Source organism: Rutidosis leptorrhynchoides, chromosome 11 (assembly GCF_046630445.1).
Source record: "Rutidosis leptorrhynchoides isolate AG116_Rl617_1_P2 chromosome 11, CSIRO_AGI_Rlap_v1, whole genome shotgun sequence".
NCBI classification, from domain to species: Eukaryota; Viridiplantae; Streptophyta; class Magnoliopsida; order Asterales; family Asteraceae; genus Rutidosis; species Rutidosis leptorrhynchoides.
In genome coordinates, this window is record NC_092343.1 from 244,574,429 (window position 1) to 244,646,517 (window position 72,089).

A 72,089-nucleotide genomic window follows, 5' to 3' on the forward strand; every position below is an offset into this window, starting at 1 on the left:
ATTACCAATACAACAACAACAGCAATTACAATAATAATCGCAACAATTATCCCAACAATTGCAACATCAATCGCAACTACAAAAAACGGCCCAACAACAACAACGACAACAACAGCAACTACAACAATCATCCCAACAACAATAACAACCGCAACAACAACAACAATCAGAAGCAGCTATGCCAAAGGTGTGAAAAGTATCACTCAGGGTTCTGCACCAAATTTTGCAACAAGTGTAAAAGAAATGGTCATAGCGCGGCGAAGTGTGAGGTCTACGGACCAGGGGTTAACAGAACGAAAGGAACAAATGGTGTCGGAATGAGTAATGGCGGAGCAAGTAGTGTCGGAGCAAGTTATGCCAATGTAGTTTGTTATAAATGTGGAAAACCTGGCCACATTATTAGAAATTGCCCGAACCAGGAGAACACGAATGGACAAGGCCGCGGAAGAGTTTTCAATATTAATGCGCCAGAGGCACAGGAAGACCCGGAGCTTGTTACGGGTACGTTTCTTATTGACAATAAATCTGCTTACGTTTTATTTGATTCGGGTGCGGATAGAAGCTATATGAGTAGAGATTTTGTGCTAAATTAAGTTGTCCATTGACGCCGTTGGATAGTAAATTTTTACTCGAATTAGCAAATGGTAAATTAATTTCAGCAGATAATATATGTCGGAATCGAGAAATTAAACTGGTTAGCAAAACAATTAAGATTGAATTGATACCAGTAGAGTTAGGGAGTTTTGATGTGATAATCGATATGGACTGGTTGAAAGAAGTGAAAGCAGAGATCGTTTGTTACAAAAATGCAATTCGCATTATACGAGAAAAAGGAAAACCTGGTGTACGGAGAAAAGGGCAACACAAAGCTACATCTTATTAGTAATTTGAAGGCACAAAAACTAATAAGAAAAGGTTGCTATGCTGTTCTAGCACACGTCGAGAAAGTACAAACTGAAGAAAAGAGCATCAATGATGTTCCTGTCGCAAAAGAATTTCCCGATGTATTTCCAAAAGAATTACCGGGATTACCCCCACATCGATCTGTTGAATTTCAAATAGATCTTGTACCAGGAGCTGCACCAATAGCTCATGTGAAATGTCCCATTCTTATTGATTAAAAACGTTCCATATTAATTGATTTCGTTGCGAGGTTTTGACCTCTATATGAGACGTTTTTCAAAGACTGCATTCATTTTAAAACAAACCATAACCTTTATTTCATCAATAAAGGTTTTAAAAGCTTTACGTAGATTATCAAATAATGATAATCTAAAATATCCTGTTTACACACGACCATTACATAATGGTTTACAATACAAATATGTTACAACAAAATAAGTTTCTTGAATTGTAGCGACCCGACCAAATCGTCATTGACGGCGCCTACTACTTAGGTCCCGTTACGTGGTCGTAGTCCCTATATGAGACTCGTTTGACCAAAATTATGTCGCGTTCATTTGAAACATATCACGCTTACAAGGTTTAGTTTAGAAAACCGTTCGACGACAAGTTTAAGTTTACAAGAGTATAAAGTATAAATGAAATAACTTGCGACATAATTAGTTGAAAATCACGGTTTGCTATAAATAGCGAAAGTATGTAGACAAAAGTTTGAATCCAAAGGTGCTATCACTAGCGTATGTATGTATGTATGCTTGACTCCAAGCAAGTAATCAAAGTGTGCGGAAGCATGTATCAAGTAGCCAAGTATGAACCTGAGAAACATATAGAAAACTGTCAACGAAAAACGTTGGTGAAATCATAGGTCTAGTAAGTGAGTATGTAAGTAAAATAAGTTGAACCACAATTTATAGTATAAATCGATTTTCCAAACCGTTTGAATTTCCATAAGTATTGTTGTTTACCGAGCACCCAATTATCAAAGCTTAACTGTATCATTTACCTCAGCATAAAAGTGTTAGAACATACACCGTACCAGAATATATTTCATTCGCTTAACGGTATCGAGCCGTCCGAATGAGGGTTAGTCAAACCCGTATGGATCCACACAACATAGTCTCGCTTACACCATCTGATGTAACTAATGATAATTGAATTGAGGATTTTCGTTCAAACTCGTCCGTATCTTTGTATTCACAATTGTGTTCAATGTATAAAAGTATGAAAAATATATATACGTGTGAAATGTATATAAGTACGTAATGTATATGTTTCTCAGCCCACGATTTAAAAGTATAAAAGTTGTTGAAAAGTGGGACTATGATCTCACCTCGAGTGCACGAGTATAAAAGTACTTCACAAAGTAAACGTGTGCATGATAGTTGCTTAGCCTCGACCTAAACAAATAAGTTGTGTCAATTAACCGGTTACGACACAAGGTCGGGCGAAATGTGTTCAATTAGTCCTATGGCTCGTTACGACTCGAATAGTATAGCATGTGAATCACGTTGTCAAGTTTCATGCAAGAATCACGTATAAAAGCATCTTAGAACGATTGCATAAAAGTTTGGTTAAGTTTGACTAAAAGTCAAACTTGGTCAAAGTCAACGAAAAGTCAACACGTTCGGGTCGGGTCCCGAACTATTTTTCTGTGCTAGTTATTCATATATAAGCATGTTAGAACAAGTTACATGTGAAATGGAGGTCTATAACATGTCAAACATTTTTGATAAAAAGTGACATCCAAAACAGAAACTGGAGCAGGCTTGTGGCGCGCCGCGGCCAGGCCTGTCGCGCCGCGACAATGGTCGTGGCCTGGTCCCTGGCCTGTTTCACTTGTTCAAGGCTTGGTAAAATTTCAAACAAACGCAAAACTCAAACCGTAAACAATTAGAAAGCGTATCTTATACCGTTGGAAAGCTCTTTTGACAAGGAACACAACTAAACATGTTTCATCAAACAAAAACAACATTTTCCATAACCGATTTCTCGTCAAGTGATCATTAAAAGTCCATTTTTCAAAGTTTCAAGTTCATCAATTGCATTTTAAGTTTCGGGAATCCAATTCACACATATGATATGCCGTTTTGAAGGTAATGAAGCATGTAATACAACCAAGCACTTATCAATAACATTAACAAGCATTCAACGCATCAAAAGTTCGCTTTAAGGCTATCAAACCCTAACCAAAAGTTCACAAAATCAATAATCGCGTTTATGAAGTTTCTTTGATCAATCTATACATCAACATGAAGCTAATGATGCTAGTAACACTTTTAAAACATGAAATTTAACAATCTAACAACATTTAATCATCCAAAATCAAAGATTAAGCATACGATTTTCATTTTCAAGCTAGTCACACCAAAATCAAGAAATCAAGCAAACAAATCATATATTCATGTTATACACGAGCCATAGACACTAACTAACACAATTTCAGGTCAAAAACACGAATTTATAGAAATCTAGAGTTTTTAGAAAGTTACCCAAACTTGATGAAATTGGTATCAAAATGTAGAGGATGAAGAGAGGATCACGAAAATGTAATTTGTTTTGAAGTTTGCTTCCAATCCCGAATTTAGATGATGATTTTATGAAGTTGGGGTTTGTGTTCAAAAATGGGAAGTAGAGAGAAAGGGAAGGATGAAGGTGGGTGGTGATAATGAATGGATGAGATGGGGTTTGACTAGTTGACCTAGTCACTAGTTAGGCCCCTTTGCAACTTTGGTCCCTCGAGTTTCAAAGCGGGTGCGGGAATTAACCAAACGAATATTTTTAAAGACGTTCGAGTAAACGGGTGATGTTATAATTAAATAACGAGGATATTATGAACGTTAGTTAACGAAAGATACAAATTTAAATAACGAAGGATATTATTTAAAAAAAAAAGACGGTGTTAAAATAAATTAAACGGAAAAACGCGGGATGTTACATTACCTACACCTTAAAAGAAATTTCGTCCCGAAATTTAGTTGGAAGTAGTAGTTGTTGTTTCTTCTTCGAAACCTTGTGTTGCAAATTCTACGGATATGTGAAGGTACTTCCTTGGGCATTTCAACGAACTTTGACAGTCGGGATTTTTACATTGGTTTAAAGTTTGGTTTCACGATTTATAGTTTCAACCGGTCCTCCTAGGGAGCGAAGTTTATTGTTGATAGTAAGTTCATAGAAGAGGATAACAAGTTCTTGTTTCGCAAGACACACCTTTAAGTTTGATACACAGAATGTAGGATGAACGGAATTTGTTTGAGTCGGAAGTTCGAAACGGTAAGCAACTGGCACAATACGCCCCAAGATTTCAAAAGGATTAAAAATATCGCGGATTTAGCTATCTACGTTTCCCGAAATGGATTACACCTTTTCAAGGTGCGACTTTAACGTTACGCGGTTACCCACTTGGAATTCGAGAGGTTCACGTCTAACATCGGCATAGTTCTTTTGGCGACTACGATCCGCCTTGAGCCTTTCTTGGAATTGAAAAATTTTCCGGTTGTTTCATGAATGATTTCGGGTCCGGTGGTTCGCTTGTCACCTACTTCGGTTCAACAATTTAAGAAAACGACAATTATGGCTATACGGGTCCTTGCAAGTGTGACGTTAAGACTAGAATGATAACCATCGTTGTAAGAGAATTTGGTTAAGGCAAAAACTTTTCTCAAGTAAATTTGAAGTTGATAACACAAATTCGTATTACGGTTTCCAAGGTTTGAATCGTATGTTTGCTCGGTCCGTCGGGTTGTGGTTGATATGCGGTACTCATGTCTATCAAACCCTAACCAAAAGTTCACAAAATCAATAATCGCGTTTATGAAGTTTCTTTGATCAATCTATACATCAACATGAAGCTAATGATGCTAGTAACACTTTTAAAACATGAAATTTAACAATCTAACAACATTTAATCATCCAAAATCAAAGATTAAGCATACGATTTTCATTTTCAAGCTAGTCACACCAAAATCAAGAAATCAAGCAAACAAATCATATATTCATGTTATACACGAGCCATAGACACTAACTAACACAATTTCAGGTCAAAAACACGAATTTATAGAAATCTAGAGTTTTTAGAAAGTTACCCAAACTTGATGAAATTGGTATCAAAATGTAGAGGATGAAGAGAGGATCACGAAAATGTAATTTGTTTTGAAGTTTGCTTCCAATCCCGAATTTAGATGATGATTTTATGAAGTTGGGGTTTGTGTTCAAAAATGGGAAGTAGAGAGAAAGGGAAGGATGAAGGTGGGTGGTGATAATGAATGGATGAGATGGGGTTTGACTAGTTGACCTAGTCACTAGTTAGGCCCCTTTGCAACTTTGGTCCCTCGAGTTTCAAAGCGGGTGCGGGAATTAACCAAACGAATATTTTTAAAGACGTTCGAGTAAACGGGTGATGTTATAATTAAATAACGAGGATATTATGAACGTTAGTTAACGAAAGATACAAATTTAAATAACGAAGGATATTATTTAAAAAAAAAAGACGGTGTTAAAATAAATTAAACGGAAAAACGCGGGATGTTACATTACCTACACCTTAAAAGAAATTTCGTCCCGAAATTTAGTTGGAAGTAGTAGTTGTTGTTTCTTCTTCGAAACCTTGTGTTGCAAATTCTACGGATATGTGAAGGTACTTCCTTGGGCATTTCAACGAACTTTGACAGTCGGGATTTTTACATTGGTTTAAAGTTTGGTTTCACGATTTATAGTTTCAACCGGTCCTCCTAGGGAGCGAAGTTTATTGTTGATAGTAAGTTCATAGAAGAGGATAACAAGTTCTTGTTTCGCAAGACACACCTTTAAGTTTGATACACAGAATGTAGGATGAACGGAATTTGTTTGAGTCGGAAGTTCGAAACGGTAAGCAACTGGCACAATACGCCCCAAGATTTCAAAAGGATTAAAAATATCGCGGATTTAGCTATCTACGTTTCCCGAAATGGATTACACCTTTTCAAGGTGCGACTTTAACGTTACGCGGTTACCCACTTGGAATTCGAGAGGTTCACGTCTAACATCGGCATAGTTCTTTTGGCGACTACGATCCGCCTTGAGCCTTTCTTGGAATTGAAAAATTTTCCGGTTGTTTCATGAATGATTTCGGGTCCGGTGGTTCGCTTGTCACCTACTTCGGTTCAACAATTTAAGAAAACGACAATTATGGCTATACGGGTCCTTGCAAGTGTGACGTTAAGACTAGAATGATAACCATCGTTGTAAGAGAATTTGGTTAAGGCAAAAACTTTTCTCAAGTAAATTTGAAGTTGATAACACAAATTCGTATTACGGTTTCCAAGGTTTGAATCGTATGTTTGCTCGGTCCGTCGGGTTGTGGTTGATATGCGGTACTCATGTCTATCAAACCCTAACCAAAAGTTCACAAAATCAATAATCGCGTTTATGAAGTTTCTTTGATCAATCTATACATCAACATGAAGCTAATGATGCTAGTAACACTTTTAAAACATGAAATTTAACAATCTAACAACATTTAATCATCCAAAATCAAAGATTAAGCATACGATTTTCATTTTCAAGCTAGTCACACCAAAATCAAGAAATCAAGCAAACAAATCATATATTCATGTTATACACGAGCCATAGACACTAACTAACACAATTTCAGGTCAAAAACACGAATTTATAGAAATCTAGAGTTTTTAGAAAGTTACCCAAACTTGATGAAATTGGTATCAAAATGTAGAGGATGAAGAGAGGATCACGAAAATGTAATTTGTTTTGAAGTTTGCTTCCAATCCCGAATTTAGATGATGATTTTATGAAGTTGGGGTTTGTGTTCAAAAATGGGAAGTAGAGAGAAAGGGAAGGATGAAGGTGGGTGGTGATAATGAATGGATGAGATGGGGTTTGACTAGTTGACCTAGTCACTAGTTAGGCCCCTTTGCAACTTTGGTCCCTCGAGTTTCAAAGCGGGTGCGGGAATTAACCAAACGAATATTTTTAAAGACGTTCGAGTAAACGGGTGATGTTATAATTAAATAACGAGGATATTATGAACGTTAGTTAACGAAAGATACAAATTTAAATAACGAAGGATATTATTTAAAAAAAAAAGACGGTGTTAAAATAAATTAAACGGAAAAACGCGGGATGTTACATTACCTACACCTTAAAAGAAATTTCGTCCCGAAATTTAGTTGGAAGTAGTAGTTGTTGTTTCTTCTTCGAAACCTTGTGTTGCAAATTCTACGGATATGTGAAGGTACTTCCTTGGGCATTTCAACGAACTTTGACAGTCGGGATTTTTACATTGGTTTAAAGTTTGGTTTCACGATTTATAGTTTCAACCGGTCCTCCTAGGGAGCGAAGTTTATTGTTGATAGTAAGTTCATAGAAGAGGATAACAAGTTCTTGTTTCGCAAGACACACCTTTAAGTTTGATACACAGAATGTAGGATGAACGGAATTTGTTTGAGTCGGAAGTTCGAAACGGTAAGCAACTGGCACAATACGCCCCAAGATTTCAAAAGGATTAAAAATATCGCGGATTTAGCTATCTACGTTTCCCGAAATGGATTACACCTTTTCAAGGTGCGACTTTAACGTTACGCGGTTACCCACTTGGAATTCGAGAGGTTCACGTCTAACATCGGCATAGTTCTTTTGGCGACTACGATCCGCCTTGAGCCTTTCTTGGAATTGAAAAATTTTCCGGTTGTTTCATGAATGATTTCGGGTCCGGTGGTTCGCTTGTCACCTACTTCGGTTCAACAATTTAAGAAAACGACAATTATGGCTATACGGGTCCTTGCAAGTGTGACGTTAAGACTAGAATGATAACCATCGTTGTAAGAGAATTTGGTTAAGGCAAAAACTTTTCTCAAGTAAATTTGAAGTTGATAACACAAATTCGTATTACGGTTTCCAAGGTTTGAATCGTATGTTTGCTCGGTCCGTCGGGTTGTGGTTGATATGCGGTACTCATGTCTATCAAACCCTAACCAAAAGTTCACAAAATCAATAATCGCGTTTATGAAGTTTCTTTGATCAATCTATACATCAACATGAAGCTAATGATGCTAGTAACACTTTTAAAACATGAAATTTAACAATCTAACAACATTTAATCATCCAAAATCAAAGATTAAGCATACGATTTTCATTTTCAAGCTAGTCACACCAAAATCAAGAAATCAAGCAAACAAATCATATATTCATGTTATACACGAGCCATAGACACTAACTAACACAATTTCAGGTCAAAAACACGAATTTATAGAAATCTAGAGTTTTTAGAAAGTTACCCAAACTTGATGAAATTGGTATCAAAATGTAGAGGATGAAGAGAGGATCACGAAAATGTAATTTGTTTTGAAGTTTGCTTCCAATCCCGAATTTAGATGATGATTTTATGAAGTTGGGGTTTGTGTTCAAAAATGGGAAGTAGAGAGAAAGGGAAGGATGAAGGTGGGTGGTGATAATGAATGGATGAGATGGGGTTTGACTAGTTGACCTAGTCACTAGTTAGGCCCCTTTGCAACTTTGGTCCCTCGAGTTTCAAAGCGGGTGCGGGAATTAACCAAACGAATATTTTTAAAGACGTTCGAGTAAACGGGTGATGTTATAATTAAATAACGAGGATATTATGAACGTTAGTTAACGAAAGATACAAATTTAAATAACGAAGGATATTATTTAAAAAAAAAAGACGGTGTTAAAATAAATTAAACGGAAAAACGCGGGATGTTACATTACCTACACCTTAAAAGAAATTTCGTCCCGAAATTTAGTTGGAAGTAGTAGTTGTTGTTTCTTCTTCGAAACCTTGTGTTGCAAATTCTACGGATATGTGAAGGTACTTCCTTGGGCATTTCAACGAACTTTGACAGTCGGGATTTTTACATTGGTTTAAAGTTTGGTTTCACGATTTATAGTTTCAACCGGTCCTCCTAGGGAGCGAAGTTTATTGTTGATAGTAAGTTCATAGAAGAGGATAACAAGTTCTTGTTTCGCAAGACACACCTTTAAGTTTGATACACAGAATGTAGGATGAACGGAATTTGTTTGAGTCGGAAGTTCGAAACGGTAAGCAACTGGCACAATACGCCCCAAGATTTCAAAAGGATTAAAAATATCGCGGATTTAGCTATCTACGTTTCCCGAAATGGATTACACCTTTTCAAGGTGCGACTTTAACGTTACGCGGTTACCCACTTGGAATTCGAGAGGTTCACGTCTAACATCGGCATAGTTCTTTTGGCGACTACGATCCGCCTTGAGCCTTTCTTGGAATTGAAAAATTTTCCGGTTGTTTCATGAATGATTTCGGGTCCGGTGGTTCGCTTGTCACCTACTTCGGTTCAACAATTTAAGAAAACGACAATTATGGCTATACGGGTCCTTGCAAGTGTGACGTTAAGACTAGAATGATAACCATCGTTGTAAGAGAATTTGGTTAAGGCAAAAACTTTTCTCAAGTAAATTTGAAGTTGATAACACAAATTCGTATTACGGTTTCCAAGGTTTGAATCGTATGTTTGCTCGGTCCGTCGGGTTGTGGTTGATATGCGGTACTCATGTCTATCAAACCCTAACCAAAAGTTCACAAAATCAATAATCGCGTTTATGAAGTTTCTTTGATCAATCTATACATCAACATGAAGCTAATGATGCTAGTAACACTTTTAAAACATGAAATTTAACAATCTAACAACATTTAATCATCCAAAATCAAAGATTAAGCATACGATTTTCATTTTCAAGCTAGTCACACCAAAATCAAGAAATCAAGCAAACAAATCATATATTCATGTTATACACGAGCCATAGACACTAACTAACACAATTTCAGGTCAAAAACACGAATTTATAGAAATCTAGAGTTTTTAGAAAGTTACCCAAACTTGATGAAATTGGTATCAAAATGTAGAGGATGAAGAGAGGATCACGAAAATGTAATTTGTTTTGAAGTTTGCTTCCAATCCCGAATTTAGATGATGATTTTATGAAGTTGGGGTTTGTGTTCAAAAATGGGAAGTAGAGAGAAAGGGAAGGATGAAGGTGGGTGGTGATAATGAATGGATGAGATGGGGTTTGACTAGTTGACCTAGTCACTAGTTAGGCCCCTTTGCAACTTTGGTCCCTCGAGTTTCAAAGCGGGTGCGGGAATTAACCAAACGAATATTTTTAAAGACGTTCGAGTAAACGGGTGATGTTATAATTAAATAACGAGGATATTATGAACGTTAGTTAACGAAAGATACAAATTTAAATAACGAAGGATATTATTTAAAAAAAAAAGACGGTGTTAAAATAAATTAAACGGAAAAACGCGGGATGTTACATTACCTACACCTTAAAAGAAATTTCGTCCCGAAATTTAGTTGGAAGTAGTAGTTGTTGTTTCTTCTTCGAAACCTTGTGTTGCAAATTCTACGGATATGTGAAGGTACTTCCTTGGGCATTTCAACGAACTTTGACAGTCGGGATTTTTACATTGGTTTAAAGTTTGGTTTCACGATTTATAGTTTCAACCGGTCCTCCTAGGGAGCGAAGTTTATTGTTGATAGTAAGTTCATAGAAGAGGATAACAAGTTCTTGTTTCGCAAGACACACCTTTAAGTTTGATACACAGAATGTAGGATGAACGGAATTTGTTTGAGTCGGAAGTTCGAAACGGTAAGCAACTGGCACAATACGCCCCAAGATTTCAAAAGGATTAAAAATATCGCGGATTTAGCTATCTACGTTTCCCGAAATGGATTACACCTTTTCAAGGTGCGACTTTAACGTTACGCGGTTACCCACTTGGAATTCGAGAGGTTCACGTCTAACATCGGCATAGTTCTTTTGGCGACTACGATCCGCCTTGAGCCTTTCTTGGAATTGAAAAATTTTCCGGTTGTTTCATGAATGATTTCAGGTCCGGTGGTTCGCTTGTCACCTACTTCGGTTCAACAATTTAAGAAAACGACAATTATGGCTATACGGGTCCTTGCAAGTGTGACGTTAAGACTAGAATGATAACCATCGTTGTAAGAGAATTTGGTTAAGGCAAAAACTTTTCTCAAGTAAATTTGAAGTTGATAACACAAATTCGTATTACGGTTTCCAAGGTTTGAATCGTATGTTTGCTCGGTCCGTCGGGTTGTGGTTGATATGCGGTACTCATGTCTAAACGTGGTCCCGAGACTTTTTGTGAGGCACTCCAAAATCTAGAAGCGAAACGAGGGTCTCGATCCAAAATGAGGTACAGTTCTGTAAGGTATATTCGAACAAGTTTGTTAGGACTTGAAAACGTTAGTTGGAACAAGTTTCTGTTTCTCAAGAATTTCGCGCCGCGGAAGATTTATCGGTTTCCGAAAATGTTCGATAGGACTATTCACCCTCGAGGCGAATACTAGTATAATGTGAAGAGTCTCTCTTTCCATCGAGAATCTAAATAAAAGATTTCCTTAATCGGAAGTGCGAGTGTGATGCGAGAGGAGTTTCCGCCTCGATGTGAGCATGACAAGCATATTGTAGTTCGTCGATAAAACTGTGCGAAAACGAGATAGTATACACGTGTAACATATGTTTGGAGTCGAAAGAATTTGTCATTCATTCGGAAGCATAAATATGGTTCGACAATAATCGAAGGTGTGTCCTGGGTATGGTTGTTATCAATATTCTCGGAGTTTTCGGATACCTAACAAGAAAGATGAAGTCATGTACATGGCACATGGTGGTGATTAGGTTGATCGAGTCCAACCACCATCACGTGTCATTAGAACTTTGGTATGACTTACCATAATATAACCACATTGATCGAGTGTCGTTATATTACGGTAACTCATATCTCCATCCCCACATCACTCCATAGATTCAGGTTCGTGTAATCGTGAAGTTTTAAAATGAACAAAGCATAGCGACATCACCAACGTGACTCGTATTTAATCGCAAGAATTTGTGCAACTCTGAAGAAGCGTTCCCCGAGGGAAGTGTATAAATGATGGTTCACGTCAATGCAGTTTAAGTCAAATGATAATGTATTTCGGTGCGAGGAGTGTAACGAATCATGATAACGAATAGTACACAACCGTAGTGATAATTATTGATGACGATACTCACCTGGAGTAGTGATGGTAGTAACACGATATGGTAGATAGTAAGGAACACCGGTGTGACACCGATAGTAAGTTGAAACGGTGGCGAATAACAATCTGGGAGACAGAGTTCCCGAACAAGTGTGACTAATGAAGTCGTCGTCATTCTTACGTGTATGAATCTTGAATTTACATGTGTTACTAGAAAGTGGCAGAGTACAGATTCGTATGATGAAAACTTGGTACCATTAAGAGGTTCACCTAAGAATGATTCAAGTATAATGCACAAGTAGTCAAGTAAGTGCTATCTATAGCAAATGCAAGTCAGAATGCAATGATTAACTATCCGGTTGTAGTCTAGATTCACTAATGCGTCCTAACGACTCTGTCAGACACACTAATGCATATCCTAGTTCCCTACAACCAACGCTCAGATCCCATCTGTAGCGACCCGACCAAATCGTCATTGACGGCGCCGACTACTTAGGTCCCGTTACATGGTCGTAGTCCCTATATGAGACTCGTTTGACCAAAATTATGTCGCGTTCATTTGAAACATATCATGCTTACAAGGTTTAGTTTACAAAACCGTTCGACGACAAGTTTAAGTTTACAAGAGTATAAAGTATAAATGAAATAACTTGCGACATAATTAGTTGAAAATCACGGTTTGCTATAAATAGCGAAAGTATGTAGACAAAAGTTTGAATCCAAAGGTGCTATCACTAGCGTATGTATGTATGTATGCTTGACTCCAAGCAAGTAATCAAAGTGTGCGGAAGCATGTATCAAGTAGCCAAGTATGAACCTGAGAAACATATAGAAAACTGTCAACGAAAAACGTTGGTGAAATCATAGGTCTAGTAAGTGAGTATGTAAGTAAAATAAGTTGAACCACAATTTATAGTATAAATCGATTTTCCAAATCGTTTGAATTTCCATAAGTATTGTTGTTTACCGAGCACCCAATTATCAAAGCTTAACTGTATCATTTACCTCAGCATAAAAGTGTTAGAACATACACCGTACCAGAATATATTTCATTCGCTTAACAGTAGCGAGCCGTCCGAATGAGGGTTAGTCAAACCCGTATGGATCCACACAACATAGTCTCGCTTACACCATCTGATGTAACTAATGATAATTGAATTGAGGATTTTCGTTCAAACTCGTCCGTATCTTTGTATTCACAATTGTGTTCAATGTATAAAAGTATGAAAAATATATATACGTGTGAAATGTATATAAGTACGTAATGTATATGTTTCTCAGCCCACGATTTAAAAGTATAAAAGTTGTTGAAAAGTGGGACTATGATCTCACCTCGAGTGCACGAGTATAAAAGTACTTCACAAAGTAAACGTGTGCATGATAGTTGCTTAGCCTCGACCTAAACAAATAAGTTGTGTCAATTAACCGGTTACGACACAAGGTCGGGCGAAATGTGTTCAATTAGTCCTATGGCTCGTTACGACTCGAATAGTATAGCATGTGAATAACGTTGTCAAGTTTCATGCAAGAATCATGTATAAAAGCATGTTAGAACGATTGCATAAAAGTTTGGTTAAGTTTGACTAAAAGTCAAACTTGGTCAAAGTCAACGAAAAGTCAACACGTTCGGGTCGGGTCCCGAACTATTTTTCTGTGCTAGTTATTCATATATAAGCATGTTAGAACAAGTTACATGTGAAATGGAGGTCTATAACATGTCAAACATTTTTGATAAAAAGTGACATCCAAAACAGAAACTGGAGCAGGCTTGTGGCGCGCCGCGGCCAGGCCTGTCGCGCCGCGACAATGGCCGTGGCCTGGTCCCTGGCCTGTTTCACTTGTTCAAGGCTTGGTAAAATTTCAAACAAACGCAAAACTCAAACCGTAAACAATTAGAAAGCGTATCTTATACCGTTGGAAAGCTCTTTTGACAAGGAACACAACTAAACATGTTTCATCAAACAAAAACAACATTTTCCATAACCGATTTCTCGTCAAGTGATCATTAAAAGTCCATTTTCAAAGTTTCAAGTTCATCAATTTCATTTTAAGTTTCGGGAATCCAATTCACACATATGATATGCCGTTTTGAAGGTAATGAAGCATGTAATACAACCAAGCACTTATCAATAACATTAACAAGCATTCAACGCATCAAAAGTTCGCTTTAAGGCTATCAAACCCTAACCAAAAGTTCACAAAATCAATAATCGCGTTTATGAAGTTTCTTTGATCAATCTATACATCAACATGAAGCTAATGATGCTAGTAACACTTTTAAAACATGAACTTTAACAATCTAACAACATTTAATCATCCAAAATCAAAGATTAAGCATACGATTTTCATTTTCAAGCTAGTCACACCAAAATCAACAAATCAAGCAAACAAATCATATATTCATGTTATACACGAGCCATAGACACTAACTAACACAATTTCAAGTCAAAAACACGAATTTATAGAAATCTAGAGTTTTTAGAAAGTTACCCAAACTTGATGAAATTGGTATCAAAATGTAGAGGATGAAGAGAGGATCACGAAAATGTAATTTGTTTTGAAGTTTGCTTCCAATCCCGAATTTAGATGATGATTTTATGAAGTTGGGGTTTGTGTTCAAAAATGGGAAGTAGAGAGAAAGGGAAGGATGAAGGTGGGTGGTGATAATGAATGGATGAGATGGGGTTTGACTAGTTGACCTAGTCACTAGTTAGGCCCCTTTGCAACTTTGGTCCCTCGAGTTTCAAAGCGGGTGCGGGAATTAACCAAACGAATATTTTTAAAGACGTTCGAGTAAACGGGTGACGTTATAATTAAATAACGAGGATATTATGAACGTTAGTTAACGAAAGATACAAATTTAAATAACGAAGGATATTATTTAAAAAAAAAAAAGACGGTGTTAAAATAAATTAAACGGAAAAACGCGGGATGTTACATGAATGCAGTTTTTACACAATATCATACAAGCATGGACTACAAATCTCGTCCTTATTTAAGTATGCAACATCGAAAGCTCTTAATAATCACCTGAGAATAAACATGCTTAAAACGTCAACAAAAAATGTTGGTGAGTTATAGGTTTAACCTATATATATCAAATCATAATAATAGACCACAAGATTTCATATTTCAATACACATCCCATACATAGAGATAAAAATCATTCATATGGTGAACACCTGATAACCGACATTAACAAGATGCATATATAAGAATATCCCCATCATTCCGGGACACCCTTCGGATATGATATAAATTTCGAAGTACTAAAGTATCCGGTACTTTGGATGGGGTTTGTTAGGCCCAATAGATCTATCTTTAGGATTCGCGTCAATTAGGGTGTCTGTTCCCTAATTCTTAGATTACCAGACTTAATAAAAAGGGGCATATTCGATTTCGATAATTCAACCATAGAATGTAGTTTCACGTACTTGTGTCTATTTTGTATATCATTTATAAAACCTGCATGTATTCTCATCCCAAAAATATTAGATTTTAAAAGTGGGACTATAACTCACTTTCACAGATTTTTACTTCGTCGGGAAGTAAGACTTGGCCACTGGTTGATTCACGAACCTATAACAATATATACATATATATATCAAAGTATGTTCAAAATATATTTACAACACTTTTAATATATTTTGATATCTTAAGTTTATTAAGTCAGATGTCCTCGTTTATTAAGTGAGTTATAGTCCTACTTTTAAAATCTAATATTTTTGGGATGAGAATACATGCAGGTTTTATAAATGATTTACAAAATAGACACAAGTACGTGAAACTACTTTCTATGGTTGAATTATCGAAATCGAATATGCCCCTTTTTATTAAGTCTGGTAATCTAAGAATTAGGGAACAGACACCCTAATTAACGCGAATCCTAAAGATAGATCTATTGGGCCTAACAAACCCCATCCAAAGTACCGGATGCTTTAGTACTTAGAAATTTATATCATATCCGAAGGGTGTCCCGTAATGATGGGGATATTCTTATATATGCATCTTGTTAATGTCGGTTACCAGGTGTTCACCATATGAATGATTTTTATCTCTATGTATGGGATGTGTATTGAAATATGAAATCTTGTGGTCTATTATTACGATTTGATATATATAGGTTAAACCTATAACTCACCAACATTTTTGTTGACGTTTAAAGCATGTTTATTCTCAGGTGAATACTAAGAGCTTCCGCTGTTGCATACTAAAATAAGGACAAGATTTGGTGTCCATGTTTGTATGATATTGTGTAAAAACTGCATTCAAGAAACTGATTTCGATGTAACATATTTGTATTGTAAACCATTATGTAATGGTCGTGTGTAAACAGGATATTTTAGATTATCATTATTTGATAATCTACGTAAAGCTTTTTAAACCTTTATTTATGAAATAAAGGTTATGGTTTGTTTTAAAAATGAATGCAGTCTTTGAAAAACGTCTCATATAGAGGTCAAAACCTCGTAACGAAATCAATTAATATGGAACGTTTTTAATCAATAAGAACGGGACATTTCACATATGCCTCATGGAAGTCACACCACTTGTCACTCTGTGGTCCCTGACGTTCTTCCATCGGCGGTGGAGGGTGAAATGATTCCTTAATTGGCTCTGTGAACAAGATTTTCGTTGGAGTATTCGTTAATGCCATAATAAGTGGATGCCTGTCTAATGGCTTTCGATGGTGATAATTGTCATTTGGATGATTATTTCCTCTCCAACCGCTCTGCTATTACTGGTAATTATTGTCATAACTCCGTTGCCTCTAATAATTGTCATTCCTGTTCCGCTCTCCACCTTGCTGCCTGAAGTTTCTCTGGTAATTATCCACTCTTGGATATCCCATTTTACCTGCTCGTAAATGCTTCTGAGCAATACCCAACGCTTGATGTAATGTTTTTGGAATATCATAACGCAAAGCATGAATTAGTTGTCCAAAATGTCGCTGATCGAGACAAAATATAAATCCTGAAACAAGCTGAGACTCTGGTATGTCTGGTATTTTCTGACATTCAATGGTATAACGCTTCATGAAATCACTCAATGATTCATTCTGACGCATTGTTATCTCATGTGCATCAAGATGTGACAACGTGCAGCTTCTCAAACTCTGATACTGCATCACGAACTTTGCCCTCAAATCAAGAAAACTGGTAATACTCCTTGGTGGTAAACTAGCAAACCACTCGCGTGCCATTTTTTACAGTACCATTGGAAACATATGGCACGCAGTTTCATCCTCCCAATGCTGCAACCTCATAACTCCTTCAAACATAGTCAGAAAATCCTCCGGATCTGTTGTACCATCATAAACACCGATTGATGGAATTCCCAAATTTCTTGGTAATGGATAATCTGCAATTCGAGGAATAAAATACTGTGTTGATTCTGCCATTGCTGGTGGTTTGATAGCTTCATCACCAGAAATCAAAGCAAACAAATTATCCACATCTGTTGCACGGATGGTTGGTTGTGCTAACTTTTGTTTGAATCGTGATGGCGCTGTTTTAGTTAAAATTCCATCCAGTAACTTGCTTGCCATTTCTTCAGTCATAAAGAATTGTTCACCTTCGTCTTCAAGATTCCAATCATCGTCTAAAAAACCTTCATCATTGTGTTGATTATCTGTATCATCAACTAAGGCATTCAACTGATTGAATAGCTTGGACAATTGTGATTTGGAAATTGACTTTCCTTTATTGTTATGCCTAGCGTTATGATGTTTTAGCAGAGGGGCATAAAATACTATTAATTTTTACAAGAAAATACTATTAAATACGATACAATTTTACACAAGATATTTATTTATTTAGAGAATGGATATACTTAAACCTTGCTACAACACTTATAGGCAGTGTACCTAATCGTACAGTAGTAGTTTTTAGTAAGTCCGGTTCGTTCCACAGGGAAAATCTTTAAACAAAGCTTAACGCTATATTAGTTTACTTTTATAAAAATACAAATATATATATAAATAATATTATTATTATAAAGGGGGGATTTTACCGTTTAATGACCGGTTTGTCGATTTTAAAACTTTTAGTCGCAGTTAAAACCAAATGTAAAATAATAAATAAATACAAGACTTAATTTAAAGTGTAAAGTAAATAATGATAATGAAATTGCGAATAAAAGTGCAATAAAATAAACTTGCGATAATTAAAAAGTACAATAATTAAAAGTGCAATTAAATACAATAACAATAAATAAAATGCGATAATTAGAAGTGAAATTAAATATAAAATAAAGGAAATAAAATATGAAATAAAATAATTATGCTTATTTAAACTTCCGTAATCATGATGTTTGACGTGTTGATTTTAGTTTTATGCCCATGGGTTAATTGTCCTTTGTCCTGGATTATTTAATATGTCCGCCTGGTTTTTGTCCATAACAGTCCATCAGTCATAAATATAAAGTGCGAGTGTCCTCGTCAAATTATCCTTATACCCGAAGTTAAATATTCCAACTAATTGGGGATTCAAATTGTAACAAGGTTTTAATACTTTGTTTAATGAATACACCAGGTTATCGACTGCGTGTAAACCAAGGTTTTACTACTTTGTTAACAATTACACCAATTACCCTTGAATGTAATGTCACCCCTGTTTTAATTATTCTAGTGGCTATTAATCCATTCCCGTATCCGGTTAAATGAACGATTATTCGTACATATAAATACCCCGCCCATCGTGTCCGATTGAGTGTATATGGTTATTTATAGAGGCGTCCAATTGTAAATCTTTATATTAAAATTAACAAACTATCATTTAGTTAAACAAATATAAAGCTCATTAATAGCCCATAGTCTAATTTCCACAACTGTCGTTCTTTTGTCCAAACCCCAATTATGGTACAAAGCCCAATTACCCAATTTTAATAATTAGCCCAACATCATGATTACTTCGGATTAAATAAGCATAATAATAACTTAGCTACGAGATATTAAATTAAAAAGGTTGAACATAACTTACAATGATTAAAAATAGCGTAGCGTTACACGGACAGAATTTCAACTTACACCCTTACAATATTCGCTAACATACCCTTATTATTAGGATTAAAATTAAAATTAAAATATAAATATAAATATTTACGTATAGATATAGAGAGGATGGATATATATGTTGGTTTTTGCGATCAGAATTCGTTTGCTTTTATAGGGAGTTTCAGAATATGGGGCTCCGCGACTCGCGGCCCTTTTTGCCTTCAAACTCCGCGAGTTGCGGAGTTTGTAAATACAGCTCACTCCATTTTGGCTCTTTGTTTACCGACGGTTTATTATATAAATATAATATATATATATATATAATTTATATAATTAATTATATATTATATTATATTTATATACATAGTTAACTTGTAATTTTTAGTCCGTTGCGTCGAGCGTTGAGAGTTGACTCTGGTCCCGGTTCTGGATTTTCGAACGTCCTTGCGTACAATTTAATATCTTGTACTTTGCGTTTTGAATCTTGTACTCTTGTAATTTCGAGACGTTTCTTATCAATAATTGGAACCTCTTTGATTGTCTTTTGTACTTTTGATCTTTTTAGTCGTTTGCGTCTTCAATTCGTCGAATCTGTCTTTTGTCTTCACCTTTTATTATTTAAACGAATATAACTTGTAAATAGAACAATTGCAACTAAAAGCTTTTCTTTCTTGAGGAATAATGCTATGAAATATATGTTCGTTTTTAGCACTATCAAATATTCCCACACTTGAGCGTTGCTTGTCCTCAAGCAATATCGTCTTGAAATACTGGAATCACTTCTTTATTCTTCACACTTTGTACATCAGTGATTTCTATACGGCGGTATAAACAATGGTAGTAATGATATGGTTTACAGTCCCACATGACTATAAAAATTTTGATCCATTAAGGAAATTGGATCTTTATGAAAACATTTGATCTTTTGAAAATTAAATCTAGTTTTTATCCTAGATAAGTTTTCCGAAATAACCCTTCACCGGTGTTTACAAAATATTTTTGTGGGTTTGGTGGGTTTCAGATTTGAAAATTTTAGCTCAAAACTTATGGTTTTGTGTCACCCACTTGCTATCCTTGTATTTGGAAAGCAACACGTCCAGTTTACTTGTCCCGTATATTACCTTTCGGTAAACTACCATCCGGTTGTAAAGGAAAGTGTTGAACAAGCAACTGTTAAGGCAATGTCCCCTGACATGCTTTTAATTATGGTCTATAAACGTGTCGGATGCTAGTACTATCCTTTGTAGGAGCAATAGTAAAGCTCACCCTTATAATTTGTAAGTTTGGCACAAGGTCCTGTCTTTGACCACTATGCAACCACCGTTCTTACGGTTGACACCCGATTTAGTTCAAGTGACCTAATGAATTCCAGGTGAATTCCTAGGATTTTACGTTCAATGGTAATGAACGCATTGAAAATAGGGTTTTCAGAAAACAAATCGGTTTGTAATTTTGATGAAAATATTTTCTCGTTCAAGCTCGAGTTTAGATATCATTGAATTCCATGAGTTTGTAATTCTCAATCTTTAAGGTCAATCTCAAGGATTGAGTAATATCAGGCTTAAAAGCTGATTTTTGATCTTTTAAGGAGATTATCCTTTCTGGGGATCTGATTCATTAGTCTTATCCAGCTAATTTGCATGGTACCCCCCATTGTACGAGATAAATCCTTCTCATGGTTAGGATAAATCTGACCACTTGGTGACCCTGTTTGATGCTGAGGTCCGTGGATTTTCTGCTGATTTTAGTGATGACTTTTCTAGATTTTTCGTCAACCTACAGCTGGTCTGGACGACAACTTCATGACCTAAATCAAGAAGCGCGTTTCTTTTTCGGAAGACTTTACTTCCTTTTAATGATGGAATTGATTCATCGTGTAGATCCATCTCTTCTTTTCTTTCATCGGGTAAAACAGTTTAGTTTGGTCTAAAGCAAAAGTATTTTCAGTTATTTGTACAAAAATATGTGACATATGTTTTGAATAACTTGGAGAATTTCCCATACTTGGCTTTTATTTTCCTTTTTATTGTCGTCTATTCCATTTTAAATGAATTTTAACATTTTGGTTTGTTTCTTAATTTATGTCCTTTTTGAGGTAACAATAATTTTGGTGTTAACACCTAGTTTTATCGTTCATAAATATGTATAAACATAATTTTGAGTTCATTTAATTGAAAATTTTGAAAAATTTTACTAGAATTGGGTAGTCAGTATATAAGACTAGGGCTGTTCTTTATCATCAGAGAGCACTAGATTCTAATACAACTACTACGTTACTAGTATTTTTAATGGTAACCAAGTGTATAAAGTAAAAATTTTAAAATCCGAAAGAATTTAACCCCTTCCCACACTTAAGATCTTGCAATGCCCTCATTTGCAAGAAATCAGTAACAATTTAAATTATTGAGGGTGATTTGTGTGAAAATGATTAAATATTACCAAAGTTTCCAAATATATTGGCGTTTGTTTGCTGAATGATAAATGGTGCATATCATTTGTTCATTCCGTCTTGTTGTTATTTCACATATATTTTGCATCTTGTCGTCAAAATTAGTTGCTTTTTTTGAACTTAATGCCAGTCTTTGAAAATGCGTTGTTTTACCCTGTTGTGTGCATAAGATAAACTGCAAACATATATACATATATTTGAAGTTTGGTATATTACCCCACATTCAAAAATTATTAAAATCTAAGAATAAAAGTTAGAAAATTATAACAACTATTACAATATTAACATAAGTATTAAACGTATCAACATTACAAGTTACAAAATAAATAAAACTAAGTAGACTAGGGATGATACTGATACCAGTAGGGGTTCCATGCATAACCATAGGTGCTATAAAATGCTTCGGCAGGGTTATACGTAGGATACGGTGGTTGCATCTCTATAGACCAGGGAGGGAATATGGGCTTTGGAGTAGGAATATAGTTTCTACCTATATGTTGGCAATAAGCTATGATTTGGTTTTGATGAACTTGCCAATCTTCAAATGCTCTTTGTCTAGCATTTTCGTACTCCTGTGCAGCTATAAACCTTTGCATTTCTTGCATTTCATTTCCCCCTCCTACATTACCTTGCTGTTGGTTTCTCTCAACCCGTGGATGTCTACCATGGTATTGTACTGCGGCGTTATTTCGCCTCTTCAAAACTTTCGCACCATGGTATACATTTAAACCTATTGTATCGCGGGGTTCTGGTTCTTCGACTAATAATCCCCCCCGACTTATATCCACACCGAGATATTCAGCAATCAAAGTAATAAATATACCACCTCCTATTATGCTATGCGGTCTCATCCCCCTAACCATAGCTGATAAATAATAACCCACACAATAAGGTATACTTACAGCTCTTTGTGGTCTCGAATACACATATGGTAAAACAAATCCTGTTCATTTACCTTTTCCTTGTTCTTACCTCTTTGTGTAATCGAATTAGCTAAAAACCAATGAATTACTCTTAATTCAGCTCTATCTATATCCAAATAAGAGTAATTTCCCCCTTTGAATCGGTGATGGCTTGTCATTTGACTCCATACACCATGTGTATCAAAATTTTCATCTATCTTTCTACCATTTAGTATCAACCCTCTACAATCGGCAGATGCTAACTCCTCAGGCGTATATATACGTAAAGCCTGAGCCATGTCTAGTAAAGACATGTGGCGCATCGAACCTCCTAACAAAAATCTAATAAAAGATCGATCGGTTAAACTAGCTACCCGATCATTTAATTCTATACTACACAACAATTCTTCACACCATACTTTATATACAGGTCTACGCATGGTGAATAAACGTACCCAGTCATTAAAAGTAGAATTACCATACCTCTGTGCAAGTAATTCCCTAATTGGCCCGACCAATTCTACAGCTTCTAATGGTCCCCATTCTATGACCCTAGGTACCTCAACAACTTTAGAATGAAGAGTATGCAAACCCCTTTGGTATTTTGGATAATCTATCCAAAGTCTGTCAAATCTCAGGTTCGGGTGCAAATCTTCCAAGTGCATATCAAAAAATGTCATGACTGAATGAGGTATATCTTGTTTGTAGTAGTTATCCACCTCCTGTTGTTCCGCATTCTCAGCAGGAGCATTGCGAGCTTGGGATGAAGATTCACCCCTTTCAGTCTGCAAAACACATCAAACACAATTTTTGTGCATCCAAATATGCATTAGTGTCAGCAAAATCATCAATCAAAATAATTACAATGACATGATCAATTTATATCAAACTTAAGCTCATTTTCATATTTTCATCAAATCTACACTTTTTCAAATAAGCATATACGAAAATGTTCGCCAAGTTCATAAGCATTTAACTCAAATAACATGTCAAAATAATCATTACTAGCAATTAAACAAGTTTCAAATGGCATTATCTTTCAAAAATCAAGTTCATGAATTTTTAGACTTGAAAAAGTCCACTTTAATTCTCAAAATCATGTTTAGGCTCAAAGTTTGGATCATTTAACTACCTAAACATGTTACACTACTTAATTTAGCAACAATTCATGACAAAAATCGGCCATAACCTGTTTATATCAAAAAGCCCCAAATTTGCTCAAGAACACAAACCCTAGATTACTCAAAATTTGAAGTTTAAGGCTTCTAATCATGTTAAATAGCATCAATCTAGGTTATACAAGCATAATACATAAACAATTTAAGCATAATTACACTAAAAAGCATCAAAATCAAATTGGGAAAAAAATTGCTCAAGAACACTAATTTTCGGATTAAATGGTGTTTAGGTGTAGAAATTTACCGTTTTTCTTGAGTAATTCCTTGATAGCATCCTTCTCAACATGATTTTAGTAAAAGATTTGATGATTAACGGTTAAAAATTGTGATTTTGGGGGTGTTTTTGCGGGTTTATTTTCGCAGTTTTTTCTGTGTTGTGGGTTGGGGACTGATCAGTTCTGCATTTATATTTTTTTCTTGATTTTAGGAACTCCGCGAGTCGCGGTATATTACCCTTCAAACTCCGCGACTCGCGGAGTTTGTTTTTTTGTTTTTTTTAATAACATCTTATACTAATTAAAACAATTAAGTAATTAATTTTAAAAAAATTTTTCCCTTGTTATTTAGGACGAGGTCATTTCGGATCGATGTCCTAGTCCGTCCTTCGACAAAATTTTAAAATTTGTCTTTTTGTAGCGATTGTTTTAAAAGCTAAGATTTTTGGGGTTTTTTAATGTTTTTGGCATACTTTAATTCAATAAGATTAAAAATAATGATAATAAAAGTTCTCGTCCCTCCCTTGGGTAAAGCAATTTCGGTTTAAAGACCTAGTCTTCAACTTACGACGAATTTTAAAAATCATATTTTTAACTTAATGAGATAAAGTAAAATTTTGTTTTTAAATTCACACAATTTAAATATAAAATTCAAAATTAATATTAAAAATTCACACCAAACTTAAAATTTGAAATGCATAAAATTAAAAATTCATATTTTAAAAATTAAAAATTCACACCAAACTTAATTTGAAAATTCATATATATTGATTTTACAAAGTTTACAATATTAATTTAAGATTTATATATTAATTTTAAAAACATGGTAAAAATAAAACTAAAAATCTTTTTGGCTTTTTATCCCACTTTAATCAATCAAATATTATCAAAAATATGCGCCCCTCTTTTCGGTAAAGTAATTTCGGTTCCAAGACCTAATTTAACTCATGACGAATTTTTGAAATATTTTGGGTTGATTGATTAAAGATATTTATACTTTAAGAATAAACGTTAAATTTCGCAGTGATGTAATAAATTTTTGTATGATATCAATAATTTCGGTCGCCAAACCTAATTTTATTCAATACCAATTTAATACTTTATAGCGAACAAATTAGCGTTTATTATCAAAAGGTTAAAAATAAAAATAAATAAAAAAAATAAAAACTGTACAGACTTACCTGTGAAATAGATTTCTTAGTTATATGATCTATCCCGTTCATAAGATAGTCGGTTTAATTGGTTTTCCATGGCTACATAGGCGTAACCTCGAGCATTCAGTGTTTTTTCTTCTAAACATACGAACGGTCCATCTCTGCATAAAGTAACAAATTCGGTATTTGAATAGGTTTGATTATTTGAACATTTACCTCCATGTGACCATTTTCCGCATTTGTGACATCTTTCTAGGTGTCGTGCTCTTCTTTTCGCTGCGGATTTTGATTTTCCTTTACCAAATTGTAACTTATTATCTTCGCATCTGGATTCTTTTCTAACTCCGTCCAATCTTTCTCTGATTACTGATACTATTTCACTCGGAAGTGTGTCATTATTACGTTTAGTGATCAAAGCGTGTAGCATTAGACCATGGTTTAGTTCACAGGCAGTCTTCATTTCCTAAAAAAAATAAAAATTCAGAATGGGGGGAGAAGACTAGTTCTTTAGGGTCTGCTAGGGAAAGACCATTCGGGTTCCATTTTCAAGAACTACACGAAAACAGACAATCTAACCCTAACAGAAATACATATTATCCTTTAAAGACTTTATTCTCCCCACACTTAGTTAGCTATGGTATCGAAATTGTGATTAACTTCATTGTCTTCTTCCATCGGACCATGTATGTAATGTTTAACTCTGTGACCATTAACTTTAAATTCAATCCCATTTGAATTTATTAATTCTATCGTTCCGTATGGGAAAACTCTTTTGACTATGAATGGTCCAGACCATCTTGATTTCAATTTTCCAGGAAATATCTTGAATCGTGAATTGAAAAGAAGAACTCTGTCTCCTTCTTTAAATTCTTTTGAACTTCTGATTCTTTTATCATGCCATTTCTTCGTTCTTTCTTTATAGATTAACGAATTTTCGTATGCTTCATGTCTTAATTCTTCTAATTCGTTTAATTGATTTAATCGTAGACGTCCAGCTTCATGTAAATCAAGATTACATGTCTTCAAAGCCCAAAATGTGTTGGGATTTAACAAGTTCCATTATACTTAAAACCATTTAAGAATCAATTAAAAGCGGAAGCATGTAATTACCATTTTAGAACATGTTAATCTTTAACCAATTAAAGTTAAATCCCAATTAGGATCAAGTTGTGAAATAAGCTTACAAACTACAAGCAAGAATAAGATGTTATACCTATTCCAAGCTAGTTGAAAGTGATGAAGATGATGATGTCGAATGGAGCTTCAAATGGATGAAACCTCAAGAGATTATACCCCAAACTTGTAACCAACACCTTGTACTTTGGTTAGGATTTTATTGTAACACTTGAATCAACTTGCAAAGAAAATTTGAACCCCTTTTGCTTGCCTAAACCCCACGGCCTGAATGCAGAAAAAAAGGGAGAGCAAAATGCAGTTTTTTTTTGTATTGTTTTGATGTGTTATGCATGTGTTCCATGGTCTCCAAGAGTGCATTGGTACTTAACCACCTTAAATATGGAATCAACCATTCAAAAGGCTAGTCAAAGCATGCCCACTTCACTCCCCATGCCACTCACATAATAATAAATGGTTTTATAAAGCTAGGCATATTTTATAAACATTCTCATTTTATAAACATGTTTTTTTATAAAATAGGATTTTATAAAACATATTTATAAACTTGTATTTTATAAATTATGCATACCTACTCATAAAACTCATTTTATGAATTCCATATTATGTTTATTTTATAAAACCAATTTTATAAAATGTGACATAACTTTATTAATTATTTAACCTATAAATAATTAAATTCATATTATATAAATTATTCCATAATTTATATATATATACACACATCAAGTAATATTTAAGAAAACCATTTTTCTTAAAGTTCAAGTGTTGCGTATTTAATTAACGATCCATTCGCTAAGATCAAAATACGATTAAGGTGTCGGTAAGCTTGTTATTGGGTATGACCCGACTTGGATCATAACACATTAGCCACATTAATTTAATATGTCTCTCGGGCATACGAAATACCTTCAATCTCCCACTTGCACGAGAAACATAAGAAATTAATGCAAGTGATGGATACAGCCTAACACACCGTCCATCACCCCTAATATGTTATGACTTTGTGCCATTCAATAAGATCATCCCTTTCGAGCTCCCTACTCGAACTGATATATGTAGGTGAATCTTTCATTATATCCTTTCATCCTAGATGTCATGTCAAATCCAGGAGATACAGAGTGATCACTCTCTTATAGATTTAACTTTTCAGGCCTTAGACATCTGACTCTCAACGAATAAGAGGGACAAATTCTATCTTGACTACATACGCCCTAGATATACACTTTGTAATATACCTGAGTTCTTCCTTATGTACTACCATGTTTCAGAATAGCGAAGGGAAGAATCAAGGCACAATACTTGGTGAATATCCGAACCCAATATGTATCTCAGGTCAGAGGATACAATGATATTCGCCTTTACTCAAGATTACATGTGATCAACCACAAAGGCTCTATACAGTAATTTTTGAGAGCGGGTCTTCCAATATTTGTTTCCCACAAATATCTATGAACCTTGGTTGCAACCTTGCCCCACATTCAACCTACGAATGTATACCAATCCGAGTTCATAATAGTCTAAACCTCACACTTGTTCCCACAAATGTGATCGACTACGGAAATTTAGAATAATTGCTTATTCATGGATGAAATATGCAAAATAGGAACATAACTCAAATAAATTAACACCATAGTTATATTAATGAGTTTGAATAATTTCGTTCCGGTACAATACATAAAATAGATCAATTCCAATCACTAGAATATCGAAGCCCTAATGCACAAACATGTCCCTCATGCTTTGGCCCATGTAAAAGCTTCGTGAGTGGATCCGCAACATTTTGATCTGTGTGAACTTTGTGAATACATATCTTTCCCTTTTCAACCTCATCCCTGATGTAGTTGAATCTTCGCTCAATGTGACGAGTCTTTTGATGAGCACGAGGTTCCTTGATTTGAGCAATCGCACCCTCGTTGTCACAAAAGATCTCAAGAGGGTCCTGAATGGAAGGGACCACTCCTAAGTCGTCGATGAATTTCTTCATCCATGCAGCTTCCTGTGCTGCCAATGAGGCGGCAATGTACTCCGAATCTGTAGTGGATAACGCAACAACCTCCTGTTTCGAACTCTTCCAAGAGACCGCACCACCATTTAACATGAAGACATAACCGGATTGTGATCGAGAGTCATCTCGATCAGTTTGGAAACTCGCGTCCACGTAACCTTTTACGGCGAGTTCCTCCTCACCAGACCCATATATTAGAAACATATCCTTAGTTCTCCTAAGGTATTTCAATATACTTTTAACAGCAATCCAATGACTGTTTCCTGGGTTGTTCTGGTATCTACTTGTCAAGCTTAGAGCGCATGACACATCCGGTCTAGTACATATCATTGCATACATGATAGACCCAATAGCAGATGCGTATGGGACTTTCTTCATTCTCTCTTGTTCATTTTCCGTGGTAGGACACTGAGATGAACTGAGAACGGTTCCCTTTTGAATAGGTACCAAACCTCTCTTAGAGTTTTCCATCTTGAACCTTTTCAAGATTTTATCAATGTATGTACTTTGACTTAAACCTATCAATCTCTTGGATCTATTCCTATAGATCCCTATCCCCAATATGTATTGTGCATCTCCAAGATCCTTAATGGAGAAGCAACTCTTTAGCCAAGTTTTGACTCCTTGCATTGTGGTGATATCATTCCCAAATAATAATATATCATCCACATATAGTACAAGGAACATGATAGTGCTCCCACTAGCTTTCTTATATACACAAGCTTCATCACCATTTTTAATGAAGCCAAATTTCTCGGCTTCCTCATTAAAACGATGATTCCACATTCTAGATGCTTGTTTCAATTCGTAGATTGACTTCTTTAACTTGCATACCTTTTTAGGATATTTTGGATCAACAAAACCTTCAGGCTGGACCATATAGACATCTTCCATAAGATATCCATTTAGGAAAGCGGTTTTGACATCCATTTGCCATATTTCATAGTCGTAGTGAGCAGCAATGGCAAATAATATCCTAATAGACTTTAGCATTGCCACTGGCGAGAAAGTTTCATCATAATCAACCCCTTGAGTTTGAGTGAAACCTTTTGCTACAAGTCTAGCTTTATATGTATCCAAGTTTCCATGTATGTCGGTTTTCTTCTTGAAAAGCCATTTGCAATCAACTAGCTTAGAGCTAGGAGGTTGCTCAACAAGTTCCCACACTTGGTTTTCATACATGGATTGCATCTTGGCGTTCATGGCTTCCTGCCATTTATCTTTATCAATCCTTGATAAAGCATCTTCGTAGTTTGTCGGTTCATCCAAATCAACCGTATAGCAACCATCTACGAGAAACCCATATCTCTCGGGAGGATTACTAATCCTACTAGATCTTCGAACGTCTTATGTATTTTGATCATCCATTTGATCACTATCAACATTTTCATGTTGAGTGCTAGTGTCAACCAATTGTGTATCATCTACTTGATCTTGAACCTCTTCAAGATCTATCTTCCTTTCACTATTTCCTTCCATTAGGAACTTAGTTTCAAGGAATTCCGCCTTCCGAGCAACAAATACATTCTGCTCGGATGGATCATAGAAATAGTATCCCATATCATCCTTGGGATATCCTATGAAGATACACTTCGTGGATCGAGCATTCAACTTATTAGGGATGTAACGCTTAGGATAAGCTTCACATCCCCATACCTTTAAGTATGATAGAGATGGAGGTTTACCAAACCACATCTCGTGAGGAGTTCGTTCCACTTTCTTGGTTGGGGCCATATTTAAAATACGGGCCGCGGAGCTTAGACAATAACCCCAAAATGATAGAGGCAACGAGCTTCTTGCCATCATAGATCGAACCATATCCATTAGGGTTCGGTTCCTCCTTTCGGAAACTCCATTAAGCTGGGGTGTTCCGGGTGGAGTAAGTTGTGAGATAATCCCACAACTCCTAAGATGATCTTGGAAGGCATCGCTTAGGTATTCACCTCCTCTATCGGTACGAAGTACCTTAATTGTCCTATTGAGTTGATTTTGTACTTCGTTTTGATATTCTTCGAATGCTTCAAACGTTTCGTCCTTGTGTCTTAATAAGTAGACATATCCGAAACGACTAAAGTCATCAATGAAAGTAACAAAGTATCTTTCACCATTCCTAGTCATGGGTTTAAAGGGTCCACATACATCCGAATGTATTAATCCCAATAAATCTTTAGCCCTTTCATAGGTCCCTTTGAAAGGTGCTTTAGTCATCTTGCCTTGTAAACAAGACTCACATACTTCAAACGAATTAATTTCATTTGATTTCAAAAGTCCATTCTTTTGAAGTGTATGTATTCGGTTCTTGTTTATGTGACCAAGGCGACAATGCCATAAGTAGGAATCACTCAAATCCCTTTTGAGTTTCTTGGTGCTTGTATGGTACATTGAGCTACTAGATGATGTGTCATCATGAACCAATTCATAAATTCCATTTGAAGGTGAAGCCTTGAAATAGAATACATTATCTAAATAAATATGGATATCATCATTAACAAAATTAAGATAAAACCCACATTGTTTCAAACGGGAAATGGAAATAATGTTTCGACATAAATCGGGTGCATACAAAACAACTTTCAAAATAAGTTCCAAACCACTTGGAAGCTTTAACACAAAGTCTCCTTGAGCCTTCACTTGCACTTTGGCTCCATTACCCACGTAGAGACTCGATGTTCCCGTTTGCTTGCTACTTCTTTTGAACCCCTGCAATGAATTGCAAATGTGAGTTCCACATCCAGTGTCTAATACCCATGTATTAGAAGAAGTAATACTAAGCTCTATATATACCATATATATATTACCTGAGGTTTGCCCTGCATCCCTCTTCTCCTTCAACTCCTTAAGGTAGACCGGACAGTTTCGTTTCCAATGACCCATCTCACCGCAACTGAAACATGGGTCTTCCTTGGGGTTTGCCTTCTCGGCTACCTTTTGCTTCTTAGCCTTGTTCTTGGTTGGGGTAACCATCTTCCCCTTCCCTTTGCCTTGATGGGCGGGTCCTTTCCTCTTAGCCACCTTTGGCTTAGAGGCGTTACCTTTGGATCCACCTTGATCGATTGCTAACACGGGTAAAGGCCTTTTACCCATGCTAGTTTCGGCCGTTCTAAGCATACCGTGAAGCTCACCTATGCTCTTATCCATCCCATTCATATTGTAATTAATTACAAATTGATCAAACCTTTTTGATAGGGAGTTAAGGATAAGATCGGTGGCTAACTCATTAGATATGTTTAGGTTAAGACGGTTAGCACGATCGATAAGGCTTTTCATCTTAAGTACATAAGATGAAACCGATTGGGTATCGTCCATACGACAAGCATGTAGCGCCCGAACCATTTCGAAGCGCTCGACACGTGCTTGTTGAAGGAACATCTCCTTCAATTGCGTTATCATGTCGTATGCACTATGATGCTCGAAATCCTTTTGGAGTTCGGGAATCATAGTCCCAAGCATTAGGCATGAGACTTGAAGGGAGTCGTGGCAATACTTATCGTAAGAGGCCATTGCCTCCACATCATTCTCATCCGGTTGATCGGGAATGGGGTCCTCAAGTACATACGCTTTATCCTCTTGTTTGAGGACAATCCGAAGATTGCGGAACCAATCCATAAAGTTGGTATGGTTGAGTTTGTCTTTCTCTAAGAGAGACCTTAATGATAGGTGGTTTAGGTTAAGTGGTGCGTTTGGAATGTTGTTGTTGTTATTGGCGGCCATCTACAAAATTAACAAAGTTCGTTTAAGTATCGATTTTAATTTAACATTCAATACCCTTTAAATCAAATTGAATTATTAAATTCTAGAATCCAACGGTAAACCAAATTTCGGTTAGGTGACCTTCATCCCGCAATTTGATTTAGTTAGGTAGTCAATAAATGACAATTGCAATCCATTTGCAACTTCTAGAGTATGGGATCATGCAATCCTTTTGCATGGCATATTTATCCCATCAACGCCTATTTGTTCCTCATGCTTAGGTGACCCTAAGTTCATGATTCCCAAATCAAGTCGTCCTACTTGTATAGACTTGTAAATTTAACATACATGTGGTTAGGTGACCTTTATCCCACAAGCATGCGAAATTTACCTTAATCATATTAGTTTGCTCATAATGGTTAGGTGACCTTTATCCCATCATGAGTTCCCTAATATTCCTAAGTGTCATACAAATAGGATGGCGTTAAACTTGTTTACCTTGTTAATAAGGGATTTTGAGTTTTCGTTAATTCTAGTTTGAGAAAACTTTGCACCATACACCAACATGCATTTAGTGTATGGTTTATTTGAAATCCATTTTCATGTTATGTAATAAAGCCAATTTTATTACTTTGATATAAACCATTTTATATGTATGATCCTTATCATGTTCTTAATAACCGATTATTAATGTCCTTTTAGCCGTTTTTAATTTAACCATTTAAATTGTCGTTTTGCATGTCGTTAATAATGTCAATTTTAACCAATTTAAATTGCCATTTTAGTGTGTTGTTAACTTGTGTGATTAACTTGTAGCATACAAACATACAATCCACATAATCATACAAAACAACCATGCATGCAAAATCATATGTTCACAATCAAGCCATTTTTGGTAGACATTTGTTTAGCCAAAAACAAATGCCACCGGTTAAGGGTAATAACACAAAGTAGGAGGTTTTAACCTCCCACTTAATCTTGCATCCAAATGCTTCTTCTTGTGTTCTTCAAGTCTTCATAATCTTCATCATTTTACAAAATATATCCTAATACATTTTGTCTAGAAAATGAAAATACAACCTAATCTATTTTACATACCAAATATAAGATAAATTACATAACCAAAAGAACAATTATTACAAACCAAATTACATGAATATTACAACCACATGAATGAATTAATATTACATACCAAATGAATAGATTAATTCAACCAAACATGCAACCATTCAAACACAAGGTCAAGGCTTGATTGTGAACTTTAACATACAACAAATATGACCAAAATGGAACAACCCAAAACCCATTTTGGGTGTCCAAGAATTCGGCCTAACCATAAACCCACCCAAAATTTATAATTTTTTGCATTTTACTTTCAAGCATGTACATAAAATGCAAAATATATAGTGAGTTTAATAACCATCTCGAAGCATATTTCAACAACTTCGGCTCTAGATACCATTGTTGGGATTTAACAAGTTCTATTATACTTAAAACCATTTAAGAATCAATTAAAAGCGGAAGCATGTAATTACCATTTTAGAACATGTTAATCTTTAACCAATTAAAGTTAAATCCCAATTAGGATCAAGTTGTGAAATAAGCTTACAAACTACAAGCAAGAATAAGATGTTATACCTATTCCAAGCTAGTTGAAAGTGATGAAGATGATGATGTCGAATGGAGCTTCAAATGGATGAAACCTCAAGAGATTATACCCCAAACTTGTAACCAACACCTTGTACTTTGGTTAGGATTTTATTGTAACACTTGAATCAACTTGCAAAGAAAATTTGAACCCCTTTTGCTTGCCTAAACCCCACGGCCTGAATGCAGAAAAAAAGGGAGAGCAAAATGCAGTTTTTTTTTGTATTGTTTTGATGTGTTATGCATGTGTTCCATGGTCTCCAAGAGTGCATTGGTACTTAACCACCTTGAATATGGAATCAACCATTCAAAAGGCTAGTCAAAGCATGCCCACTTCACTCCCCATGCCACTCACATAATAATAAATGGTTTTATAAAGCTAGGCATATTTTATAAACATTCTCATTTTATAAACATGTTTTTTTTTATAAAATAGGATTTTATAAAACATATTTATAAACTTGTATTTTATAAATTATGCATACCTACTCATAAAACTCATTTTATGAATTCCATATTATGTTTATTTTATAAAACCAATTTTATAAAATGTGACATAACTTTATTAATTATTTAACCTATAAATAATTAAATTCATATTATATAAATTATTCCATAATTTATATATATATACACACATCAAGTAATATTTAAGAAAACCATTTTTCTTAAAGTTCAAGTGTTGCGTATTTAGTCGACGATCCATTCGCTAAGATCAAAATACGATTAAGGTGTCGGTAAGCTTGTTATTGGGTATGACCCGACTTGGATCATAACACATTAGCCACATTAATTTAATATGTCTGTCGGGCATACGAAATACCTTCAAAATGCTTTGTGTTCAATTTCTACTGGAAGATGACATGCTTTTCCATAAACAAGTCTAAAAGGTGTGGTTTCAATTGGAGTTTTGTAGGCTGTTCTAAAAGCCCAGAGTGCATCCTCCAATTTAATGGACCATTCCTTCGGATTTGATCCTACGGTTTTCTCTAGAATACGTTTTAAAGCTCGGTTGGTATTTTCAACTTGTCTACTTGTTTGTGGATGATATGCGGTAGAGATTTTCTGAGTTACTCCATATCTTTTAAGAACTTTCTCAAGTTGATTATTACAGAAATGAGTACCCCGATCACTTATTAAAGCTTTCGGTGTTCCAAACCTTGCAAAAAGACGTTTTAAAAAGTTGACTACAACTCGTGCATCATTAGTTGGGAGAGCTTGTGATGGAATTCGATATAACAACATGTTCATAATGTTAACATAGTCATAAAACCAATTTTATGAAATTTAAAGTAAGCGGAAGCATGATGATTAAGAAAACAAGTTTATATCTTAAACCATTTTAAGTGAATTCCATGTATGTATCAAGTCATGAAAATAAGCTTACATATAATTAACAAGGAAGTAAGGTTCAATACCTCCTCAAGCTAGTTGAGGGTTGTTTGATACAAGAAGATGATGAACAAATGTGTTGAAACTCCAAGCTTTTGATGCACCAACACCACCCTTGAGCTTAGTTATGTTTTAAACACTTAATCACCTTTAAACCAAGCTTGTAACCCACTTCCTTTGAACCCAAAATTCTGGACAGCAGCTTGTCAAAAGATGATGGTGAATGGAGTCTCAAAACTATGAAACCTCAAGAGATAATACCCCAAACTTTGCACCAACACCCTAGCAATTGGTTAGGATTTATTTACACTTGAAATTAGCTTGCAAAAATCAAATTATGAAACCTTCTTTGTACCAAAAAAGGCCACGGCAGTAGGAGCTGAATGCAGTATTTTTTTTCAGTTTTTGCAAGCTTAAACTATGTAGTTATCACTTGAAAGAATCATTCAAACTTTGGTTAAAGTGTAGCACAAGTTCATAAGGAGTTGTGTAGTATAAAAGGTAACAAAACAAGCATGTGTGGTCTTTCTTGGAGACCCAAAAAACTGCCACACATTATCTTTATTAATAACACTTGTAAGTTTATAAAATTTATAAACTTGTTATAAACTTATGTATTATTTTGTTACCTATACATTTTATAAAACATTTTATAAAATATAACACAATATAATCATTTAAACCTATAAACAATTATATATAAATTATCCAAATAATTTATCTCAAGTGATAATATTTTAGAAACCCGATTTTCTAAAATTCAAGTGTCGCGTATTTGTTTAATGAACCAATCGTTAAGATCAAATACGTATAAGGTGTTGGTAAGTTTGTTATTGGGTATGACCCGACTTGGATCATAACATGTTAGCCACATTAATTAAATATGTCTCTCGGGCATACGAAAAACTTACAGCTTGTGCTTCCGCCCATTTAGATACATAATCAATGGCTACGAGTATATATAGATTATTATGAGATTTTGGAAATGGACCCATAAAGTCAATACCCCAAATGTCAAATACTTCACATACTTGGATGACATTTTGTGGCATTTCATCACGTTGACTTATTTTTCCGGCCCTTTGACAAGCATCACATGATTTGCAAAGAAGGTGTGCGTCTTTGTAAATTGTAGGCCAATAGAATCCAGCATCATAAACTTTTCTTGATGTTAGTTGAGGCCCATAATGCCCTCCTGTTGGTCTTGTGTGACAATGGTTTAATATTTTACTGGCTTCATCTCCGAATACACATCGGCGTATTATTCCATCGGGACAACTTTTAAACAGATGTGGATCTTCCCAAAAATAGTGTTTTATATCACTGAAGAATTTCTTTCCTTTTTGGTACGATAATCCTTTTTCAAGGAATCCACAAACTAAGTAGTTTGCATAGTCTGCAAACCATGGAATTTCTTTATAATCTATCTTCAATAGATATTCATCAGGAAAGTTGTCTTGTATGGCCGATTCATTTAGAACTTCTAACTCAGGATTTTCAAGACGAGAAAGATGATCAGCGGCGAGATTTTCTGCTCCTCTTTTATCTCGGATTTCAATATCAAACTCTTGTAAGAGTAAGATCCAACGGATTAATCTTGGTTTAGCATCTTGTTTCGAAAATAGGTATCTAAGAGCAGAATGGTCGGTATAGACCACCGTTTTTGCTAGAACGAGATATGATCGAAATTTGTCAAAAGCAAAGACAATAGCAAGGAGTTCTTTTTCAGTAGTTGTATAGTTCGTTTGTGCTCTTTGTAATGTCTTACTAGCATAATATATAGGTTGAAATCATTTTTCAATCCTTTGTCCTAAAACGGCTCCCATTGCAAAATCACTTGCATCGCACATTAATTCAAATGGTAGATTCCAATTTGGTGTTATCATGATCGGCGCATTAGTGAGTTTCTCTTTAAGAATATTAAAAGACTTGATACACTCATCTGAAAAGATGAATGGAGCATCCTTTTCCAGGAGTTTATTCATAAGAGTGGCAATTTCAGAAAAATCTTTTATGAAACGTCGGTAAAAACTGGCATGCCCTAGAAAACTACTAACTCCTCTAACATTGGTGGGATGTGGAAGTTTAGCAATTACATCTACTTTAGCTCTATCCACTTCAATTCCTTCTTTTGAAATTTTATGACCAAGAACGATGCCTTCTTTAACCATAAAATGGCATTTTTTCCAATTAAGTACTAGATTTGATTGTTCGCATCTAATAGGCATTCGTTCAAGATTAGCTAGACATGATTAAAATGTATCACCGAAGACTGAAAAGTCATCCATGAAAACTTCCATGCATTCTTCTATCATGTCGTGAAAAATCGCCATCATACACCTTTGAAAGGTTGCAGGGGCGTTACGAAGTCCAAATGGCATGCGTTTGTAAGCAAAAGTACCATAAGGGCACGTGAATGTGGTTTTCTCTTGATCTTCGGGTGCTATTGGAATTTGAAAATATCCGGAAAATCCATCTAGAAAACAATAGTAACTATTTCCGGCTAATCTTTCCAACATTTGATCTATAAAAGGTAAGGGAAAGTGATCTTTTCTGGTGGCGTCATTTAATTTTATATAATCAATACATACACGCCATCCTGTTACAGTCCTAGTAGGAATAAGCTCATTTTTCTCATTTGTAATGACAGTCATGCCACCCTTCTTAGGTACGCATTGAACTGGGCTTACCCATGGACTATCAGAAATTGGATAAATTAGACCTGCGTCTAGCAGTTTAATAATTTCTTTTTTAACTACATCTTGCATATTAGGATTTAGTCTTCATTGGCGTTGCACATACGTTTTATGACCTTCTTCCATAAGGATTTTATGTGTGCAATACGAAGGACTTATTCCTTTAATATCATGAATCTTCCATGCAATGGCTGGTTTATGAGCTTTCAACACAGAAATGAGTTGTGATTTCTCATTTTCAGTAAGAGAAGATGATATTATTACAGGTAATTCAGATTCACCATGTAAATAAGCGTATTCCAAATGGTTTGGAAGTGGCTTTAACTCTAATTTCGGAGGTTCTTCTATCGATGATTTGTATCGATATCTGTCTTCTTCTTTTAGCATTTGAATTTCTTCTGTTGTTGATTCATATCCATTAGCTATAAGTGTAGCTAACATTTTAGCTTCATCAATTGGTTCATTACCTTCTCCTAAAGAACATTCTCCTGTTCCTTGTAATTTTGGAAATTCTTCTAATAATTCTGCATGTGCATCTATGGTTTGAATATAATAACAGGTATCATCTGCAGATTGTGGTTGTTGCATTTCTCTATCAACTGAAAAGGTAACACTCTCATCCTCTATACTTAGGGTCAATTTCTTACCGAACACGTCTATCATTGCTTTAGCCGTGTTTAAGAATGGTCTTCCTAATATGAGAGGAACTTGAGAATCTTCTTCCATGTCCAGAACAACAAAATCTACTGGAAATACTAAAGTACCAACTTTAACTAGCATATTCTCCATTATCCCTCTAGGATATTTTATTGATCTATCGGCTAGTTGTATGCTTATTCTGGTTGGTTTCAATTCTCCAAGATCTAGTTTAGCGTATAGTGAATACGGCATTAGATTTATACTAGCACCTAAGTCTACCAATGCTTCTATTGAATTAAGACTTCCCAGAAAACATGGAATTGTGAAACTTCCTGGATCAGATAATTTTTCTGGTATCTTATTCAACAGCACTGCTGAACAATTAGCATTCATGGTAACAGCCGAGAGTTCTTCCATTTTCTTTCTATTTGAGATCAGATCTTTCAAGAATTTAGCATATCTAGGCATTCCTGAAATCACATCAATGAAAGGAAGATTTACATTTATCTGTTTAAACATATCCAAGAATTTGGATTGCTCGGCTTCAAGTTTCTCTTTCTTCATTTTACTCGGGTAAGGAAGTGGTGGTTGGTATGGTTTAACATAAGGTTTAGCCTTAACTGTGTTATCTTCATTAAGCTTTTCACCTACCGGTTCTTTTTCCTTATCTTGATCAGGTTGTGGTTCTTGTGGAGTAGGAATAGCTTCATCAGAAGTTACAGGTATTTCAGGTGGTTTAAGTGTTGTACCACTTCTTGTGGTAATGGCTTTAGCTGTTTCATTCCGAGGGTTAGCATTTGTATCCCTAGGTAGACTTCCCGGTTTTCTTTCACCTATTAACCTTGCTAGGTTACTTACTTCTTGTTCCAGATTTTGAATAGGAGCTTGTTGATTTCTAAATGCTTGAGCATTTTGTTCATTAGTTTGTTTCTGAGATGTGAAAAACTGCGTTTGAGTTTCAACTAGCTTCGTCATCATATCTTCTAAATTCGGCTTTTTATCATCGGTTTGTTGTGGTGGTTTGTTTTGAAAATTAGGTCTTTGCTGGTTGTAAGTATTATTGGATACTTTTTGATTGCTAGGACCTTGTTGGTTGTTGTATGGAATATTTCGGTTATAATTCTGGTTTTGATTGTAAATCGGTCTTGGCGGTTGATAATTATTCTGATAATTATTTCCAGGCCTTTGGTTTATGTATGAAATATTCTCTCTTTGTTCCATTGTTAATTCAATACTGAGACAATCTTTTGTCAAATGTGGTCCTCCACACTGCTCACAACTAATTCGTATTGAGTGAATATCTTTAGTCATCTATTCCATTCGTCTCTCAACAGCATCTATCTTTGCGGAAATGGAATCTAAGTCATGGCTAGAATTGGCTCTAGCTGCTTTAGATGATCTAACGATATCTTTTTCTTGGTGCCACTCATGTGAGTGGGAAGCAGTGTTATCAATAATTTTGTAAGCATCAGTTTCGGTTTTCTTCATAATAGAACTACCAGCTGCTATATCCATGTCTTTCCTTGTAGTGATGTCGCATCCTTGGTAGAATATTTGTACTATTTGACAGGTGTCTAAACCATGTTGCGGACATCCTCTTAATAACTTTCCAAATCTTGTCCACGCCTCATATAGAGTTTCATTCAACTAAAACGTCCCATGTATCAATCGCCCCTTCAGGTAACGATTCCAACCAATCTTTGGCTTCTCCCTTTAAAGTCCAGGGAAATAACATGAGATATATCTGTTCATCCTCCACTTCTCGGATTTTAAATAGTGTGCAGATCCTATTAAAGGTACGTAGATGTTCATTTGGATCTTCCTTCGGTGCACCACTAAATTGGCATTGATTAGTCACCATGTATAGAATTTGTCCTTTGATTTCATAATCTGGCGCATTAATGCCTGGATGAGTAATTGTGTAACCTTGGCCAGTGCGTTTAGCTCTCACTCGGTCTTCCATACTTAAAGGTTCCAGATTCTCTATAATTGAATTTGTTGAATCGGAATCACTAGAGAATTCTGATTTAATGGTTCGTTCCTCAACAATCTCTGTTTGAATGATTGGTGGTTCCGGATGAAAATTTAGTGGTTCAGGATCTATGAATTATCGGAAATTTGAACTGGAGTACTTGGTCGACTGGATGACGATTCTAAAGAAAAATCAACGGCGGTAATATTTGCTAAATGTCTTGATCTAGTTACAGGTGGTGAACGTACAAAAGGTGGTGAACGTCTTGCTCGGTGCATTCACTGAATATCCTATTAGTTTTTAAAAGGAAAGAAAAATTATAATAAGTTATCCAATCAATAGAGTTTTCTGATTTTGCCCACGTTTCGAATAGCCAAAAGATGCAGCAGAGGGGCAGGATTCGTTTGGTCTCAATATAATTGAGGACTGTTTGGCTCCAATAACCCGGTCCACATACAAATCCAACTATTACTACGAACCAGAAAATTTTGATGTCTATCAATTTAACCACTTAAAATAAATTTTCGTAATTTTAAGAAATTTAGATAAGAAGTAGAATAAAAATCTATGTCCTAAAAACTAGAATAGCGAGAAATAAGAAAGAAAAAGAGCGTGTCGAAAAAGGTCGAAAAAGAAAAATGGTTGAAAAATAAAAGGTGACGGAAAAATAAAAGAAACTTATAAAACTTAAAAACACTTGACTAACCTAACCTTATTACTACAACTAACTTAAAATTATAATCGCAAATTGAGATTACTAATTGGAATGATAATTGATACATTGGTAAAAGTCGTCTAAAAATATTAAAGCTTACAGGAAAAATTATATCCCAAATGGAAATAACTTAAAAAGAAACTAAAACTTAAAAAGGCGTCGCAAAGTTCTAAAGTACCTAAATCTTAGTCTAAAGAAAAAGCACTTAAGGAATTCTATGGCAAAGCCTAAAAATCTAGAAGTAAAAATAACTATGGCAAAAACTAAGTTTAAAACTGAATATGAGCGAAAAATACAAATATTACGCTAAAACAATTAAAAAGGGACAAAATATAAAAATATACAAAAAGTTGTAAAACGTACAAATTTTATAAAAATATTATTTTTATATTATTTATTTATTAAAACTATTAATTTTACAATTTAATTAAACTAATTTAACTAAAATATAAATTAAATAAAAAGTAAAACTAATTATAATAATAATAATTAATTAGGGTTAATAATAATAATAATTAATAATTACTCCGTAATTAAATGCAGATTAGGGTTTCTGTCGGTGTCAGAGTGTCTCCGCGAGTTGCGGTGCCCGAAGCAGAAAACTCCGCGAGTCGCGGGGTTTCAAAATTCAACTCAGATACAGTTTAAAATTTGACGCGTTTTTTTTTTATTTTCTGTTTGATATTTTTTTTTGTTTTAAAATCTAAAATATTTATATAATAAAAACTTATATTTTAAAAACTAGAATAAAAATAGAACTACTTTATAATTTTATTAATAAAAATCTTAAAACTAGATTTATATATATTTTTTCGGTTTTTTTTTTATGTTTTAAATAAAAACAAAATACTTAAATAAAACTTATGTAAAAATAAAGAAACTTTTTAAAACTTAAATATTTAACAAAATCTTAAAAATACTTATATTTTTGTTTTTCTTTTTATATTTTCGAATATTTAAAATGTATTTTTATAAAAATGAATTTTAATAAAAGTAAACTAAAAATCTTTTTTTTTATGTAGCGTTGCGCTTCCGGCTTTTAAGCTAGATTGTCCCCGGCAGTGGCGCCAAAAATAACTTGATGTTTTAGCAGAGGGGTATAAAATACTATTAATTTTTACAAGAAAATACTATTAAATACGATACAATTTTACACAAGATATTTATTTATTTAGAGAATGGATATACTTAAACCTTGTTACAACACTTATAGGCAGTGTACCTAATCGTACAGTAGTGTAGTTTTTAGTAAGTCCGGTTCGTTCCACAGGGAAAATCTTTAAACAAAGCTTAACGCTATATTAGTTTACTTTTATAAAAATACAAATATATATATAAATAATATTATTATTATAAAGGGGGGTTTTTACCGTTTAATGACCGGTTTGTCGATTTTAAAACTTTTAGTCGCAGTTAAAACCAAATGTAAAATAATAAATAAATACAAGACTTAATTTAAAGCGTCAAGTAAATAATGATAATGAAATTACGAATAAAAGTGCGATAAAATAAACTTGCGATAATTAAAAAGTACGATAATTAAAAGTGCAATTAAATACAATAACAATAAATAAAATGCGATAATTAGAAGTGCAATTAAATATAAAATAAAGGAAATAAAATATGAAATAAAATAATTATGCTTATTTAAACTTCCGTAATCATGATGTTTGACGTGTTGATTTTAGTTTTATGCCCATGGGTTAATTGTCCTTTGTCCTGGATTATTTAATATGTCCGTCTGGTTTTTGTCCATAACAGTCCATCAGTCATAAATATAAAGTGCGAGTATCCTAATCAAATTATCCTTATACCCGAAGTTAAATATTTCAACTAATTGGGGATTCGAATTGTAACAAGGTTTTAATACTTTGTTTAATGAATACACCAGGTTATCGACTGCGTGTAAACCAAGGTTTTACTACTTTGTTAACAATTACACCAATTACCCTTGAATGTAATTTCACCCCTGTTTTAATTATTCTAGTGCCTATTAATCCATTCTCGTGTCCGGTTAAATGAATGATTATTCGTACATATAAATACCCCGCCCATCGTGTACGATTGAGTGTATATGGTTATTTATAGAGACGTCTAATTGTAAATCTTTATATTAAAATTAACAAACTATCATTTAGTTAAACAAATATAAAGCCCATTAATAGCCCATAGTCTAATTTCCACAAGTGTCGTTCTTTTGTCCAAACCCCGATTATGGTACAAAGCCCAATTACCCAATTTTAGTAATTAGCCCAACATCATGATTACTTCAGATTAAATAAGCATAATAATAACTTAGCTACGAGACATTAAATTAAAAAGGTTGAACATAACTTACAATGATTAAAAATAGCGTAGCGTTACATGGACAGAATTTCGACTTACACCCTTACAATATTCGCTAACATACCCTTATTATTAGGATTAAAATTAAAATTAAAATTAAAATTAAAATATAAATATAAATATTTACGTATAGATATAGAGAGGATGGATATATATGTTGGTTTTTGCGATCAGAATTCGTTTGCTTTTATAGGGAGTTTCAGAATTTGGGGCTCCGCGACTCGCGGCCCTTTTTGCCTTCAAACTCTGCGAGTCGCGGAGTTTGTAAATACAGCTCACTCCATTTTGGCTCTTTGTTTACCGACGGTTTATTATATAAATATAATATATATATATATATAATTTATATAATTAATTATATATTATATTATATTTATATACATATTTAACTTGCAATTTTTAGTCCGTTGCGTCGAGCGTTGAGAGTTGACTCTGGTCCCGGTTCCGGATTTTCGAACGTCCTTGCGTATAATTTAATATCTTGTACTTTGCGTTTTGAATCTTGTACTCTTGTAATTTCGAGACGTTTCTTATCAATAATTGGAACCTCTTTGATTGTCTTTTGTACTTTTGAGCTTTTTGGTCGTTTGCGTCTTCAATTCGTCGAATCTGTCTTTTGTCTTCACCTTTTATTATTTAAACAAATATAACTTGTAAATAGAACAATTGCAACTAAAAGCTTGTCTTTCTTGAGGAATAATGCTATGAAATATATGTTCGTTTTTAGCATTATCACGTTCACATCAGAAGTCTTCTTAAAAGAGACATTATGTGTTCCTCGCCTGGCATTCCACATTCTTGTGCTGGAACCTCCCATCAATGGTTTTCTCAATCGTGGTATGGTTTCACGAACTTGACCATCTGCCGTGTCAGTGTTCAAATGATCTTCTTCTTCAACAAAAGTCTCTTCAAGAGTTAACTGATCAACTGGTATGTTTTCAATGAGATTTTCATCGATTGGCTCAAGTGTTGTTTTCGATGAGGTTGTTTCAGTTGCCTTCGTGCTCTTGGTGGTTTTGGTGGTCTTTGAGACGGGTGGCACCATCTGTTAGTATGATTTTCCGTATAGCGGCTGTAAGGTACTAGTACAGAAAAGTAGCTGCTCAGCGTGTGGCGTATACTGTTGATTGTTGTTTGCCCTCGAGAAATAATCTATGCAGACCCGGAACACAGATATAAGATCTGTGGGGTGGCCTCAATCAATCTGTGGATCAATATGTAATTATCCTTCTAGCGCACTGCTGCTAAGCGGCTAATGTTGTTTTAGAGTGAGAAAGAACTGTGTGAGAGAGAAAGTGTACTTCTCTCTGACTGAAGTTCAGATCAGAATCATGTCAAATGTGGTGACCCAGGGGGTCTATTTATAGGCGTTGAATGTTCGAAATTCATGGGATACACGTGTCAATCACTGAATGGTTCTGTTACGTGAAGTATCCAGAATGTCGGTGGCGTGTGCTGACGTGGCTGCGTGCTGTTCACGCGCTGAGTTAAAGGGCTTATGCATAGAAGCTGCCTGCAGGGCTTACGTTGACGTTGGGCGGCCTGATGTACGCTGGGCGGCAAACTCTGAAAACTGCCAAATTTCATTATGTCTTGCGCTCTTTGATCGAGTTTTTTGTATGAAACTGATGTTTTTATGCGTGTATCTCCTAGGATATGAAATGTCCCGTTCTTATTGATTAAAAACGTTCCATATTAATTGATTTCGTTGCGAGGTTTTGACCTCTATATGAGACGTTTTTCAAAGACTGCATTCATTTTTAAACAAACCATAACCTTTATTTCATCAATAAAGGTTTAAAAAGCTTTACGTAGATTATCAAATAATGATAATCTAAAATATCCTGTTTACACACGACCATTACATAATGGTTTACAATACAAATATGTTACAACAAAATAAGTTTCTTGAATGCAGTTTTTACACAATATCATACAAGCATGGACTCCAAATCTTGTCCTTATTTAAGTATGCGACAGCGGAAGCTCTTAATAATCACCTGAGAATAAACATGCTTAAAACGTCAACAAAAATGTTGGTGAGTTATAGGTTTAACCTATATATATCAAATCGTAACAATAGACCACAAGATTTCATATTTCAATACACATCCCATACATAGAGATAAAAATCATTCATATGGTGAACACCTGGTAACCGACAATAACAAGATGCATATATAAGAATATCCCCATCATTCCGGGACACCCTTCGGATATGATATTAAAAAGGGCATATTCGATTTCGATAATTCAACCATAGAATGTAGTTTCACGTACTTGTGTCTATTTTGTAAATCATTTATAAAACCTGCATGTATTCTCATCCCAAAAATATTAGATTTTAAAAGTGGGACTATAACTCACTTTCACAGATTTTTACTTCGTCGGGAAGTAAGACTTGGCCACTGGTTGATTCACGAACCTATAACAATATATACATATATATCAAAGTATGTTCAAAATATATTTACAACACTTTTAATATATTTTGATGTTTTAAGTTTATTAAGTCAGCTGTCCTCGTTAGTAACCTACAACTAGTTGTCCACAGTTAGATGTACAGAAATAAATCGATAAATATTATCTTGAATCAATCCACGACCCAGTGTATACGTATCTCAGTATTGATCACAACTCAAACTATATATATTTTGGAATCAACCTCAACCCTGTATAGCTAACTCCAACATTCACATATAGAGTGTCTATGGTTGTTCCGAAATATATATAGATGTGTCGACATGATAGGTCGAAACATTGTATACGTGTCTATGGTATCTCAAGATTACATAATATATAATACAAGTTGATTAAGTTATGGTTGGAATAAATTTGTTACCAATTTTCACGTAGCTAAAATGAGAAAAATTATCCAATCTTGTTTTACCCATAACTTCTTCATTTTAAATCCGTTTTGAGTGAATCAAATTGCTATGGTTTCATATTGAACTCTATTTTATGAATCTAAACAAAAAAAGTATAGGTTTCTAGTCGGAAAAATAAGTTACAAGTCGTTTTTGTAAAGGTAGTCATTTCAGTCGAAAGAACGACGTCTAGATGACCATTTTAGAAAACATACTTCCACTTTGAGTTTAACCATAATTTTTGGATATAGTTTCATGTTCATAATAAAAATCATTTTCTCAGAATAACAACTTTTAAATCAAAGTTTATCATAGTTTTTAATTAACTAACCCAAAACAGCCCGCGGTGTTACTACGACGGCGTAAATCCGGTTTTACGGTGTTTTTCGTGTTTCCAGGTTTTAAATCATTAAGTTAGCATATCATATAGATATAGAACATGTGTTTAGTTGATTTTAAAAGTCAAGTTAGAAGGATTAACTTTTGTTTGTGAACAAGTTTAGAATTAACTAAACTATGTTCTAGTGATTACAAGTTTAAACCTTCGAATAAGATAGCTTTATATGTATGAATTGAATGATGTTAAGAACATCATTACTACCTTAAGTTCCTTGGATGAACCTACTGGAAAAGAGAAAAATGGATCTAGCTTCAATGGATCCTTGGATGGCTCAAAGTTCTTGAAGCAAAATCATGACACGAAAACAAGTTCAAGTAAGATCATCACTTGAAATAAGATTGTTATAGTTATAGAAATTGAACCAAAGTTTGAATATGATTATTACCTTGTATTAGAATGATAACCTACTGTAAGAAACAAAGATTTCTTGAGGTTGGATGATCACCTTACAAGATTGGAAGTGAGCTAGCAAACTTGAAAGTATTCTTGATTTTATGAAACTAGAACTTTTGGAATTTATGAAGAACACTTAGAACTTGAAGATAGAACTTGAGAGAGTTCAATTAGATGAAGAAAATTGAAGAATGAAAGTGTTTGTAGGTGTTTTTGGTCGTTGGTGTATGGATTAGATATAAAGGATATGTAATTTTGTTTTCATGTAAATAAGTCATGAATGATTACTCATATTTTTGTAATCTTATGAGATATTTCATGCTAGTTGCCAAATGATGGTTCCCACATGTGTTAGGTGACTCACATGGGCTGCTAAGAGCTGATCATTGGAGTGTATATACCAATAGTACATACATCTAAAAGCTGTGTATTGTACGAGTACGAATACGGGTGCATACGAGTAGAATTGTTGATGAAACTGAACGAGAATGTAATTGTAAGCATTTTTGTTAAGTAGAAGTATTTTGATAAGTGTATTGAAGTCTTTCAAAAGTGTATAAATACATATTAAAACACTACATGTATATACATTTTAACTGAGTCGTTAAGTCATCGTTAGTCGTTACATGTAAGTGTTGTTTTGAAACCTTTAGGTTAACGATCTTGTTAAATGTTGTTAACCCAATGTTTATAATATCAAAAGAGATTTTAAATTATTATATTATCATGATATTATGATGTACGAATATCTCTTAATATGATATATATACATTAAATGTCGTTACAACGATAAACGTTACATATATGTCTCGTTTCAAAATCATTAAGTTAGTAGTCTTGTTTTTACATATGTAGTTCATTGTTAATATAATTAATGATATGTTTACTTATCATAATATCATGTTAACTATATATATAACCATATATATGTCATCATATAGTTTTTTTTTACAAGTTTTAACGTTCGTGAATCACCGGTCAACTTGGGTGGTCAATTGTCTATATGAAACCTATTTCAATTAATCAAGTCTTAACAAGTTTGATTGCTTAACATGTTGGAAACATTTAATCATGTAAACATCAATCTCAATTAATATATATAAACATGGAAAAGTTCGGGTCACTACAGTACCTACCCGTTAAATAAATTTCGTCCCGAAATTTTAAGCTGTTGAAGGTGTTGACGAATCTTCTGGAAATAGATGCGGGTATTTCTTCTTCATCTGATCTTCACGCTCCCAGGTGAACTCGGGTCCTCTACGAGCATTCCATCGAACCTTAACAATTGGTATCTTGTTTTGCTTAAGTCTTTTAACCTCACGATCCATTATTTCGACGGGTTCTTCGATGAATTGAAGTTTTTCGTTGATTTGGATTTCATCTAACGGAATAGTGAGATCTTCTTTAGCAAAACATTTCTTTAAATTCGAGACGTGGAAAGTGTTATGTACAGCCGCGAGTTGTTGAGGTAACTCTAGTCGGTAAGCTACTGGTCCGACACGATCAATAATCTTGAATGGTCCAATATACCTTGGATTTAATTTCCCTCGTTTACCAAATCGAACAACGCCTTTCCAAGGTGCAACTTTAAGCATGACCATCTCTCCAATTTCAAATTCTATATCTTTTCTTTTAATGTCAGCGTAGCTCTTTTGTCGACTTTGGGCGGTTTTCAACCGTTGTTGAATTTGGATGATCTTCTCGGTAGTTTCTTGTATAATCTCCGGACCCGTAATCTGTCTATCCCCCACTTCACTCCAACAAATCGGAGACCTGCACTTTCTACCATAAAGTGCTTCAAACGGCGCCATCTCAATGCTTGAATGGTAGCTGTTGTTGTAGGAAAATTCTGCTAACGGTAGATGTCGATCCCAACTGTTTCCGAAATCAATAACACATGCTCGTAGCATGTCTTCAAGCGTTTGTATCGTCCTTTCGCTCTGCCCATCAGTTTGTGGATGATAGGCAGTACTCATGTCTAGACGAGTTCCTAATGCTTGCTGTAATGTCTGCCAGAATCTTGAAATAAATCTGCCATCCCTATCAGAGATAATAGAGATTGGTATTCTATGTCTGGAGACGACTTCCTTCAAATACAGTCGTGCTAACTTCTCCATCTTGTCATCTTCTCTTATTGGTAGGAAGTGTGCTGATTTGGTGAGACGATCAACTATTACCCAAATAGTATCAAAACCACTTGCAGTCCTTGGCAATTTAGTGATGAAATCCATGGTAATGTTTTCCCATTTCCATTCCGGGATTTCGGGTTGTTGAAGTAGACCTGATGGTTTCTGATGCTCAGCTTTGACCTTAGAACACGTCAAACATTCTCCTACGTATTTAGCAACATCGGCTTTCATACCCGGCCACCAAAAATGTTTCTTGAGATCCTTGTACATCTTCCCCGTTCCAGGATGTATTGAGTATCTGGTTTTATGAGCTTCTCTAAATACCATTTCTCTCATATCTCCAAATTTTGGTACCCAAATCCTTTCAGCCCTATACCGGGTTCCATCTTCCTGAATATTAAGATGCTTCTCCGATCCTTTGGGTATTTCATCCTTTAAATTTCCCTCTTTTAAAACTCCTTGTTGCGCCTCCTTTATTTGAGTAGTAATGTTATTATGAATCATTATATTCATAGATTTTACTCGAATGGGTTCTCTATCCTTCCTGCTCAAGGCATCGGCTACCACATTTGCCTTCCCCGGGTGGTAACGAATCTCAAAATCGTAATCATTCAATAATTCAATCCACCTACGCTGCCTCATATTCAGTTGTTTCTGATTAAATATGTGTTGAAGACTTTTGTGGTCGGTATATATAATACTTTTGACCCCATATAAGTAGTGCCTCCAAGTCTTTAATGCAAAAACAACCGCGCCTAATTCCAAATCATGCGTCGTATAATTTTGTTCGTGAATCTTCAATTGTCTAGATGCATAAGCAATCACCTTCGTTCGTTGCATTAATACACAACCGAGACCTTGCTTTGATGCATCACAATAAATCACAAAATCATCATTCCCTTCAGGCAATGACAATATAGGTGCCGTAGTTAGCTTTTTCTTCAATAACTGAAACGCTTTCTCTTGTTCATCATTCCATTCAAATTTCTTCCCTTTATGCGTTAATGCAGTCAAGGGTTTTGCTATTCTGGAAAAGTCTTGGATGAACCTTCTGTAGTAACCAGCTAGTCCTAAAAACTGGCGTATGTGTTTCGGAGTTTTCGGGGTTTCCCACTTTTCAACAGTTTCTATCTTTGCCGGATCCACCTTAATACCTTCTTTGTTCACTATGTGACCGAGGAATTGAACTTCTTCCAACCAAAATGCACACTTTGAAAACTTAGCGTACAATTCTTCCTTCCTCAATACTTCTAACACCTTTCTCAAATGTTCACCGTGTTCTTGGTCATTCTTTGAGTAAATAAGTATGTCATCAATGAAAACAATGACAAACTTGTCAAGGTATGGTCCACACACTCGGTTCATAAGGTCCATGAACACAGCTGGTGCATTAGTTAAACCAAACGGCATGACCATAAACTCGTAATGACCGTAACGTGTTCTGAAAGCAGTCTTTGGAATATCATCTTCTTTCACCCGCATTTGATGATACCCGGAACGTAAGTCAATCTTTGAATAAACAGACGAGCCTTGTAGTTGATCAAATAAGTCGTCGATTCTCGGTAGTGGGTAGCGGTTCTTGATGGTAAGTTTGTTCAACTCTCGGTAGTCGATACACAACCTGAATGTACCATCTTTCTTCTTGACAAACAAAACAGGAGCTCCCCACGGTGATGTGCTTGGTTGAATGAAACCACGCTCTAAAAGTTCTTGTAATTGGCTTTGCAGTTCTTTCATCTCGCTGGGTGCGAGTCTGTAAGGAGCACGAGCTATTGGTGCAGCTCCTGGTACAAGATCTATTTGAAATTCAACGGATCGATGTGGGGGTAATCCCGGTAATTCTTTCGGAAATACATCGGGAAATTCTTTTGCAATGGGAACATCATTGATGCTCTTTTCTTCAGTTTGTACTTTCTCGACGTGTGCTAGAACAGCATAGCAACCTTTTCTTATTAGTTTTTGTGCCTTCAAATTACTAATAAGATGTAGCTTCGTGTTGCCCTTTTCTCCGTACACCATTAAGGGTTTTCCTTTTTCTCGTATAATGCGAATTACATTTTTGTAACAAACGATCTCCGCTTTCACTTCTTTCAACCAGTCCATACCGATTATCACATCAAAACTCCCTAACTCTACTGGTATCAAATCAATCTTAAATGTTTCGCTAACCAGTTTAATTTCTCGATTCCGACATATATTATCTGCTGAAATTAATTTACCATTTGCTAATTCGAGTAAAAATTTACTATCCAAAGGCGTCAATGGACAACTTAATTTAGCACAAAAATCTCTACTCATATAGCTTCTATCCGCACCCGAATCAAATAAAACGTAAGCAGATTTATTGTCAATAAGAAACGTACCCGTAACAAGCTCCGGGTCTTCCTGTGCCTCTACCGCATTAATATTGAAAACTCTTCCACGGCCTTGTCCATTCGTGTTCTCCTGGTTCGGGCAATTTCTAATAATGTGGCCTGGTTTTCCACATTTATAACAAACTACATTGGCATAACTTGCTCCGACACTACTTGCTCCGCCATTACTCGTTCCGACACCATTTGTTCCTTTCGTTCTATTAACCCCTGGTCCGTAGACCTCACACTTCGCCGCGCTATGACCATTTCTTTTACACTTGTTGCAAAATTTGGTGCAGAACCCCGAGTGATTCTTTTCACACCTTTGGCATAGCTGCTTCTGATTGTTGTTGTTGTTGCGGTTATTATTGTTGTTGGGATGATTGTTGTAGTTGCTGTTGTTGTTGTTGTTGTTGGGCCGTTTATTGTAGTTGCGATTGATGTTGCGATTGTTGGGATAATTGTTGCGATTATTGTTGTAATTGCTGTTGTTGTTGTATTGGTGATTCTTATCACCATTTTCCTCCCACTTTCTTTTGACTTGCTTCACATTGGCCTCTTCAGCAGTCTGTTCTTTAATTCTTTCTTCAATCTGGTTCACTAGTTTGTGAGCCATTCTACATGCCTGTTGTATGGAGGCGGGCTCGTGTGAACTTATATCTTCTTGGATTCTTTCCGGTAATCCTTTCACAAACGCGTCGATCTTCTCTTCCTCATCTTCGAATGCTCCCGGACACAATAGGCACAATTCTGTGAATCGTCTTTCGTACATGGTAATATCAAATCCTTGGGTTCGTAACCCTCTAAGTTCTGTCTTGAGCTTATTGACCTCGGTTCTGGGACGGTACTTCTCGTTCATCAAGTGCTTGAATGCTGACCACGGTAGTGAGTACGCATCATCTTGTCCCACTTGCTCTAGATAGGTATTCCACCATGTTAACGCAGAACCTGTGAAGGTATGCGTAGCGTACTTCACTTTGTCCTCTTCAGTACACTTACTTATGGCAAACACCGATTCAACCTTCTCGGTCCACCGTTTCAATCCGATCGGTCCTTCGGTTCCATCAAATTCCAAAGGTTTGCAGGCAGTGAATTCTTTGTAGGTGCATCCTACACGATTTCCTGTACTGCTAGATCCAAGGTTATTGTTGGTATGTAGCGCAGCCTGTACTGCGGCTATGTTTGAAGCTAGAAAAGTACGGAATTCCTCTTCATTCATATTCACGGTGTGTCGAGTAGTCGGTGCCATTTCCTTCAAAATAGCTAAATGGAACAAGTTAATCATACAGAATATTAAGAGTAGTTAATAGTATTTCGTAGCATAATATGAACTCATTTATAAAAGCTTTTTCTTCATATTAGCGTTTTATAAGTTTAAATTCGGGTAGTACCTACCCGTTAAGTTCATACTTAGTAGCTAATATACAATTCAACTACTACAATTCTATATGAAAAACTGATTATAATAATATTTCGCGTTCAAACTTTTATACAATATTTTACAAACTTACAATACCGCTTATTTTACATAAAGCATGAAATATAGCACACAATAACTTTGATACAAGATAGTTGTGAAGACAATTCTAGCTAGTACACAAGTCGTTCAGCAAAGGCAATAAAGACACGTAATTCATACGTCCAGAAACAAGTCATGCATTCTGGTTTTACTAGGACTACTTCCCATCCTTGGTCTTGTGCAACATAACCGTTATGGCCGTTGATAAGACAGCGTGTTGTAACGTCATCAAAGGGACGAGGGTTACGTAATGTCCAACAGTCCCGTAATAATCTAAAAACCTCATTTCTTACCCCAATTACCGACTCCGTCACTTGTGGAAACGTTTTGTTTAATAGTTGTAGCCCGATGTTCTTGTTCTCACTTTGGTGAGAAGCGAACATTACTAATCCGTAAGCATAACATGCTTCTTTATGTTGCAAGTTAGCCGCTTTTTCTAAATCACGAAGTCCAATATTCGGATATATTGAGTCAAAATAATTTCTTAACCCGTTGCGTAAAATAGCATTTGGGTTCCCCGCAATATATGCGTCAAAGTAAACACATCGTAACTTATGGGTTTCCCAATGTGATATCCCCCATCTTTCAAACGAAAGTCTCTTATAAACCAAGACATTCTTGGAACGTTCTTCGAATGTCTTACAAACTGATCTCGCCTTAAATAGTTGTGCCGAAGAATTCTGGCCGACTCTAGACAAGATTTCATCAATCATGTCTCCGGGTAGGTCTCTTAAAATATTGGGTTGTCTATCCATTTTGTGTTTTTAAACTGTAAAATAGACAAGAGTTAGATTCATAAAAAAAATACTTATTAATACAAGCAATTTTTACATATATCATAAAGCATAAGAACACTATATTACATATATTACACCACACGAATATAACTATCTTATTCCGACTCGCTCGTTTCTTCTTCTTCGGTTTTGGTTCGTTTTGCCAAGTTTCTAGGGATATATGATGTTCCCCTAATACGAGCCGTCGTTGTCCACATTGGTTTAGAAAAACCTGGTGGTTTAGAGGTTCCCGGGTCATTGTTACAACTTAAGGACTTCGGGGGTTGACGATACATATAAAGTTCATCGGGGTTGGAATTAGATTTCTCTATTTTTATGCCCTTTCCCTTATTATTTTCTTTTGCCTTTTTAAATTCAGTTGGGGTAATTTCTATAACATCATCGGAATTCTCGTCGGAATCCGATTCATCGGAGAATTGGTAATCCTCCCAATATTTTGCTTCCTTGGCGGAAACACCATTGACCATAATTAACTTTGGTCGGTTGGTTGAGGATTTTCTTTTACTTAACCGTTTTATTATTTCCCCCACCGGTTCTATTTCTTCATCCGGTTCCGATTCTTCTTCCGGTTCCGATTCTTCTTCCGGTTCCGACTCTTCTTCCGGTTCCTCTTCGGGAACTTGTGAATCAGTCCACAAATCATTCCAATTTACATTTGACTCTTCATTATTATTAGATGAGTCAATGGGACTTGTTCTAGAGGTAGACATCTATCACATAATATCAAACACGTTAAGAGATTAATATATCACATAATATTCATATGTTAAAAATATATAGTTTCCAACAAAAATGTTAAGCAATCATTTTTAAAGAAAACACGGTCGAAGTCCAGACTCACTAATGCATCCTAACAAACTCGATAAGACACACTAATGCAAATTTTCTGGTTCTCTAAGACCAACGCTCGGATACCAACTGAAATGTCCCGTTCTTATTGATTAAAAACGTTCCATATTAATTGATTTCGTTGCGAGGTTTTGACCTCTATATGAGACGTTTTTCAAAGACTGCATTCATTTTTAAACAAACCATAACCTTTATTTCATCAATAAAGGTTTAAAAAGCTTTACGTAGATTATCAAATAATGATAATCTAAAATATCCTGTTTACACACGACCATTACATAATGGTTTACAATACAAATATGTTACAACAAAATAAGTTTCTTGAATGCAGTTTTTACACAATATCATACAAGCATGGACTCCAAATCTTGTCCTTATTTAAGTATGCGACAGCGGAAGCTCTTAATAATCACCTGAGAATAAACATGCTTAAAACGTCAACAAAAATGTTGGTGAGTTATAGGTTTAACCTATATATATCAAATCGTAACAATAGACCACAAGATTTCATATTTCAATACACATCCCATACATAGAGATAAAAATCATTCATATGGTGAACACCTGGTAACCGACAATAACAAGATGCATATATAAGAATATCCCCATCATTCCGGGACACCCTTCGGATATGATATTAAAAAGGGCATATTCGATTTCGATAATTCAACCATAGAATGTAGTTTCACGTACTTGTGTCTATTTTGTAAATCATTTATAAAACCTGCATGTATTCTCATCCCAAAAATATTAGATTTTAAAAGTGGGACTATAACTCACTTTCACAGATTTTTACTTCGTCGGGAAGTAAGACTTGGCCACTGGTTGATTCACGAACCTATAACAATATATACATATATATCAAAGTATGTTCAAAATATATTTACAACACTTTTAATATATTTTGATGTTTTAAGTTTATTAAGTCAGCTGTCCTCGTTAGTAACCTACAACTAGTTGTCCACAGTTAGATGTACAGAAATAAATCGATAAATATTATCTTGAATCAATCCACGACCCAGTGTATACGTATCTCAGTATTGATCACAACTCAAACTATATATATTTTGGAATCAACCTCAACCCTGTATAGCTAACTCCAACATTCACATATAGAGTGTCTATGGTTGTTCCGAAATATATATAGATGTGTCGACATGATAGGTCGAAACATTGTATACGTGTCTATGGTATCTCAAGATTACATAATATATAATACAAGTTGATTAAGTTATGGTTGGAATAAATTTGTTACCAATTTTCACGTAGCTAAAATGAGAAAAATTATCCAATCTTGTTTTACCCATAACTTCTTCATTTTAAATCCGTTTTGAGTGAATCAAATTGCTATGGTTTCATATTGAACTCTATTTTATGAATCTAAACAAAAAAAGTATAGGTTTCTAGTCGGAAAAATAAGTTACAAGTCGTTTTTGTAAAGGTAGTCATTTCAGTCGAAAGAACGACGTCTAGATGACCATTTTAGAAAACATACTTCCACTTTGAGTTTAACCATAATTTTTGGATATAGTTTCATGTTCATAATAAAAATCATTTTCTCAGAATAACAACTTTTAAATCAAAGTTTATCATAGTTTTTAATTAACTAACCCAAAACAGCCCGCGGTGTTACTACGACGGCGTAAATCCGGTTTTACGGTGTTTTTCGTGTTTCCAGGTTTTAAATCATTAAGTTAGCATATCATATAGATATAGAACATGTGTTTAGTTGATTTTAAAAGTCAAGTTAGAAGGATTAACTTTTGTTTGTGAACAAGTTTAGAATTAACTAAACTATGTTCTAGTGATTACAAGTTTAAACCTTCGAATAAGATAGCTTTATATGTATGAATTGAATGATGTTAAGAACATCATTACTACCTTAAGTTCCTTGGATGAACCTACTGGAAAAGAGAAAAATGGATCTAGCTTCAATGGATCCTTGGATGGCTCAAAGTTCTTGAAGCAAAATCATGACACGAAAACAAGTTCAAGTAAGATCATCACTTGAAATAAGATTGTTATAGTTATAGAAATTGAACCAAAGTTTGAATATGATTATTACCTTGTATTAGAATGATAACCTACTGTAAGAAACAAAGATTTCTTGAGGTTGGATGATCACCTTACAAGATTGGAAGTGAGCTAGCAAACTTGAAAGTATTCTTGATTTTATGAAACTAGAACTTTTGGAATTTATGAAGAACACTTAGAACTTGAAGATAGAACTTGAGAGAGTTCAATTAGATGAAGAAAATTGAAGAATGAAAGTGTTTGTAGGTGTTTTTGGTCGTTGGTGTATGGATTAGATATAAAGGATATGTAATTTTGTTTTCATGTAAATAAGTCATGAATGATTACTCATATTTTTGTAATCTTATGAGATATTTCATGCTAGTTGCCAAATGATGGTTCCCACATGTGTTAGGTGACTCACATGGGCTGCTAAGAGCTGATCATTAGAGTGTATATACCAATAGTACATACATCTAAAAGCTGTGTATTGTACGAGTACGAATACGGGTGCATACGAGTAGAATTGTTGATGAAACTGAACGAGAATGTAATTGTAAGCATTTTTGTTAAGTAGAAGTATTTTGATAAGTGTATTGAAGTCTTTCAAAAGTGTATAAATACATATTAAAACACTACATGTATATACATTTTAACTGAGTCGTTAAGTCATCGTTAGTCGTTACATGTAAGTGTTGTTTTGAAACCTTTAGGTTAACGATCTTGTTAAATGTTGTTAACCCAATGTTTATAATATCAAAAGAGATTTTAAATTATTATATTATCATGATATTATGATGTACGAATATCTCTTAATATGATATATATACATTAAATGTCGTTACAACGATAAACGTTACATATATGTCTCGTTTCAAAATCATTAAGTTAGTAGTCTTGTTTTTACATATGTAGTTCATTGTTAATATAATTAATGATATGTTTACTTATCATAATATCATGTTAACTATATATATAACCATATATATGTCATCATATAGTTTTTTTTTACAAGTTTTAACGTTCGTGAATCACCGGTCAACTTGGGTGGTCAATTGTCTATATGAAACCTATTTCAATTAATCAAGTCTTAACAAGTTTGATTGCTTAACATGTTGGAAACATTTAATCATGTAAACATCAATCTCAATTAATATATATAAACATGGAAAAGTTCGGGTCACTACAGGATACACCATTAGGTAATGATAACACTAAATTTAGTAAAATACTAGACCACAACCTATATTTGTTTTCTTTTAGGCTCAGTACTGGTGGATTTTACAATCCAGGCCCTTCTTTATACATTATGCCACCCTTGAAATGTTGTGAAGCATATTGGAACTCGTTTATAAGTAACAATTTCCCTTTATCTCCAACAGCTAGTGCACCACGCCAAGACACTACACTAGTGACTCTTCCGAATTCTGCCAAGAGAAGAAGAACTGGTCAAAATCCTCCATCATCCGCTCAACAAGGAGCTGACACTAGTTCTTCTCAGAAACAAATTTTGCTTCCCAATCTTGATACAAATATACTTTCTTCCTTTTTAAAGGGACCACCACATTCTTACGAGGATTTCATGAATTTTTTGAACGCCATGGTGTGTCCTTCACTAGCCCAATTTTTTTGCAGCATATCTGATGCAGATTGATCATATACATAGCATTGTATATGTATATTTTATTTTCTAAAAAGCTAAGGACAGAACTACGCGGATTATAAGGCACAGTTATGCAATATTCGCTGAAAATAAATACTGCGGTTATGTATTCGCTGAAATGCCAAACTGCGGTTTGATCCGCTGACTTTCCGCGGAGAGCCGAGCATCTCGCAGACCGCGAATATCACGGATACTATAAATAGGGAGCTTGGCCTCTCATTTATAGGTTGTTGATTCTCTGCCATTTGCCTAAGCCTTTGTAGATTTCACTTGTGACTTTGCCCAAGGACTTCTTACATTGAGTTAAGGTGAATCATGCTAATCGATAACGAAGACCGGGTCGGGGTGGTTGATCACTTGATTGTTAAAGTGAAAAACGATCATCGGGGCCCAAAATAATCATCGAACATCCCATCCTCCATTATAATCTTATTGCACTCAATCCGTAATTAAGCAACATCATTAATTAAGGATTAATCAATTGGCGCCATCCGTGGGACACGTTTTACAAATTAAACTGAAAATTTTTTGTTTTACGCCGATTAAACAATTAATTCAACGGTTTAATTTCAAATCGTGTTTTTGTTGTGATGATTTGCAGGTGTTTTTTCCAATACGCAAATTGTTAATCTACTTAACAATCATGACGTCAAATGCAAAACAAACTGGCGTCTCTGCGAATGCTGATGCATTGCCTGGCGATTCGCAGAACGTTATCGTATTTCCAATGCAAACAGATGCAAGTGTTACTGCGGGAAAATCGGTTCAGGAAACGAATGCTAAAAAATCTAATGCTAACGATTCGCAGCCTGAAGCTGCCGCTGAAAAAATGATCGCACGTAGAACGTTATTGCAAAATCGCGAAGAATCAATCGCTGAAGGAAAGCGAGCGAAAATCTTATCGGGAAAATCCAGTTTACGCACTGAGAAAATTGTTAATACTGCTATTGAGCAAGCCAAAAGAGACGCTAAGCATATTTGTGAATCTCGCATACCACGCACATACTTATGGCCATTAAGTGGTTCAGGATCACAAAGTGATCGGTTGGTTCTTGAGCACAATGACAGCGATACTGATAACGCGGATGATCAAATCCACGCGCGCTCCGCACACAAGTCCAGATTGGCAAATGCGCCAAGGTAGGAAGATGAATTTTCTGATTACTCAGACAGCACAGAAGAGTTTGTTAAAAATCCATACATCAAGCGAAAGCGACCACCAACACCTTTCCCTCGCTATGGGGAGGAAGGTGAAGCGTCTGAAGTTGCGCGCAGAGAAAACGCCCAAAATTTTTTTGCGGATGCTTTCAGAAGCATTGCGTTGAAATCAATGCAGCATAAGTTCGATCAGCCAAATTTTTTGCAAGATATGCTTACCAAATTCTGTGCGGATAACACAGACATTCGCGCAAAAAAGGCAACAGAAATTACCACTGCTGCAGATAAATTTGTCCAGCACATTTCTGACTATCCAATTGTTTCTCCGCCGATTGTGCCGGCGACGTTGGGAGTTTACTCAGGCCTCACTAATCCCTTGGATTTTCTGCAACGCTTTGAGGGCGTCGTAAGCACTTACAACTGGGATGAACCAGTCGCATGTAGAGTGTTTCCTATGGCCTTGCAGGGGTCAGCAAGGGAATGGTTTCACAGCTTGCCATCTCACAGTATCGTTGGCTTTGTGGATCTGCGAGAAAAGTTTTTGCTGCAGTTTCAAAATTTATTACCGCAGAAAAAGACACATGTAGAGTGTCACGATATTAAACAAGGCAACAAGGAGACTCTAAGTGCGCTACTTACGCGGTATATTTATGAGTGCCAGAAAATTCCGCGATTGAATGAAGATCAGAAAATTTCTGGTTTCTTGCATGCTATCAACCCACAGCGACACCCTACGCTTGTGCGGCGATTAAGAAGAGATGTCCCGCAGATATTCGCAAAAGTGCAACAGGAAACTTATGATTATATCCGCGGAGGAGAAGATAGCAGTATTACCCCTGCATGTGGCTGGGGTAGAGATAAAAGTTGGCGAGATGACAATGACTCTTTCAGAGATAGTAACAGCGATAGCTATCGCGGTCCAGGCTTTTCGCGAAGAAATGGTGGCGGCGGATATCAGCGTAATGACAGGTTTCAAGGTCAGAACGATAACCATTCATATGGCCGTAATAACCGCTATTCTACGCGCAAGTGGAATAATGAGTCATTCAATATCATTCAGATGCTAACAAAAACGCCCAAAGAAATCTTACTGCAAGAGCGAGTTGCTAAGTCTTTCCCTGATCCGCAGCCATTGGGAGAAAACAGCAGGCGTGACAGATCAAAGTTTTGTGTCTTTCACGACGATTACGGTCATGACACCAATCGCTGCAGAGATTTAGCGTAATTTATTGCGGAAGCGTATGAACAGGGTAAGTTGGACCATTTGTTGGCACAGAACTCATCCAGCACTACGAATGCGATCATTATGCCAGCTGAAGCTAATGGTTCGAGTGCCCCAAACGCGGTTGAGCGGAGAGCTCCTACGGTGAAAAATTTGGGAGTACGGATGGTAAATAAGAAAGAAAATCAGCGCGGGGTACAAGTGATTAATGTGGTGGAAGTGCACGGTGAAATGTCAGTGCTGCAAATTTCGGCGCAAATTGTTAGCTGGAAATGTCCCTCTATTACATTTCCCTCAGCGCGTTTGAATGCGGATGTTGATAAGCCCGTGGTTATTTCATGTCGTGTTGCTAATACCGGCATTATAATCATGAAGGTACATGTTGACACTGGTAGCAGTGTAGATATCATGTACGATCAATGTTTTCTCAAGCTGCCCGTACAAATTCAGGCTTTGATGAAACCTACTGCGGTTTCATTGGTTGGTTTTTAGGGAGAATCATTATGGCCTGTTGGCCAATTGGAATTACAAATGGAATTGGTTGATGATAGCGATGAGTCGCTAAGGCGTCAAGCCTTATTGAATTTGTACATAATGCGGAATCAATCGCGGTTCAATATGATACTTGGCCGCACAGCTTTGCGCATGATTGGCGCTATACCATCTACAATACATGGTATGCTAAAGTTTTCTGCTAATAAGGGTATTGGCATGATGATTTCTGCGGAAATGGAGCCTTCATGTGCTATGGTTATGACAAGTGCGGATATGTGTGTTGAAGGGCATTCAGTTGTAGTGACCCGAACTTTTCCATGTTTATGTATATTAATTGAGATTGATATTTACATGATTAAATGTTTCCAACATGTTAAGCAATCAAACTTGTTAAGACTTGATTAATTGAAATATGTTTCATATAGACAATTGACCACCCAAGTTGACCGGTGATTCACGAACGTTAAAACTTGTAAAAACTATACGATGACATATATATGGTTATATATATAGTTAACATGTTTTTATTATAAGTATGTATCTCATTAGGTATTTTAACAATGAGTTATATACATAAAAATGAGACTATTAATTTAAGAAACTCGAAAACGATATATATAACGATTATCGTTATAACAACGTCTTACTAGGTACATATGAATCATATTAAGATATTGATACACTTGGTTAATTATTTTAAATGATAAGTAAATATATTATTAAGTGTATTAACAATGAAATACATATGTAAAAATAAGACTACTAACTTAATGATTTCGAAACGAGACATATATGTAACGATTATCGTTGTAACGACATTTAATTGTATATACATCATACTAAGATATATTATATATCATAATATCATGATAATATAACAATTTAACATCTCATTTGTTATAATAAACAATGGGTTAACAACATTCAACAAGATCGTTAACCTAAAGGTTTCAAAACAACATTTACATGTAACGACTAACGATGACTTAACGACTCAGTTAAAATGTATATACATGTAGTGTTTTAATATGTATTCATACACTTTTGAAAGACTTAAAGACACTTATCAAAATACTTCTACTTAACAAAAATGCTTACAATTACATCCTCGTTCAGTTTCATCAATAATTCTACTCGTATGCACCCGTATTCGTACTCGTACAATACACAGCTTTTAGATGTATGTACTATTGGTATATACACTCCAATGATCAGCTCTTAGAAGCCCATGTGAGTCACCTAACACATGTGGGAACCATCATTTGACAACTAGCATGAAATATCTCATAAAATTACAAAAATATGAGTAATCATTCATGACTTATTTACATGAAAACAAAATTACATATCCTTTATATCTAATCCATACACCAACGACCAAAACACCTACAAACACTTTCATTCTTCAATTTTCTTCATCTAATTGATCTCTCTCAAGTTCTATCTTCAAGTTCTAAGTGTTCTTCATATATTTTACAAGTTCTAGTTACATAAAATCAAGAATACTTTCAAGTTTGCTAGCTCACTTCCAATCTTGTAAGGTGATCATCCAACCTCAAGAAATATTTGTTTCTTACAGTAGGTTATCATTCTAATACAAGGTAATAATCATATTCAAACTTTGGTTCAATTTCTATAACTATAACAATCTTATTTCAAGTGATGATCTTACTTGAACTTGTTTTCGTGTCATGATTCTGCTTCAAGAACTTCGAGCCATCCAAGGATCCGTTGAAGCTAGATCCATTTTTCTATTTTCCAGTAGGTTTATCCAAGGAACTTAAGGTAGTAATGATGTTCATAACATCATTCGATTCATACATATAAAGCTATCTTATTCGAAGGTTTAAACTTGTAATCACTAGAACATAGTTTAGTTAATTCTAAACTTGTTCGCAAACAAAAGTTAATCCTTCTAACTTGACTTTTAAAATCAACTAAACACATGTTCTATATCTATATGATATGCTAACTTAATGATTTAAAACCTGGAAACACGAAAAACACCGTAAAACCGGATTTACGCCGTCGTAGTAACACCGCGGGCTGTTTTGGGTTAGTTAATTAAAAACTATGATAAACTTTGATTTAAAAGTTGTTATTCTGAGAAAATGATTTTTATTATGAACATGAAACTATATCCAAAAATTATGGTTAAACTCAAAGTGGAAGTATGTTTTCTAAAATGGTCATCTAGACGTCGTTCTTTCGACTGAAATGACTACCTTTACAAAAATGACTTGTAACTTATTTTTCCGTCTATAAACCTATACTTTTTCTGTTTAGATTCATAAAATAGAGTTCAATATAAAACCATAGCAATTTGATTCACTCAAAACGGATTTAAAATGAAGAAGTTATGGGTAAAACAAGATTGGATAATTTTTCTCATTTTAGCTACGTGAAAATTGGTAACAAATCTATTCCAACCATAACTTAATCAACTTGTATTGTATATTATGTAACCTATCATGTCGACACATCTATATATATTTCGGAACAACCATAGACACTCTATATGTGAATGTTGGAGTTAGCTATACAGTGTTGAGGTTGATTCCAAAATATATATAGTTTGAGTTGTGATCAATACTGAAATACGTATACACTGGGTCGTGGATTGATTCAAGATAATATTTATCGATTTATTTCTGTACATCTAATTGTGGACAACTAGTTGTAGGTTACTAACGAGGACAACTGACTTAATAAACTTAAAACATCAAAATATATTAAAAGTGTTGTAATTATTTTTTGAACATACTTTGATATATATGTATATATTGTTATAGGTTCGTGAATCAACCAGTGGCCAAGTCTTACTTCCCGACGAAGTAAAAATCTGTGAAAGTGAGTTATAGTCCCACTTTTAAAATCTAATATTTTTGGGATGAGAATACATGCAGGTTTTATAAATAATTTACAAAATAGACACAAGTACGTGAAACTACATTCTATGGTTGAATTATCGAAATCGAATATGCCCCTTTTTATTAAGTCTGGTAATCTAAGAATTAGGGAACAGACACCCTAATTGACGCGAATCCTAAAGATAGATCTATCGGGCCCAACAAGCCCCATCCAAAGTACCGGATGCTTTAGTACTTCGAAATTTATATCATATCCGAAGGGTGTCCCGGAATGATGGGGATATTCTTATATATGCATCTTGTTAATGTCGGTTACCAGGTGTTCACCATATGAATGATTTTTATCTCTATGTATGGGATGTGTATTGAAATATGAAATCTTGTGGTCTATTATTATTATTTGATATATATAGGTTAAACCTATAACTCACCAACATTTTTGTTGACGTTTTAAGCATGTTTATTCTCAGGTGATTATTAAGAGCTTCCGCTGTCGCATACTTAAATAAGGACGAGATTTGGAGTCCATGCTTGTATGATATTGTGTAAAAACTGCATTCAAGAAACTTATTTTGTTGTAACATATTTGTATTGTAAACCATTATGTAATTGTCGTGTGTAAACAGGATATTTTAGATTATCATTATTTGATAATCTACGTAAAGCTTTTTAAAACCTTTATCTATGAAATAAAGGTTATGGTTTGTTTTAAAAATGAATGCAGTCTTTGAAAAACGTCTCATATAGAGGTCAAAACCTCGCAACGAAATCAATTAATATGGAACGTTTTTAATCAATAAGAACGGGACATTTCAGTTGGTATCAGAGCGTTGGTCTTAGAGAACCAGAATTTTGCATTAGTGTGTCTTATCGAGTTTGTTAGGATGCATTAGTGAGTCTGGACTTCGACCGTGTTTACTTGAAAAATGATTGCTTAACAAATTTTGTTGGAAACTATATATTTTTAACATGTGAATATTATGTGATATATTAATCTCTTAACGCGTTTGATATTATGTGATAGATGTCTACCTCTAGAACAAGTCCCATTGACTCACCTAATAATAATGAAGAGTCAAATGTAAATTGGAATGATTCGTGGACTGATTCACAAGTTCCCGAAGAGGAACCGGAAGAAGAGTCGGAACCGGAAGAAGAGTCGGAACCGGAAGAAGAATCGGAACCGGAAGAAGAAGTAGAACCGGTGGGGGAAATAATAAAATGGTTAAGTAAAAGAAAATCCTCAACCAACCGACCAAGGTTAATTATGGTCAATGGTGTCTCCGCCAAGGAAGCAAAATATTGGGAGGATTACAAATTCTCCGATGAATCGGATTCCGACGAGAATTCCGATGATGTTATAGAAATTACCCCAACTGAATTTAAAAAGGCAAAAGAAAATAATAAGGGAAAGGGCATAAAAATAGAGAAATCTAATTCCAACCCCGATGAACTTTATATGTATCGTCAACCCCCGAAGTCCTTAAGTTGTAACAATGACCCGGGAACCTCTAAACCACCAGGTTTTTCTAAACCGTTGTGGAAAACGACAGTTAGTATTAGGGGAACATCATATATCCCTAGAAACTTGGCAAAACGAACCAAGACAGAAAAAGAAGAAACGAGCGAGTCGGAATAAGATAGTTGTATTCGTGTGGTGCAATATATGTAATATAGTGTGCTTATGCTTTATGATATATGTAAAAATTGCTTGTATTAATAAGTATTTTTTTATGAATCTAACTCTTGTCTATTTTACAGTTTAAAAACACAAAATGGATAGACAACCCAATATTTTAAGAGACCTACCCGGAGACATGATTGATGAAATCTTGTCTAGAGTCGGCCAGAATTCCTCGGCACAACTATTTAAGGCGAGATCAGTTTGTAAGACATTCGAAGAACGTTCCAAGAATGTCTTGGTTTATAAGAGACTTTCGTTTGAAAGATGGGGGATATCACATTGGGAAACCCATAAGTTACGATGTGTTTACTTTGACGCATATATTGCGGGGAACCCAAATGCTATTTTATGCAACGGGTTAAGAAATTATTTTGACTCAATATATCCGAATATTGGACTTCGTGATTTAGAAAAAGCGGCTAACATGCAACATAAAGAAGCATGTTATGCTTACGGATTAGTAATGTTCGCTTCTCACCAAAGTGAGAACAAGAACATCGGGCTACAACTATTAAACAAAACGTTTCCACAAGTGACGGAGTCTGTAATTGGGGTAAGAAATGAGGTTTTTAGATTGTTACGGGACTGTTGGACATTACGTAACCCTCGTCCCTTTGACGACGTTACAACACACTGTCTTATCAACGGCCATAACGGTTATGTTCCACAAGACCAAGGATGGGAAGTAGTCCTAGTAAAACCAGAATGCATGACTTGTTTCTGGACGTATGAATTACGTGTCTTTATTGCCTTTGCTGAACGACTTGTGTACTAGCTAGAATTATCTTCACAACTATCTTGTATCAAAGTTATTGTGTGCTATATTTCATGCTTTATGTAAAATAAGTGGTATTGTAAGTTTGTAAAATATTGTATAAAAGTTTGAACGCGAAATATTATTATAATCAGTTTTTCATATAGAATTGTAGTAGTTGAATTGTATATTAGCTACTAAGTATGAACTTAACGGGTAGGTAATACCCGAATTTAAACTTATAAAACGCTAATATGAAGAAAAAGCTTTTATAAATGAGTTCATATTATGCTACGAAATACTACTAACTACTCTTAATATTCTATATGATTAACTTGTTCCATTTGACTATTTTGAAGGAAATGGCACCGACTACTCGACACACCGTGAATATGAATGAAGAGGAATTCTGTACTTTTCTAGCTTCAAACATAGCCGCAGTACAGGCTGCGTTACATACCAACAATAACCTTGGATCTAGCAGTAGAGGAAATCGTGTAGGATGCACCTACAAAGAATTCACTGCCTGCAAACCTTTGGAATTTGATGGAACCGAAGGACCAATCGGATTGAAACGGTGGACCGAGAAGGTCGAATCGGTGTTTACCATAAGTAAGTGTACTGAAGAGGACAAAGTGAAGTACGCTACGCATACCTTCACAGGTTCTGCGTTAACATGGTGGAATACCTATCTAGAGCAAGTGGGACAAAACGATGCGTACGCACTACCGTGGTCAGCATTCAAGCACTTGATGAACGAGAAGTACCGTCCCAGAACCGAGGTCAATAAGCTCAAGACAGAACTTAGAGGGTTACGAACCCAAGGATTTTTTATTACCACGTACGAAAGACGATTCACAGAATTGTTCCTATTGTGTCCGGGAGCATTCGAAGATGAGGAAGAGAAGATCGACGCGTTTGTGAAAGGATTACCGGAAAGAATTCAAGAAGATATAAGTTCACACGAGCCCGCCTCTATACAACAGGCATGTAGAATGGCTCACAAACTAGTGAACCAGATTGAAGAAAGAATTAAAGAACAGACTGCTGAAGAGGCCAATGTGAAGCAAGTAAAAAGAAAGTGGGAGGAAAACGGTGATAAGAATCACCAATACAACAACAACAACAACAACAGCAATTACAACAATAATCGCAACAATTATCCCAACAATCGCAACATCAATCGCAACTACAACAAACGGCCCAACAACAACAACAACAACAACAACAGCAACTACAACAATCATCCCAACAACAATAATAACTGCAACAACAACAACAATCAGAAGCAGCTATGCCAAAGGTGTGAAAAGTATTACTCGGGGTTCTGCACCAAATTTTGCAACAAGTGTAAAAGAAATGGTCATAGCGCGGCGAAGTGTGAGGTCTACGGACCAGGGGTTAATAGAACGAAAGGAACAAATGGTGTCGGAACGATTAATGGCGGAGCAAGTAGTGTCGGAGCAAGTTATGCCAATGTAGTTTGTTATAAATGTGGAAAACTGGGCCACATTATTAGAAATTGCCCGAACCAGGAGAACACGAATGGACAAGGCCGCGGAAGAGTTTTCAATATTAATGCGGCAGAGGCACAGGAAGACCCGGAGCTTGTTACGGGTACGTTTCTTATTGACAATAAATCTGCTTACGTTTTATTTGATTCGGGTGCGGATAGAAGCTATATGAGTAGAGATTTTTGTGCTAAATTAAGTTGTCCATTGACGCCTTTGGATAGTAAATTTTTACTTTAATTAGCAAATGGTAAATTAATTTCAGCAGATAATATATGTCGGAATCGAGAAATTAAACTGGTTAGCGAAACATTTAAGATTGATTTGATACCAGTAGAGTTAGGGAGTTTTGATGTGATAATCGGTATAGACTGGTAGAAAGAAGTGAAAGCATAGATCGTCTGTTACAAAAATGCAATTCGCATTATACGAGAAAAAGGAAAACCCTTAATGGTGTACGGAGAAAAGGGCAACACGAAGCTACATCTTATTAGTAATTTGAAGGCACAAAAACTAATAAGAAAAGGTTGCTATGCTGTTCTAGCACACGTCGAGAAAGTACAAACTGAAGAAAAGAGCATCAATGATGTTCCCATTGTAAAAGAATTTCCCGATGTATTTCCGAAATAATTACCGGGATTACCCCCACATCGATCTGTTGAATTTCAAATAGATCTTGTACCAGGAGCTGCACCAATAGCTCGTGCTCCTTACAGACTCGCACCCAGTGAGATGAAAGAACTGCAAAGCCAATTACAAGAACTTTTAGAGCGTGGTTTCATTCGACCAAGCACATCACCGTGGGGAGCTCCTGTTTTGTTTGTCAAGAAGAAAGATGGTACATTCAGGTTGTGTATCGACTACCGAGAGTTGAACAAACTTACCATCAAGAACCGCTACCCACTACCGAGAATCGACGACTTATTTGATCAACTACAAGGCTCGTCTGTTTATTCAAAGATTGACTTACGTTCCGGGTATCATCAAATGCGGGTGAAAGAAGATGATATTCCAAAGACTGCTTTCAGAACACGTTACGATCATTACGAGCTTATGGTCATGCCGTTTGGTTTAACTAATGCACCAGCTGTGTTCATGGACCTTATGAACCGAGTTTGTGGACCATACCTTGACAAGTTTGTCATTGTTTTCATTGATGACATACTTATTTACTCAAAGAATGACCAAGAACACGGTGAACATTTGAGAAAGGTGTTAGAAGTATTGAGGAAGGAAGAATTGTACGCTAAGTTTTCAAAGTGTGCATTTTGGTTGGAAGAAGTTCAATTCCTCGGTCACATAGTGAACAAAGAAGGTATTAAGGTGGATCCGGCAAAGATAGAAACTGTTGAAAAGTGGGAAACCCCGAAAACTCCGAAACACATACGCCAGTTTTTAGGACTAGCTGGTTACTACAGAAGGTTCATCCAAGATTTTTCCAGAATAGCAAAACCCTTGACTGCATTAACGCATAAAGGGAAGAAATTTGAATGGAATGATGAACAAGAGAAAGCGTTTCAGTTATTGAAGAAAAAGCTAACTACGGCACCTATATTGTCATTACCTGAAGGGAATGATGATTTTGTGATTTATTGTGACGCATCAAAGCAAGGTCTCGATTGTGTATTAATGCAACGAATGAAGGTGATTGCTTATGCGTCCAGACAATTGAAGATTCACGAACAAAATTATACGACGCATGATTTGGAATTAGGAGCGGTTATTTTTGCATTAAAGACTTGGAGGCACTACTTATATGGGGTCAAAAGTATTATATATACCGACCACAAAAGTCTTCAACACATATTTAATCAGAAACAACTGAATATGAGGCAGCGTAGGTGGATTGAATTGTTAAATGATTACGACTTTGAGATTCGTTACCACCCGGGGAAGGCAAATGTGGTAGCCGATGCCTTGAGCAGGAAGGACAGAGAACCCATTCAAGTAAAATCTATGAATATAATGATTCATAATGTAGTGACCCGAACTTTTCCATGTTTATATATATTAATTGAGATTGATGTTTACATGATTAAATGTTTCCAACATGTTAAGCAATCAAACTTGTTAAGACTTGATTAATTGAAATAGGTTTCATATAGACAATTGACCATCCAAGTTGACCGGTGATTCACGAACGTTAAAACTTGTAAAAAAACTATATGATGACATATATATGGTTATATATATAGTTAACAAGATATTATGATAAGTAAACATATCATTAATTATATTAACAATGAACTACATATGTAAAAACAAGACTACTAACTTAATGATTTTGAAACGAGACATATATGTAACGTTTATCGTTGTAACGATATTTAATGTATATATATCATATTAAGAGATATTCGTACATCATAATATCATGATAATATAATAATTTAAAATCTCTTTTGTTATTATAAACATTGGGTTAACAACATTTAACAAGATCGTTAACCTAAAGGTTTCAAAACAACACTTACATGTAACGACTAACGATGACTTAACGACTCAGTTAAAATGTATATACATGTAGTGTTTTAATATGTATTTATACACTTTTGAAAGACTTCAATACACTTATCAAAATACTTCTACTTAACAAAAATGCTTACAATTACATTCTCGTTCAGTTTCAACAACAATTCTACTCGTATGCACCCGTATTCGTACTCGTACAATACACAGCTTTTAGATGTATGTACTATTGGTATATACACTCCAATGATCAGCTCTTAGCAGCCCATGTGAGTCACCTAACACATGTGGGAACCATCATTTGGCAACTAGCATGAAATATCTCATAAGATTACAAAAATATGAGTAATCATTCATGACTTATTTACATGAAAACAAAATTACATATCCTTTATATCTAATCCATACACCAACGACCAAAAACACCTACAAACACTTTCATTCTTCAATTTTCTTCATCTAATTGAACTCTCTCAAGTTCTATCTTCAAGTTCTAAGTGTTCTTCATAAATTCCAAAAGTTCTAGTTTCATAAAATCAAGAATACTTTCAAGTTTGCTAGCTCACTTCCAATCTTGTAAGGTGATCATCCAACCTCAAGAAATCTTTGTTTCTTACAGTAGGTTATCATTCTAATATAAGGTAATAATCATATTCAAACTTTGGTTCAATTTCTATAACTATAACAATCTTATTTCAAGTGATGATCTTACTTGAACTTGTTTTCGTGTCATGATTTTGCTTCAAGAACTTTGAGCCATCCAAGGATCCATTGAAGCTAGATCCATTTTTCTCTTTTCCAGTAGGTTCATCCAAGGAACTTAAGGTAGTAATGATGTTCATAACATCATTCGATTCATACATATAAAGCTATCTTATTCGAAGGTTTAAACTTGTAATCACTAGAACATAGTTTAGTTAATTCTAAACTTGTTCGCAAACAAAAGTTAATCCTTCTAACTTGACTTTTAAAATCAACTAAACACATGTTCTATATCTATATGATATGCTAACTTAATGATTTAAAACCTGGAAACACGAAAAACACCGTAAAACCGGATTTACGCCGTCGTAGTAACACCGCGGGCTGTTTTGGGTTAGTTAATTAAAAACTATGATAAACTTTGATTTAAAAGTTGTTATTCTGAGAAAATGATTTTTATTATGAACATGAAACTATATCCAAAAATTATGGTTAAACTCAAAGTGGAAGTATGTTTTCTAAAATGGTCATCTAGACGTCGTTCTTTCGACTGAAATGACTACCTTTACAAAAACGACTTGTAACTTATTTTTCCGACTAGAAACCTATACTTTTTTTGTTTAGATTCATAAAATAGAGTTCAATATGAAACCATAGCAATTTGATTCACTCAAAACGGATTTAAAATGAAGAAGTTATGGGTAAAACAAGATTGGATAATTTTTCTCATTTTAGCTACGTGAAAATTGGTAATAAATCTATTCCAACCATAACTTAATCAACTTGTATTATATATTATGTAATCTTGAGATACCATAGACACGTATACAATGTTTCGACCTATCATGTCGACACATCTATATATATTTCGGAACAACCATAGACACTCTATATGTGAATGTTGGAGTTAGCTATACAGGGTTGAGGTTGATTCCAAAATATATATAGTTTGAGTTGTGATCAATACTGAGATACGTATACACTGGGTCGTGGATTGATTCAAGATAATATTTATCGATTTATTTCTGTACATCTAACTGTGGACAACTAGTTGTAGGTTACTAACGAGGACAGCTGACTTAATAAACTTAAAACATCAAAATATATTAAAAGTGTTGTAAATATATTTTGAACATACTTTGATATATATGTATATATTGTTATAGG